The sequence below is a fragment of the Primulina eburnea genome, chromosome 12 (genome assembly GCF_022965805.1).
Source record: "Primulina eburnea isolate SZY01 chromosome 12, ASM2296580v1, whole genome shotgun sequence".
Lineage (NCBI taxonomy): Eukaryota > Viridiplantae > Streptophyta > Magnoliopsida > Lamiales > Gesneriaceae > Primulina > Primulina eburnea.
Genome location: NC_133112.1, coordinates 34,317,009 through 34,387,784, shown reverse-complemented (window position 1 = coordinate 34,387,784; position 70,776 = coordinate 34,317,009). Strand labels below are relative to the sequence as shown.

At 34.5% G+C, this 70,776-nt stretch overlaps 8 protein-coding genes and 1 pseudogene across 13 annotated transcripts in view; 5 read left to right on the top strand and 4 right to left on the bottom strand.

The window, feature by feature from the left end:
* LOC140807228 (U-box domain-containing protein 35-like) overlaps positions 1–7,319 on the bottom strand; it is an 11,088-nt gene extending 3,769 nt beyond the window's left edge. The window contains exons 1-5 of one of the 4 annotated variants that reach the window (XM_073163995.1): positions 6,998–7,319; positions 6,143–6,375; positions 5,571–5,692; positions 5,383–5,504; positions 402–580 (exon numbers count right to left, since the gene is read on the bottom strand). In XM_073163995.1, coding sequence (XP_073020096.1) covers positions 402–580; positions 5,383–5,504; positions 5,571–5,692; positions 6,143–6,344 — 625 coding nt within the window. In that variant the 5' untranslated portion in view covers positions 6,345–6,375; positions 6,998–7,319. The remainder of the gene's footprint in view (positions 1–401; positions 581–5,382; positions 5,505–5,570; positions 5,693–6,142; positions 6,376–6,997) is intronic. The other 3 variants (XM_073163994.1, XM_073163997.1, XM_073163996.1) reach the window with 3 other exon arrangements.
* Positions 7,320–11,826: 4,507 nt separating this feature from the next.
* LOC140808066 (uncharacterized Rho GTPase-activating protein At5g61530) lies at positions 11,827–16,025 on the bottom strand. Of its 3 annotated transcripts, none has more exons than XM_073165077.1 (10): positions 15,870–16,025; positions 15,300–15,412; positions 14,930–15,192; positions 13,993–14,055; positions 13,899–13,917; positions 13,505–13,603; positions 13,335–13,412; positions 13,006–13,250; positions 12,504–12,666; positions 11,827–12,284 (listed from the first exon to the last, which is right to left on the bottom strand). In XM_073165077.1, the coding sequence occupies exons 2-10, from the start codon at positions 15,358–15,360 to the stop codon at positions 12,139–12,141; spliced, it is 1,137 nt and encodes a 378-aa protein (XP_073021178.1). In that variant the 5' UTR covers positions 15,361–15,412; positions 15,870–16,025; the 3' UTR covers positions 11,827–12,138. The 3 variants fall into 3 exon arrangements, with proteins under 3 accessions (XP_073021178.1, XP_073021177.1, XP_073021179.1); XM_073165076.1 differs by having other exon boundaries at positions 15,860–16,021; XM_073165078.1 differs by having other exon boundaries at positions 15,749–16,019.
* Positions 16,026–17,445: 1,420 nt separating this feature from the next.
* Positions 17,446–19,543, top strand: LOC140808220 (large ribosomal subunit protein eL15-like). The gene is made up of 4 exons (XM_073165288.1): positions 17,446–17,581; positions 17,742–17,908; positions 18,492–18,689; positions 19,093–19,543. The coding sequence occupies exons 1-4, from the start codon at positions 17,578–17,580 to the stop codon at positions 19,336–19,338; spliced, it is 615 nt and encodes a 204-aa protein (XP_073021389.1). The 5' UTR covers positions 17,446–17,577; the 3' UTR covers positions 19,339–19,543.
* A 15,371-nt stretch (positions 19,544–34,914) lies between these two features.
* On the top strand, positions 34,915–36,593 carry LOC140807788 (uncharacterized). The gene is made up of 6 exons (XM_073164751.1): positions 34,915–35,630; positions 35,710–35,880; positions 35,946–36,103; positions 36,214–36,295; positions 36,362–36,369; positions 36,539–36,593. Exons 1-6 carry the CDS (start codon positions 35,370–35,372, stop codon positions 36,591–36,593), a joined length of 735 nt encoding a protein of 244 aa, XP_073020852.1. The 5' UTR covers positions 34,915–35,369.
* Positions 36,594–40,372: 3,779 nt separating this feature from the next.
* Positions 40,373–42,173, top strand: LOC140807784 (protein CYPRO4-like). Its single transcript, XM_073164748.1, has 2 exons — positions 40,373–41,035; positions 41,632–42,173. Exons 1-2 carry the CDS (start codon positions 40,373–40,375, stop codon positions 41,695–41,697), a joined length of 729 nt encoding a protein of 242 aa, XP_073020849.1. The 3' UTR covers positions 41,698–42,173.
* A 155-nt stretch (positions 42,174–42,328) lies between these two features.
* LOC140808229 (probable LRR receptor-like serine/threonine-protein kinase At1g67720) lies at positions 42,329–50,213 on the top strand. Its single transcript, XM_073165303.1, has 9 exons — positions 42,329–42,633; positions 42,763–43,309; positions 43,800–44,263; positions 49,175–49,310; positions 49,501–49,572; positions 49,643–49,711; positions 49,807–49,878; positions 49,966–50,040; positions 50,170–50,213. The coding sequence occupies exons 1-9, from the start codon at positions 42,561–42,563 to the stop codon at positions 50,174–50,176; spliced, it is 1,515 nt and encodes a 504-aa protein (XP_073021404.1). The 5' UTR covers positions 42,329–42,560; the 3' UTR covers positions 50,177–50,213.
* A 587-nt stretch (positions 50,214–50,800) lies between these two features.
* Positions 50,801–52,458, top strand: LOC140808130 (pentatricopeptide repeat-containing protein At1g71460, chloroplastic-like; annotated as a pseudogene).
* A 141-nt stretch (positions 52,459–52,599) lies between these two features.
* Positions 52,600–58,368, bottom strand: LOC140808022 (QWRF motif-containing protein 7). The gene is made up of 5 exons (XM_073165019.1): positions 57,703–58,368; positions 55,594–55,830; positions 54,684–54,773; positions 53,128–53,238; positions 52,600–52,884 (listed from the first exon to the last, which is right to left on the bottom strand). Exons 1-5 carry the CDS (start codon positions 58,363–58,365, stop codon positions 52,828–52,830), a joined length of 1,158 nt encoding a protein of 385 aa, XP_073021120.1. The 5' UTR covers positions 58,366–58,368; the 3' UTR covers positions 52,600–52,827.
* Positions 58,369–59,367: 999 nt separating this feature from the next.
* LOC140807802 (structural maintenance of chromosomes protein 2-2-like) lies at positions 59,368–68,994 on the bottom strand. The gene is made up of 21 exons (XM_073164765.1): positions 68,550–68,994; positions 67,100–67,780; positions 66,885–67,028; positions 66,431–66,721; positions 66,173–66,358; positions 65,900–66,064; positions 65,764–65,823; positions 65,482–65,544; positions 64,886–64,977; positions 64,673–64,769; positions 63,826–63,942; positions 63,467–63,685; positions 62,132–62,272; positions 61,880–62,047; positions 61,622–61,806; positions 61,366–61,459; positions 61,215–61,303; positions 60,834–61,059; positions 60,381–60,455; positions 60,038–60,170; positions 59,368–59,628 (listed from the first exon to the last, which is right to left on the bottom strand). Exons 1-20 carry the CDS (start codon positions 68,865–68,867, stop codon positions 60,051–60,053), a joined length of 3,531 nt encoding a protein of 1,176 aa, XP_073020866.1. The 5' UTR covers positions 68,868–68,994; the 3' UTR covers positions 59,368–59,628; positions 60,038–60,050.
* Between the last annotated feature and the right edge of the window lie 1,782 nt (positions 68,995–70,776).

Below are 70,776 nucleotides of genomic sequence, written 5' to 3'. Positions count from 1 at the left end.
GAATAATTTGGAATTTAGAGAGAGTATTGGGATATATTGAATCAAATGGGACATGATCTTAAAAAATTATTGGTAGTGTCTTCCTAAAAAAAAAAATTAGCATTATCTGACTATCCTTATGAAATCACGAGATTGCTGAAAATTTCTTATGAGTAAAATATCTATCAGCTCCCCGTGTTTTCAAATCTTGAGCACACACATACTTGAAAACAAGCATGGACAAGAGTGCGTGTGCTCAAGATTTGAAAATATGGGTAGTTAATAGATCATTTTTTTAACGGAATTTTTACTCGGGATCTCACAGGTGTGATTTATGCAATTAACTCAATAAGATATTTTAAGCAACTTATAAGAAGAGTCCAACATCCTCTAGACAAACAAGCGCGAGTCAGAAAAGATACTTGTTTGCGAGCTCGAAGAATTGCGAGTGAAACAACTTGCATCAGAACCATCATCTCTCATGCTTCTTATCGATTTTGAATCTGATGGGCGCAATGATGCCAATTTTCCTTTAGAAACAGCATAGACAGTGCAAAAAGATGGACAGCCTCCTGATATTTTTGATGATAAAGTTTGTGCTCTGCGCATCCAAGAAAATTTTTTTGTTTGTCACAAACTTTATCTATTTTTCAAATTATATGTTCATGAAAGAATTTTTAAAGGAGATTACTTTTTTTCTCATGAACACCCTGGTTTCATGGAATCAGAACTTTAGGCTATGCTGGCCTACATTACATAACCTACTCTATATCAGTTTCAACATCTCGCGAAAAGGTGCCCAATAGCTACTCTATCTACAAAAGTGTTAATAAAAGGGCAAAATTTGTCCATTGTTAATTTTCTACTTTGCCCTTAATTGTGTTGTTTGAATTTATTGCATGGGCATTAAGTGGAAATGGGTGCCAAAAATAGGGTCAAAGATGGAATATAAAATTTGTGTGTAGATGAAGAATAGCATTGTCATGATTCGACTCGTTTTGTTCCAAATTTGAAAAGTATTGTTATGATTCGAGTTAGAAGTGGAAGGAATTCCTAAACTCTGATAAGTTCTGTTATGGTCCCACAGGTAAACGTTATGTCATTCCTGGTTTACCTGTCCTTCCTCAGATAAGAATGAAGAACAGGTAAACTAGGAAGAACAAAATCAGTTCAGGGATGGTGAGGAAGCACTACTGAGTTCTGGGATCGAGTTTCCATTTTAATTCAGTTGTAATTCACTTTCGTATTTCGTACAGTTATGTAATGATCACTCACATAATCAATCTCTGTTCAAGATTAGATGCCCAGGAACTACAGTTATTTTTGACTTCACAAATTTGAATGCCAAGAAAAAAACAGATTAATCACATGCAATTGACAGAATAAAAACAAAACAAGAATGAAAAGTGCACACAGATTTTAGGTGGTTTGGCCTCCAAATGTAGCCTACATGCACCAGAGACTTCACTACTCTTTTTGAAGTTTACAGATACAATTGAACACTCAAGAAGATGAATCTCACAAATTCACTCTTGCTTTCTCTCAATCACAAAAAAGCACACTCTTGAAATTCGTTAACCTCTCGGTAATCTTTATTCCCATTTCTTCTTACTACCGATAGCTTGAAGTTTATTTTTTTTTAATTTCACTCTTTGGCAGCCCTTTATATATTTATTGGTTCACCAGCGGTTAAGCTCAACTGCCTCCTTGATTCACTTCCTCAAAATACAGCAGCTACAACCAACCCCCAACTTCCATCCTAGGCACCTAACCTTTCCTCTTATATCTGTTTTTATTCAACATGCATTGAGTTCTTGACAACTGGTTCACGCGTACGTTTTTGTAAAGACATCTTCCGCACTCTTTTGATTATGCATTGTAAAAACAACAAATTTTTATGAAATAGACTGGTTTAGCTATTTGATTTGTTTTATTGTTTTCAATGAAAATTGTTAAACAATGCTGGTGTCTTACGCTCCAAACTCACGGCATGACAAAATTAGCCAGTGAGAAATCATTTCTAACATAATAGTTGTCACGCCCCGAGCCCGGGCCCGCGCCTGCGTGACTGCACAATGGGCCCCTATAGCAACTACTTCGTATTCGTCCTCGCTTTACGAAAATGATTAACCCAAGTTGCTATAGAAGTCCATTGTAAGCCATTATAAACTCATTTTAAATCTTTAATTTTTCAGATGTGGGACAAGAATATCACAATCACCCCTCCTTCAGAACGCGACGTCCTCGTCGCGGCCTGACCACTCGATCCACCAGCACCGAGAATCTAGAGGTGGCTCCTACAGGTTCAAGAGGTGGCTCCCGTCATGTAGCACTTTGCCCCGCAGGTTCAAGAGGTGGCTCCCATGCACGTAGCACTTTGCCCCGCATAGCACTTATTTCTCGGTGTTCCATGCTGGTGACCGGCTTTGATACCATTCTGTCACGCCCCGAGCCCGGGCCCGCACCTGCGTGACTGCACAATGGGCCCCTATAGCAACTACTTCGTATTCGTCCTCGCTTTACGAAAATGATTAACCCAAGTTGCTATAGAAGTCCATTGTAAGCCATTATAAACTCATTTTAAATCTTTAATTTTTCAGATGTGGGACAAGGGTATCACAATAGTGCTGACCTCCAGATTTGCATCAAAACCAGTCATAATCACCAGAATTCGTAGCTTATGGGATTGGTTTAGAAAAGAGCCAAGTTCCGAACTCAGCCTATAAATACGTCACTTGAGATTCATTTTCAAGTGCACCTCTCAAACTCTCTCTCTCTCGGTTCTAACTTATATTTTAGGCTTTTGACTCAGTTTCTATAGTCGAGGCGAGTTGCGAAGCACTTCCGGAGCAGGCGACAACTCGTGGATGGATCGACAAAGCGAGAGGATAAGTTGAAAGAATATTATAGGCACATATTAGCTAGAAATGCATATTCAAATCTAGAAAGTCAGTAATATATTTTTTTTGGTTATAATGTCTAAGATCGAACTTCGAATCGTAGGTGTTTCAAGACGGTTTAGAGGTACGTAAGTACTGAGATATCCAGATGAGTAAACATTCTTATTTATTGCATATCTGCTTGTAATATGATGTGTGTTATTGTCATTATATAATATGTTGAATTGCATATCACGTTGAGCTTGTCATCCTTCGCGATAGCCTTGATTTAGTAGGGCCGCTCAGCCCTTTCCTTGGACGATTGGATACCCGAGACCACCCACTGATTTTACAGAGAAGCGTGCTAGGTGACACAGGACATTGCACGTCCAAGATCTCATCAAGTGTGAGAGTCACCAACTTATTCTTCAGAGCAGTGTGCCACATACTCTAGGCACCTTTAGTCTGAGCAAGATATTATAGTAGTATTTTATCCTTGATCACCAGAGCATACTTTCATGCATTTTCAAAAAGGCTTGTATACTCATATTTATGTATTGAGCAATTAAGTCGCTAACGCCCTTGTTTTTATCTTAGACACCTCATTCCCATGGGTCATGTCTTGGGTTGGATGAGCCAAGGGGTCAAACAATGGCTAGGAGAGACCTAGTTTTGTATTTTGGTTAGTTTGAAATTCTTATATTGATTTGATTTGAGAATTAATTCTTGAGCATAAAAATCAAGTGAATCTGTCTGTAAAGATGGTTCTCACATATCAGCGAGGTGTTGATTTGGGAGGAAAAATTATCAAAAATATCTCGGATAGAAATTTGAGATTGCAGATGAATCTGTCACATTTTTTTCACAACATATTATGCATCAACTTCGGGATTTAGTTCGATTTTAATGAAATTAAATTTTTCCTTCATACAGAGTCAATATATAGTTCTCATTAATTTAGGAGATTGCCAAGTGAGGTTATCTGTGGTTAAGAGAAGCCAAGTGCACTTTAAGTGTCCAATATTTCAGAGTGAATATATTGTTTTTATGAATTGAGGCTCATAATAAATTCTTTGGGAGAAGAATGTGAGTTCTCAGGAGAGATCGATATATTTTGCATTAAGCACGGAGTTTTTTTATTCATTCTTCGAGAGAAGAAGGTGAGTTTTCAAGAGAGAAGGACTTGTGCATCAAGGATTTCGAATGTTGCAAATGGAAAATCTACTAACTGTTGTAATTTGGTGAAGAGTTGAATTAAATATAATGAAGATGTTAAATTTCAGAAACATATATATATATAATATTATATATATATATATATATAATGGGCAAAAGCTTGTGTAAGACAGTCTTACGGGTCGTATTTTGTGAGACGGATGTCTTATTTGGGTCATCCATGAAAAAGTATTATTTTTTATGGTAAGAGTATTATTTTTTATTGTGAATATCGGTAGGGTTAACCCGTCTAACAGATAAAGATTCGTGAGACCGTCTCACAAGAGAACTACTTTATATAATGATGATGATGTGAAGTACATAAATAGAAAAAAAAAATTAAAAATTTAAAATGACATGAAGATACTTGATTTTATTTGGAAGATTGAGATTATGAGGGCAACTCCAACCCTGCACAAAAATAGCATGGGAATTATTCTCCCATGGGGCTGGGCTATTTTCGTAGAGGATAGCTCTGCGCCAAATTACAAAGCTATCTTTATTTTTTTTTAATTATTATTATTTTTTGTTAAATGATTTTCTTTAGATAATAATATTATATAATTGATAAGTAAAATTAAATAAAGTTTTAATATAACAATACAATTCATAAAAAAAATCAAACATAAAAAAATTAATTATATTATTAAATTTATAAATAGATTTCTAGTTTTTTATTTTTTATTTTTTAAATTCTCGTAAATATAAATAATTCATCAAAGATTTGATTTAGCAACATCGCAATTTTTAAAGTTAAAAATTGCGAAGATAACACATAACTGAAATCACATACAAAGATAACAATGTGAATGAAACTTATAAAGGACACATATAAAGGGTATATTTTTTAAAGTAAGATTTGAAATAAATGGGTTGGAGTTGCATTTGGTGCAGAATTTGCATTATTTTAGTGCATAATTTGAACAAAAACAGATTTTTGGGTTGGAGATGGTTTTAGAAACAGGTTTTAGAAGCTGATAACAAACGACAGAAAGTCGTCCACATGCAAACCAGATAGTGGTTGTCGATATCGCAAATCTACTTCTTATTATTGCTTATCAAGAATTCGTCTCACACAAGTTTGTTGACAGCAAATCTACAATCGTGAGTGTTATTAATAATTCAGTTCAGCATGATTGAATGAAACTTTTTACATGCTGATCGAAGTATTTTATCTATCTGTGGAATATGTCGTTTCATTAAGCGTGAACAGAGATATACTAGAGAGCAGAAGAAAACAAGCTACTGATCAGAATTTGTTGTGAAACTGTCACACACGATACTTTTAGAAGTCACACATACTTCGTACCTTGAGAAAAATGGACGAGAAGAAACACCTATCACAAGTTTATTGATCATATGTTGGAGGATGTCCGCAGATATTGCAGATACCACGTCATCTGATTCAATTTGCTCAATTTCTGCGTGCACCTGCAAGTGAAATCTTTGATAAGCACCACAACACGGGAAATCTTACCAGAGATGATCCATCCTGACCTTTTTCTGACTACATATCTTCTTGTAGGGAAGAAGTTTTTCATTCACTTGACTTTCTATATCCTTTCTATATGCAGCTGCTACGTCATCTCGTACCCCGGAAATAGGAATATAATTTCCCACTGGAGAGTAGAATACAAAATAACCAGAATGAGGTTCTTATGAGTTAAGACGAGTTGCATCAAGCTGCCAAATCTAAGACAGTTTATATTTCTTTTATTCAGCTTTACCGCGTTTATGGCATTTGATGTTTCTAAGTACACTTTTAATTCTAGTTTTCAATCCGTATAACAAAATTCTATCGCCAGATTTACGAAAGTTAGGCATATATAGAAACATATTCTTCATGATTCACTACATTACCATCGATCTCATTCACCTGGTTATAACAAACTCTCCACCACGGCCCATGTCAAGTTAAAGAAAGAGTCGGATTAAAAGCAAAATCTATGAACTCCATTTCTCATATTCTCCCAATATCATGGATTACTAAACAGTTAAAGTACTTCACTTTAGTCTCTTGTATAATTTCGTTCTTCATCAATGATGATCTTCAAGGGGAAAAAAATTACTTGGCGTTGGAATTCTCGATATCTTGGGGCGGACATGTATCAACTTGAAGTGCATCTGTTGTTCTGGAACAAATTTCTCCAATGCCCATTTCACAGTATATTTGTCTTTTTTACCTCCACTTAAAGCTACTGCAACAACTAAATCTGATAGAGGTGGCAATTCGTCCAAGCCTTCCACCACATTATATTTTTTCCCCTCCATCTTAAAACTTATAATACTTCAAACCAAGCTGCTGCAACATTAAGAGATTGAGAACTTGATGTTATATGCATGTTCACTCTCGTTAGTTAGTTAGCGAAAAAAGTCGCAGAGGCTAGTATTCCACGGAACAGTCACAACGACCATCACGGAAATTTTTTAAAATGTATATAACAAATCAGCAGTTTTGGATTCAATCGGCGATTTCCATTAGCACTACTTCACCCTTTACAGCATGAAACTTTGTATTGATGGCCACTGAGACTGTTCCAGAACCATCTTTTCAGCGGCCGCCACAGCGAATCAGTCGAACCAAAGCCCAGTAGGATAGAAATTTAAGTTTCTTGTTACAATTCTAAGCATCAAATATATTAAATGCCAAATAAATTAAAAAAATTAACACGTCGAATAAAAAACTAAGACCACAGACCAGAAAAAACACATTTAACACTCCATACTTCAAGAAAACCAGGACATTCCCCTTCTATCCAAACATACACACAAAAACACATCTTTTCCAACATTTCTTGAAGTTTTTCCTAAAAATAAACAAGAAAACGGAAATCTAGAACAACCCAGAAAATAAACAAATTCAGATAAATCTTCAGAATCGACAATAAAGCAAATTCCTAAGAACCAGAGAAACTATCACTTACCCAATTTCCCACTTGAAACTTGGCATTCCTTCAATGGGAAATGAAAGGCATACTTAGATAAATCCTGGGAAGTTTCAAATGAATGACGCTTCCTCATCTGAGAGCGTCAGCCGTCACCGTGCCGTAATTCATATGCTGTAATGTCAGTCCACATGTGTACGCATACGCATATTTATCAGAACTGACAACTATAAATGAAATTTACCTTCGTTTTTTTAATATATATACGTAAGAGTTTGAAAGGTTTACTTTGTTTTGTTGCATCAAATATGCGGATCTTCAAGTCTTTTTGTATGTTTTATGTACTATTCAAAGGGAGGAAGTGGGCTCGTAAAATGGGAATAAACATAAAAGTCAACCATTCATCATCCTCGTTTGAGCATTCATCGACGACAACTTGATTCCTCCAACCCAGTTTTTCAATAAATATTACAAAAATAAAATCTTTTTACCAAACTAAATACAAGTTTAATAAAATGAATTGTTTTTAAAATTCACTTATTATGTGTATATTTTATGTATATTTGATGTTATTTACACTTTATTATATGAATCAATTTTTACTTTTTTTGAAAAATAATTTGATGAATCAGATTTAGAAATAAGTTGAAATATATATAACATAAAATAGATGAAATAATATTGACATATAATTATATACACACAAGTGGAAGTGTAAATTATTATTATCAAACAAACATATATATGCATCATGACATAGGTGGAATTTTGTATTTTTTAATAAAAAAAATTAGTAGCCACTTTTTTATATTATAGTAAGATCCGAGTTGTTCCTCGATTGTTATAGATATCGACTATAAAAACTAAAATAAAATAAATAAAAACTTATTATAGATTAATTTTATTTTGTCACATCAACAATTGATTTTTAATAAATTAGTAAATAAAATTTTATTAAAATAAATTATTTTGAAAATTCATTTATTAGATGAATTTATTTATTTTTTTTTTGAAAAATGATTTTATGAAACAATTTTATAAAATATTTTAATATATATATAACATAAAATAATATTCACATATAAATACATACACACATGTGGAAGTATAAATTATCATCAAACAAATATATATGCATCATGACGTAGGTGGAATTTTATTTTTTAAAAAAATTAGTGGATACTGTTTTAATATTATAGGAACAAATTCGAGAAATTGTTAATCGGATAGTTATATATATCACCATAAAAACTAAAGAAAAATAAATAAAACTTGTTATAGATTAATTTTATTTTGTCACATCAACATTTGATTTTTAATAAATTATTAAATAAAAGTTTAATATGATGAATTGATTTGAAATTCATTTATTATGTGTATAAGTACCGTTATTCACATTTTATTATATGAATCATTTAAAAAATACTTTTATGAATCAATTTTACAAATAAGTTAAAATATATAATATAAAATAGAATAAAATAATTGTTGGGATCGTAAAAATGTTAGAGGAAGGTGAATGACCATTTTAAATAAATTTAAAAGCTCGAACTGATTTTAACAATTATTAACTATTAATGACTTTTTTGAACCGATATAGATAATTGAACCATTGAAAAAGATTTTAGAGTGCATAAATGGTCCGATTAGACTAGTGATATAATTTATTCAGTGTAGATAATCTTTTAACAATACGGCAGATAAATAAATCAAAACATATAGAAATATAAATCTCAAAGTAAAAAACACAATGTTTTATAGATGTTTGAAGAATAACTCTTACGTCATCTCTTCTTTCACTTACGAAGGAATCTACTAAAAGATTTTAATTCATACAACTCTTATACAAACTTACTTCGATTAAAAATTATCATAGCCTAAATCGAAACTCTTAAAAACAACTTAAATAACAGTGTAAATATTTGGTTGTCTTTTGGAAACCTCGGTTAAGAAAGATACAACATGGCTCTTCAACATATAGCTTTGAACGGCTAGAATTGGTAAAATAACACAAAACAATCCTTGATGATCTGATATAGAATATAAGTGTTCGCTAGTGAGCATCTTGATATTGAAAGAATAAAAGTGCTCGAGTTCTTGTATATTACATATTGTAAAAGCTTCAGTCTCATATGTCCTTCAATCTTGAATCTACGTATTTATACTTAAAGATCTCCCAACGATAAAAAACTTTCAACGATCATATGTACTAACATCAGGCAAGATAGCATTGTCAACTTCTCTTCAAAGTACATTATATTTAATGCTTCTTGTTTTTTACGGCTTTGGATTCTAAAAGCTTTGATTGACTCTTGACATTCTAAGAAAGATTCTCATCAATCGAGGGTTGGTAAAATTTTGTCCATGATCTGTCAATGGTATTCTATATGATAAAGTTGATCAGCTAGAGTCTGTGGTCTACTGGAGTGCGCTTGAACCTGTTCACACTTGATTTATATGTATCAACAAGAGTGTTATCCAACTTGATTTCCCGACGTTGAGTTAGAAAACCTATGATACAAGCAAATAGGAGCTAGACTCTGAAACAACCAATTGTTATCACCAAAATTTAAGATATATATATATATAATATATATATATATATATATATATATATATAGTTATATATATAGGCACATATTTTAATTTTGGTATATATATATATATAGATATATGTTGGGTATAAAATTGTCTTGCTTATAGAGTAATAAAACTAGTTCTTGAGCTATTATACGGTTTAAAATATTTGACTTGCACAGTTACCATCAGCTATAACATAATAAAAAGACAAGCGGTCGTTGCTGGCATTTAGTATCAGAACCAAGATCCATGGATTCGATTCTTATTGATGACAAGAAGTAAATTATTGAGAAGAATATGGTGAGGTGCGTGAGTTATTGTACGATTTAAAATATTTGAGTTGTAAACTTACCACAAGTTATAGTTTTTAATAAAACGGTAAGCACTAGATTGTATAAATTTCATAGTAGGATAAGAGGAATTTCCTCGTATTGTTATGATTTTAAAATCCTCTCATTTTGTTTTATTTTATCAATTTTTTTGTTTTTATAATATTTTATTAAAAAACCCTATGTTCAGCCTTAGGTTGGGGCAAAGCTGATATTATTTTGTATATTCGTAACCTTTTATTCTAAACAACTTTATTATTTAATGAATAATTAAATTAATTATTTTTTTTATAATTGTATATTTAATTAATTGAATAAAATAATCAACTTTTAATAAGTTTAAGTATTTAAAATAATATAATTTAATATTTAATTTCTTAAAGTAATTTTTTAAACACATTTTATTAGTAATTTAAATATAGAAATTAATTAAGCCTAAAATTAATGTATCGATATTTTAATTAATGTGTTAATAAATATTTTGTTGAATAAATTAGATTTATAAATAAAATAATAAGGAATATTGCGAGGATATTTATTTTATTATAGATTTAATGAGTTGAAGATGAGTATAATATTATATGTAAAAATTACAATATTTTGATAGGTGACGTTAAAATAGCGTAATAGGCTTGAAATTGTCTAAATATAATTTTCACCTTACATTTGATTTACTAACTCTACTTTATATTGAAAAATCATGGAAACAAACTAATTTTAATTAAATAATATTTTTAGAAGTTGTTAATTTTATAAAAATACCAGCGTTGTAGCAACAAAAAAAAAAACTTTCAAAATCGTCTCTAGACAACTCTTTTGTCGGAAAGAACTTCACCGAAGAACCTATCAAACAAGATAGTGATTTTGTTAGTCGGTTTATCCAATACACATCGAAAATAACGACTACTTCATAGACAATAATTACATTTTTAGAAAAATCGTAATCGTATAAAAAAATTGACTGCAAAATTATCCATACCTTAGCCTTCCTAACTTAGCAACATCCATATTCATTTGAGTGTGTACGTATATGTGTGTGTAAATCATAAAATGGGAGCTTTTAATGATGGATATGTTTTAAAAGTAAAAGTTTACTGTGGTCCCAAAAATTAATTAAAGAATTAATATAATAATCTGCAAAAAATTAATATCGTTATCAAGTTTGCGCAACACTTGAAGTTAACTAATTCGGTGTTTTGTGATTAAAAAATAGCTAGCTAATATGTATGTTCATACTTCGTTTTCATCTTATTTAGTTTAATGCACTTGTTTAATGGTAGTTCGTACTTAATAATGACAAAAACTTGTGTGAGACGGTATCACAGATCGTATTTTGTGATACAGATCTTTTATTTGGGTCATCCATGAAAAATTATTACTTTTTATACTAAGAGTATTACTTTTTATTGTGAATATCGATAGTATCGACCCGTCTGACAGATAAAGATTCATGTGATCGTCTTACAAGAAACCTACTCCTTAATAATATCGTCTTACAAGAATCCTACTCCTTAATAATATACATGCATGTGTTGTGTCTTACATAATCTGGTTTATGTTTATTTTTTAGTGGGGAAATTTGAAATTTGAATTATTATTAATATTATTTTTTGTTTTGTATTTTTATTTTTACTTTAATTTTTTCAAGTTATTTGGGACAGTTATATATAAATTTATTTAATTAATTAGAAAATATATTGTCTACTTTTTGTAATAATTTTATTTTTGTTGGATAAACTACCAAATAAATCAATAATAAATTATTAATTCAAAAAAATTGATAATTGTAATTTTGAAATCATTAAAATTTTGATACATGATTGTGAAGTATTTTTTCATTTGTATGTTGATCTCAGCTGAAGTCATTTGTTGTTTTTAAATCTCAATTTTTTTTAAAGATTCTCCCCTAAACTCATTTTTTATCCTAACATATTAGTAGGATTATTCAGGTTATTCTAGTATATAATTAATTTATAATTATCACCCCTTCAAATAATTGTTATTGCAAGAGTTTTTTGGATATCTAAAAAATAGTAATCCTAACACCAATTCTATACACATTCTTAATAATATATATATATATATATGTATATATATATTATTATTATTATTATTTCCAAAAATTATGACAAAACGCCACTAACAATGTCTCCTTGCTGCAAAAGACTACCAGCTTGGGGATTTTATAGGCATTCTGATAATTTTATGGACATGTTTATTGGTGGTCTCAGGATAGTACCATAAAGAATAAGTGGGAAATATTGTCAAGAATCACCTCCAGACGGTCTCGTTGGCATCTGTGAAAACAGCATTGTGATGTTCGATCAAACACTGAATAACTTCAATAGCCCAAAAGTCGACTGCCGTTCCATCATCGAGGGGGATAGAAGATGAAGTATCTATACTTTCACAGTCATCTGCAATTGTCAATCATTAGTCATTACTACTGTATATTATCACTAAAATTGTACCACGGCAAGATGATGAATTAGGAAGAGCAAAAAATAAGCTTTCTAAAGAATGTTTGTGATGCATCTGATTCATACCAATGAACATTTACACATTAATATGTTCGAATAAGAAAAAACATTTATGACAAAAAAAATCAGGATCATGTGCAATGGATGCTAGATAACCTGCAAGCATGTCCCATGCACTGAAGTTGGAGGCAGAATCTATATTAGTCTTAGGATCAAGCTTTGATGGATCATTCCAATACTGTTTATAGTGCTCAGGTCCTTGGCCTTTCCGCCACATAATGACAGGAGCCATTTCCATTGCAAGGCTTCGAGTATCCATCTGTAACAAGTTTGCAACCATTTAAGCATTGCTATCAAGTAAAAATTGAGGATACACTCAATATTCTGAATTTATGCTCCCAAATATGATAGGTCACATAATCATGGAATGTCTAAATTAAACATTTGTTGGAATATGGGAAGTGCAGTGCTGTACTTTAGAACATCAAACTTCAGAATATCACGTAGCGCTTAGAATTGCTGTACTCCCCAAAGCCCAGCACCGGTTGGAAGGCACAAGTTAACTCACTAAATGCTCATTCAATGGACACACTTAAAGTGGAATTCTCAGAGTCAAAAAAAGGAACTGTCATGCACACCAAAGAGGGGAGAAGTCTACCTTGTTAAGAGGAGATTTTTCGCCAACATGACGCAAAAGGGCAGTCACTAGTTCCAATGTCATGTATTTAACAGTTGGAAGTTTCTTGAGAATATTTCTCATTAAATGAATGTTGGTTCGAGCATTTTTTATTTCATCGTACAATTCAAAGGAGGTTAGTGGTTCAGGAAGACTTGCAATGTAACATTTAATAAGAGCTGCGACGTCAATTGAGTTCACACCCTCTGGAAGAGTTGCATCTGGATCTGGATATACAGATAAAACATAAAAAACAAGTGGAAAAGATGCAAATAACATAAATTCACGTAAGGATGAAAGTAAAGATATACCGTGATTGTACAAGGACACCAACTGCCGAATAACCTTTTTGTCTCCCTGGGCCTTGAACAACTCCTGAGAATTCAATCCTAAATCATAAAAGTGAGAACCTAAACTGAGTAAATATTTTTTAATGATATAAACAAAAATTAAATTCATTATTTTTGCTTTCCCTAATCACCTGATAATATAAGATAATCTGAACATTTGATCAATATATTTGGAATTGGAGTGCTAGACTGTTGGCGCTGTACAGTAACCTCAACTGGGACTCCAAATACTGACAGATCAACAAGAAAAGTGATTGTCTACATCAAATTAAGTTAGGAGGCATTGCATGCAACATTTATTTAGCTTTGGAACGAGTAGTTTCTAGAACAGAGGTATAAAATAGTTAGTAGCTCATTGAACATGTGCTTCATCAAGTAAAGACCTCACATAAAATAACTACACAAAGCTAAACAAAATAAAATCCATTGTCAGTTTTTGTAAACTCATCAAAGTATCTCCACGTTGGTTTCTTTTTGTACACCTCACTACTAGTTCATTAAACAACAAAAGCATCAAAAACCTACCATCAGTACTTGCAACTCCCTGCAGAAATGATAAAAAAGAAAAGTTAGAAACATTCTTTGTTGGAACAAAAATGAACAAAAGGACTTTCTGCACCTTTTGCCATCTCTCAATGTCTGTCAGAAGAGTTTTACTTTTTTGTGCAGTCTTCTTGGCCACCTGTACAATAATTTTATCATCATTGTACCTCCCATTGCAGAACTAATGGAAACAACTTATACTTGTTTCGAATGCAATACATAAATCATGAATGTCAAACCATACCTGAATATCAAAAGAAACCATGAGAAACAAGAAAATGAGAAGAAATAAGACAGAATTTGTGTGAATTATGTATTTATGTTCATGATATTGATGTCTTGAACATTCTTCTTCTTGTCAATCTGAAGACATGCATAAATATGTATTCATGAAAGATTATTTTTCCATATACATTTTCATAAAATGTTTTGATCAGCACTCACAAAATGAAGAATCCTTTTTTATTAGTATTATAGAATGAAACCCAACATCATAATTTTTATGGAAGCATCATCAATTGTAGATTTATAATATCTTTGAAGTTTGCACAATCGGAAAACAAAATTTTCTTTTATCATTGAGTAACTGGATGTCCAGATCAGATTAAGAGCTAGACTGATAAGTGATCTTGAACGGACCAAGTATCGAAAGTATTTATCAAATGGGCAGATGTTATGGCTAGTTTACAGATGCAGAACAAAACCATGCAATAAGTGGGAACTTGTAATGGACACAAACTAGCAAACAGTACCTACCATAAAAAGTAGCATCAATCAAATAAGAATCAACTATATACCAAAAAGATTTGATAAAAGAATTCAGATCCAGGCATGTTGTCATTTATTCTGTACCTCATCTAACAATGGTGTTTTATGAGACGATTAATAAGGTAAAGTAATTATTAATTCCACTTGCTTGAAGTAGTAGCAAAGCTACGCCACACATCAACTGTATTTAATAAAAAAAATTAAACATCATGTACTCCTGTCATCGAGCATTCCTGCTTTATTACCTCTTCAACCTTAGTTTTTCCCACAGAAACCTTGTCTTTAGTTTCTGAAAATCCCCTCCTTAAAAACATGCTGCTGGTGGCAGCAGCAGAAATAAGACGTTCCTGCATTGCATGTCTTGTAGATGGCTGCTGGAAGAGTGCCCACCGGCTTTTGACTGCAGAGCCGACTTTCCCTGCCACGTCAACAACATTTTCTTTCGCGTCCTTGGCAGCTTCCCCAACAAAACTTCCGGCAGATTGCCCTGCTTCTTTAAGCTTCTCTCCTATTCATAAGAACTGTCATTTGATCTCCATTTTATACACTTAGATGTGCTAAAAGAACATAAAGAGAGAAGGACCGACTAGAAATTATTAAAATTCAAATAAATACCCGAGGATTGAAAGAAAACATTGGCCTTTTCTTGCCACTGAGGCGATACAATTGAAGGCATTTGTACTGTCCTCCAACACCAAATTTGACTGGAGATATTAATTTTACTCTATCTGTCGATTTTAAGCAACAAAACCAACAATTGATGAGAATATACTTATCAAATTAGTAAAAAAGAAGTCTTTTATGAAACGTAAATAAATCTAGATGCTAATTCCTGCACTGGATAACTTTTTTTCCCGATCCTCCAATCTTTTGTAAACATAAAAATCACCAGAATTCTTCATTAAATGCTAAAGGTTGATTTTGCAAATTATCTTTCATTTTCCTTTCAACTTTATAGCCAAAAAATTGATTCGCATAGACCACCAAAAAAAGGATAAGTTCAAACAAATTCTCAACTCCGTAAACCAGGAAATAGCAACCAAAGAAATCAAACCATATCTTACAACGAAAGAGCGTCATATAATCCTCGTAACATGATCAAAAAAGAAAAACAGAATCAACAACCAGTCCCACGGCCGATTAATCATCAGTTAAATAAACGGTGAGAAATTAACCGTCATTAACTCAAGAAATGCAGTCAGCAAACATCAGTCAAGCAACGATCAACTGCTCCAAAACCCTGAATTTGCAAGTGTTTGACGCTTCGGAATCGGCAGCGGAGAATATAAGAGCGGAAGAGAAAATTCAAAACAAGAAGTCTTTCAAATATAAAATATGATTTAGTACAAAAATAAAAGCTATAAAATAATTATCAATTTGTATTAAAAGAAATAAATATTTTGATAAAAGATTGATACGAAGAATAATATGAATTTTTTGTTTGTAGTATAATGATTTTGAAAATAATTGAGATATAGATCTCTTAAATTGAAATATATTGTTTATATATTATTATAATAATAGGTCAAATATTATGTCATTCGATTTAGACTATATGAATATTGTATAAATAATAATTTATTTTCTTATGATATTTATGCTTGAAAAAAAAATTATAATATTAATAAAAATAAAAATATAAAAAATGATAAAAATTTGTATTAAAAAAATTCTTGAAATGTAAATTATAAAAGTGAAAAAGTTATGTGCAATAATTGTTCATTTTGATAGAACGGTCGAACTGTTGTGTTTGAGCTGTTGTACAGTTTAAAAGATTTGAATGCACCGATACCACCAACTATGGTTTTTGGTAAAACGACAAGAACTTGGTCTTACAATTGATATCAGAGTCAATGTCACGGGTTAGATTCTCACAGACTGTAAATAGTGCAATTATCGGGAAAAATATTGTTGAATGTAATAATTATCTTTGCTGAAAAAGTTATCAAATCGTAGTGCTTGACAGCAAACGTTCTATCCTACACAAATTTTATTTTTAAAAAAAATGTAATATGATAATATTTTAAGAATATAAATGTCAACTTGTAAACTTGAACTCTAAACAAAAAGACAAAAACTTATGTGAGACGGTCTCACGGGTATTATTTGTGAGACGGATCTTTTATTTGGGTCACCCATGAAAAAGTATCACTTTTTATGCTAAGAGTATTACTTTTTATTGTGAATATGGGTAGGGTTGACCCGTCTCACAGATTATGATCCGTGAGACGGTCTCACATGAGACTCACTTAAACAAAAAATATATATAAGCAAGAAAAAGCTTATATCTAAAATTTCTCCATCATTTAAAAAACATATATTTGTATCTTCTTATTTTAAATTACAGAAAAATTCAATGGTGTACTCAACAATTTTTTTTTATCTTATTGTAATGATTTATTGCTTAATATTACACCCTAATTTTTAAATAAAAAAAAAACAATTTTATTTCTGTAAAAAAAACTTGATATTAAGTGAAAAATATAAATATAGATAATTATTAAATATTAATTATTGAAATGTATTATTAATTTATTAAACTAAACTAAGATATATTATTAATAAATTAATTAATATTGTTTTCATAAAATATATATTTATGATATTGTAAATTAAGATAGTAAATAAAAATGTAGATAAGAGGTGTTGATTGGCAGGATATTTAAAAAAAAATAGTTAATATTGATCAGTTCGGGCAATGAATAAAAGAGATCGAGTGTGAAAGCTAAACAAGCCCAATAAACAAGGTCCATTTCAGAAAAATTTAGCCCAACATTTTAGTTCCAGCCCAAGAGAACAAAGCCCAAACCTGGGAACCTTGGACTTCAGAATTGAAGACAAAAACCCTAATTCCATGGATTGCTACTAGTTACCCGCAGCAGCGGCAGCAGCAATGGGTGTGTTTCCCCGCCTCTGCCCTCTCCGATCCCTAATTTCCTGCTTTAATTTCATTTGAAGCTCAGAATCATAAATGATGTTATCTTGGTGGAAATGAATTCTTTTTACTGATTTTTTTTTTTTGAATCATTTGGATTGATCTGGTGATTCACATCACAGGTGCTTATACATACGTATCGGAGTTATGGAAGAAAAAGCAATCCGATGTTATGCGGTTCTTGCTTAGGGTGCGCTGCTGGGAGTACCGCCAGCTTCCATCTGTTGTTCGTGTCACTCACTCGACGCGCCCGGATAAAGCTCGACGGCTGGGCTACAAGGCGAAGCAGGTTAGGATTTGATTGGAATTTTCTTATTTTTAAGGTGTATCTGGTGATTATATTGGATGCGTGGTTTTTTCACAATATCTGGTTTTTCCTGTAGATCAGATGAACTTGAAATGAGTTTTCTTTGTGTCTTGTACTTTATTTGAATTTGTTTATGGGACACCATTTAAATTTTATCAACCATAAGATTGCTCGAATTTCTTGTAGCTGGTGACCGTGGGTAAGTGAGTAATATTCGGTTTTTGTTTGATATTCATGTTACTTGCGGAATGCCGGAATTAATCGCGATTATTATTGATTGAAGATTTCATTTAACGGGACTTGTTAGGAGAATCGATTTTGCACTCAATGGCCTTCTTAATTGCCTTAGTTGTGTGATGCCACTATGCTCATTTTGATTTGATTTACTTAAAGTATGCTAATTTTTTTAATGATGGGCGGTTGATTAATGGAATATTTCTGCTTTTGGGTGTGATAGGGCTGTATCTTCCTTGAAATATTGTTAAGTTTTTTTTCGATGCCTTCTCGATCCTTATCTCCAGCAGTTTTTTTCAGTGATTTTATGTGTCTGAATGTTATCTACCAGGGTTACGTGATATACCGTGTCCGTGTAAGACGTGGTGGAAGGAAGAGGCCCGTTTCCAAAGGAATTGTGTACGGAAAACCCACCAACCAGGGTGTTACACAACTGAAATTCCAGCGTAGCAAGCGCTCTGTTGCAGAAGAGCGTGCTGGAAGAAAACTGGGTGGACTGAGGGTTTTGAATTCTTATTGGATCAATGAGGTTTGCCTTGTGTTAACATGCTTCCTTTAGCATTTCTATTCTTTTTTGTTGGGTAAAGTATTTATTTTATCTGCTATGGTGATAACTAATGTTGACATGTGTACACTAGTAATACCTTGGGCAATTAGATGTCTAAAGTTGAATGGCATAGGAGGAATTCAATGATTAAATCACCTATTCAGTTTCTTCGCAAATGTACTGAAGAATATAAGTTGTGACTAAAATTTTTCAAAAGTTTGACGTCATGATTGACATAGTAACATGCTATCATATTTGATATTGAAGTAGAAAGCTTGTGGTAACAATAATCTCTTTAAAAGTAATCTTCAGTATTTTCCTTGTAGATGCATAGGTCTTTCCAATATTCTTCATAAGTAGTGTTCCAACTCTTTGTCCAATGCAGGACTCTACTTACAAGTATTTTGAAGTTATTTTGATCGATCCGGCCCACACCACAATCCGAAAGGACCCAAGGATTAACTGGATTGCAAATCCAGTTCACAAACATAGAGAACTCCGAGGACTTACCTCTGCCGGAAAGAAGTTCAGGGGTCTGCGTGGAAAGGGCCACCTTCACCACAAAGCTCGCCCTTCAAGAAGGGCTACATGGAAGAGAAACCAAACATTGTCCCTCCGTCGGTACCGATGATCATCTTGTTATGTTTGGTACTCCTATGGTATACCCCAATCCGTTCCTCTTGTAACTTTTTCTAAACTTCTGAAGGAAAGTATTACTGTTTTTATTGGACATGCTTTATGTTCTCCAATAGGATATCCATATGTGCTTTGTTAGCCGTTAGTTGCTGTTATATTTGCTGCTATTATATACAATCTTTTCTCTTTTGTTCCGATAATGATTTCACATGAAGATCCATGAGATAGTTTGAAATCTATTCTTCAAACAATTTTTTTTATGTAGAAAATTCCGATATTCTCCAAATTTTTAATATTAAAAAAATTACAATTTTCTTCAATATAGAATATTCACTCATCTGACATCAAAGCTTTAAGCTAGAATCAATTTAACATCTCTCCTCATACTCGAATATACACATGTGAGGTGACTACTTTGAAAAAAAAAATAAAGATTGCGAGTCAAATCTTCGGATTTGGATAACATGTTATGTTATAAACACAACACACTTTTTATACAATATGATTTATATCAAATGTGTCAGATAAATTTGAACAATTGTCATATGATACGAGATGATTAACTGGTCGTCTTGTTTAAAAAATGCACCACACAGAGTGTTGTGTTTTCAGTCAGAGTAGCTGATCCAAATCTCAAATCTTTGTGTTGTGTTTTCAGTCGGAGTAGATAATCCAAATCTCAAATCTTTCTTGTTATCTGAGGATCCAAGGTACTGAAATTGTTAATGTGTTCATTACATGCGCACCCGAGTGGGCTAAGCTAATTGGTTCTGCTGGGAAAGATTTGGCGTATTTTCGAGAAATATGAACTGAATATATAAAATTTGTCATTTGAAACGATGTACTTGCATTTGTCTTGGAAAAAATTTAGTAGAAGACTTCCCACAAATCTTAATTTTAACCTCATTCTAAAACTATTCAATGTGGGTAAAACCGTGTGCATACAATTCTTTATTAAATATTTTACATTAAAGATTTTTTTTAGTTTTTGTTATAAAAAATATTTAATTGAGGGCCAAATGTTTTACTCCTGCCCGTCTATCTGGATGTGCAAACGAATTTTGTCAGTTTGTGAGATTTTCAGGTTGAATCGAAAAATATTTGATTCATAACCGAAATTATCGAGTTGAACTGAATATGTTCAATTGTTTTTAGATAGATTTAATTCATATTATTGTGTTTCATATATAGTGAGTTGGTTGTGATTTTTAATATTTTGTTGATATTATATTAAACATATTATTTCTAACATTTCAAGATATATTTTCATAAACATATTCTAATATTTCGAGCCAAAAAATTAAATTAGGTGAGTTTGGGCACAAATATTAAATATATCTAATTCGGTTCAAATTCAATAATTGTATTTTTTTTTTTTTTTTGTATTTTTGGCTCAATTCAGCATTCCTCCACAGTTTTTAAAAGTGGGGCCCCATTCACTGTGAGACCCAATGGCCAAAACTCGTTGGAGCAAAACCAATCATTTTTTTTTTATCTATTTTGTGGATCAATAATTGTTTGAAATTCAAATCTGTCTTAATTTAGAATCGTACTCTTATGACTGAGCTATAGTTTTTAGCCAAATTACAACTTTATTTATATAATATCGCAGAACATTAAGCTAAACGACATACAGACATGATAAACTGCATATACATGAGCGTCGACTGATCGAGTTGTCAGGCCATTGATTTGAGAGAGACTTTGGGGTGTGCCTAACTGTCGGTGTTGTCTCCAATCCTCGAGAGGAGTCTCAACTCTCACCCATTCTCTACTATTGGTTATGTCTTCAGCAAAGACATAATTACTCGATAAAATTTGACGTTACATTTTTACGACTCACTTGACCAACCAGATTAAATAGAGTAATGTCAATAGCATGACATTCGAGAGCCTCCTAAGACGTCACTCATTCCCAAGAAAGATATTAATATGCTTATTCGGGGATTCGAGACCAATTTATAAGATCAAATGATTAGCATGAAGTTATAAATGTTAGCCGAAATGCACTTTTATTTTTTTATACTTGTAACAACATAGCGTCACATAGAAAGCGACATATAGACATGAGAGATTGTACCTACTTAGGAGCCAACGCGGGCTATTAATCCCATGAACCTCATTGTAAGTGATGTTTCGTACCCTTTGTATCAGTGTTAGTCATTCCCTACTATCGTCTTTGTTCATAGTAGAAACAGAGTTACCTGTTAAGATCTGGTGTCACTTTTTGGCTCACTTTTTCAATCAGATCAAATGAAGCAACGTCAACAACACGATGCACAAGAGCTTCCCAGAATGTCACTCACTAAATTACTTTTCTCCCTCAACCAAATAAAATCAAATCAAAGGAATACACGTAGCATGTCCAAACCTACACCATAGTTGGGATATCAAAAAATATCATAATGAATGTATAATAAATGATCTCAGTATGCAACACCAAAAAAACACAACCAGTTTTAAATCAAAATATAATTTGATTATTTCTTTTGTACTATTTAACGTGTATTAATTTTTTTTTGGTTCTAATTAAATAATTTATTTCATTTCCTTCGCTAGTTGAATACGGTGAGCTCTCAAACTCTTCTCTTGGACCTGCACGTCAAATATTAAATAATCAATTGTTGTGATTATTTTTTAACAACAAACTGTATTCATTACAAATTCCCAGTAAACCTTGGCAAGATCAAATTTTTAGTGCAAGATCGAAACCAAAACTTGGAAATTTTAAATAAATTAAATTCCCACAAAACTTGATTCTGAATTACCTCTAGAGATGCAGCCACTGAATTAATAGTATTTCCTAATTCTTCATGTAATTGCTTTTGTTGTTTCAGCACCACCGCAAGTTCCAGTAGCATAAAACATGCTTTCTCACCCTTGAACAAACAAAATACATAAAAACTTATGTGAGACGGTCTCACGGATCAATTTTGTGAAACATATATTCTATATGGGTCATCAACAAAAAATATTATTTTTTATGTCAAATATATTAATTTTTATTGTAAATATGGACATGATTGATCCGTCTCACGAATAAAGATTCGTGAAACCGTCTTATGAAAGACCTACTCAACAAAATATAAGTATTATAGTATGAAATCAAGATATAATACAATACGCTAAGACACCGTTTGATGTAAAAGATAGGATTCTACGTTCTTGATTCATCCAACTTTGTATCGTGTTTTATAATAATTGGAGTTAAAAATAACAATATTATCCATAAATTTCGATTTATTATCCCCGTATTATAATATTTTATTATCTTGTCCCGTGAGTCAAATGATGTCTGAGAGGTTAGAAAACACCTTTAGGAAATCATCGTTCATATTTGAGAGCTTATATGCTAATTGCTATGAATTATGAGGCAATTTTTTTAAAAGAGCCTGTAAGATAGAAAAATAAGTACTTGTGTAAAAAATATTAGGTTAAATCTAATTTATGTTTTTGTATATTTTAATATTTAAAATAATAAAATGTTTCGTAAATTTATTACATCACAAATACACACAACTCAGATCCCACAAAAATATTTATTTGTTTATTTTTCAAGTATATATAATTTCCTTTTTCGTGGTTGTGAAATTAAAATAATTTTATAATATCAAATATATCAACTTCTTTAAACTTAATTGTCTTATTTTATTCAAATATCTTTACATCCTATTCTTGGAATGAGTCATCGTAGTTCGTAAAATGGAAAAAGAATTTTTTGGTCCATCAACTCTTTTTATTTTGGGTTTTAGTCTATTAATTCTCAAAGTTTTGTTTTGATACACTAATTTTGATTTTCTCTATAAGATCTATTTCATCATAATACCGACGTGACATTGAAAATGCTAAAATTTAGAAAAATGCTAGTGGGACATCAGAAAATCACCAGTAGTTCGACCAAAATAAACTAAAATTATAAGTTAGTGCATAAAACCAGAAAATTTAATGAACCAAAACCCAAAATCCGACAAATTAGTGAACCAAAAAAATCGTTTTCCCGCTTATAAATATCTAAAATAGCTAGATATAAGAACTTGTAAGCTATTTAAACATACTAGCGTTTAGCTAAACTTCAATACCGAGAGTGAGTCTCATGTGAGACCGTCTCACGGATCTTAACCTGTGAGACGGGTCAACCCACCCATATTCACAATAAAAAGTAATACTCTTAGCATAAAAAGTAATATTTTTCATGAATAACCCAAATAAGAGATCCGTCTCACGAATACGACCCGTGAGACTGTCTCACACAAGTTTTTGCCCAATACCGATCACTTATAAGAGTTTCTAATACGATAATTTTTAGATTATGCGACACATAAAATCAATGCCTGTGGCAAAAATTTAAATATATAGCCTAAAATATATTTTATAAAATTAATTAATTTGTGAAGCATTTTTTAAATTCTAATTTGAAGGTAAATGTAACTAGATTATACCTGCAAATGTGTGGGGACCCGAGCTCTAACTCAATTCTTTCTGAGATTAATTTGATCTTTATCATAAAATGCGGGTCAAAATTTTGCTTTTAACATTAAATCAAATGTATAAATGAAGCATGAAACTATTCTTTATTCGATTAAACAAACATAATGTACATACAAGTCTGTTTTAGTACAATCATACACTAGTGTTCAGAAAAACCAGTACACGTCTAATACAAACAACTAGTAGTCATCTATGCCCGAAATCACCACAATATCTTGATCTCTCATCTTGCTCGTGACCCAGATCCTGTCCCACCTGTCGTTATTCACACATACAGACACAACAACAGCCGGAACTCCGGTGAGAACAAATCCCAGTATAAAAAATGTATACATGCAATGTATCACATCATATACAAAAGCATAACAAATATCAACTAACATGAATCATAATCTATGGCATGTAAAGGAATACAAATCTGTATTCAACATCTTATTCTTGACTCGACTCATTTCTAAATCTAGGGATCCCGGTGTGAATAAGACGTCACTGTCTGTCACCTACCATCCCAATCGGGGTAACTGTACGTCTTATTCCTAGACTTCGGTCATAGCTGTATCGAATGTCTACAATCGGAGATGATCTGCTCCTATGCATCGATACCACCGAACGTCTAGTTTTGGCAAGTCTTCCAATGACTCCTATCTCAAAGCTTGAATATCAATCAATAAACAAGGTATAATCATAATCAAATATAGATAACAAACTAGTATGTGATTTGTGGGAAACTCAAACCAAATCTGATTCAAGTCACATCTCCCAATTCACATGCATTTATACCTTTCGTGTCGTAGGAATCGATCGAAGTCTCGAAGTCGGAATGTCAACTCTGTCAATTCTAATCTGATATGACAATGTATAGATGCATTCTATCAAGACACAATCCAAAGCAACTCATATACAAATCATATTCAATCTTGGTACAAATTCGACGACATAACGGCGTGAGTTCTTAATACCGATCAACTCAAACCTCAACATATATCAACAAATCATAATCTTTACTTCATAATCAACATCACACTCATTAGTATCCCAAAATCTGCAGCAACTCAATATATATATATGCTGGAAATTGAGAACAATCTCATAAGGTGTCTAAAAATCGATCCGATTGCAAATATAAGTTCCCACCAATCATAATAACATAATATAGAGCTCAAATCATCATTTCTTTAACAATTCAAATCTGAACCATGCTGAAAAACAATCATACTTACATTCCCTTGAAGCCCTTAACGCAAGGATCGCGGAAATGAACTTGGATTTAAGTTTAAATGGATAAATCTTGCACAAACTAAATTATAGAATGGAAGAACTTGAAGCTTTCATAGAGTGTCTCGGTTTTGCATTCTGAAAAGTGAAAAAACACTGATTCAGCCCAATTTCTATATATATATGCCATGTGTCAACACAAGAATTCAAGGTGGATTTCTCGCATGCAGCACCGCGGGTGCGGTCACTCTTCACCGCGGGTGCGCTCAAGCTTCGACAGCCTTTTTATTTTTTGAAATTCGACGACCGCGGGTGCAGTCATGTTTTCACCGCGGGTGCGGTTTCTGTTCTGTAAAATTTCCTACCCTACTGGCCATGCACCGCGGGTGCGGTACATTTATCAGCGCGGGTGCGGTGTTGCTACTGTAATTTGTCACCATTTCATGCAATACAAGCACGGGTGCACTCTCTTCTGGACCGCGGGTGCACTGTCTTGGCTGTCTCAACACTATCTTTTGCAATTCAATTCAAATCGCAACATCGTTTCTGCTGTCGTCGATATTTACATCAATTCATGCATTCTCATATCTTCGAGTATCATATCAATGAAGACTAATAAATCTCGAGCCTTACATTTCTCCCCCTCTTAGATAGGAGTTCGTCCTCGAACTCACAAACAATCAATCATGCATGAATAAGAAAATAATAAAATCAAAACTGAAGAAATACTCACATCATATGAATAACTCGGGATATTTCTGTCTCCCAAGTTGCTTCCTCAGTGCCATGACGACTCCACTGAACCTTCACTAGCGGAATAGTCTTCGTCCTGAGCTGTTTATTTTTCCGATCTAGAATTTGTATCGGTTGCTCAACATAGCTCAAAGTCTGATCTAGCTCGGCTTCATCTGGCTGAATGACATGAGAAATATCTGGCATATATCTACGCAGCATCGATACATGAAAAACATCATGTATCCCAGATAAAGAAGGAGGAAGAGCAAGTCGATATGCTCGATTGCCAATATTCTCAAGAATCTCATACAGACCGACGTATCTAGGAGACAACTTCCTTTTCTTGCCAAATCTGACAACGCCTCTGAAAGGTGAAATCTTCAAGAATACTCTGTCTCCCTGCTCGAACACTAACGGTCTACGTCTGATATTGACATACTTGGCTTACCTATCCTGCGCTGTCTTCATTCTCTTCTGAATGATCTTTACTTTTTCAGTCATTTCTCGAATCATGTCAGGCCCAAGTTCTGGTACCTCAGATATATCATCCCAGTACAACGGAGATCTGCACTTCTTACCATACAAATCTTCAAACGGTGCCATCTCTATGCTCGTCTGATAACTGTTGTTGTACGAGAATTCACACAATGACAATGAATCTTGCCAACTAGTACTGAAATCTAGTACTACAGCTCTCAACATATCCTCTAAAGTCTGGATAGTCCGCTCTGACTGTCCGTCCGTCTGGAGATGATAAGTAGTACTCAGGTGCAATGTTGTACCTAGAGCCTGCTGCAGGCTGTGCCAAAAGTGAGAAGTGAATCGTGGATCACGATCTGATACAATAGACTTTGGCACACCATGCAATCTGACTATCTCTCGACATACAATTCTGCCATCTGATCATGTCGATAGGTCATTCTGTATGGAATAAAACATGCTGATTTGGTCAATCTGTCAATAATGACCCAAATCGCATCACAGCCTCGGGAAGAACGTGGCAAATTCGTAACAAAATCCATGGGACTTCATCTGTTTCTACCAGAACTGTGTCTTCAAATCATTGTACATCTTCCTACCACCAGGTTGAATGCTAAACCGACTACAGTGCGCTTCTGACATAATCTGTTGCTTCAAATCTGAAATATATGGCACTACAAGACGGTTATTCACATACAGAATAAAATCTCTAACCTGATACTCTGATTTATGTCCAGCTCTGACCATATCAATTGACCTTTGAACGTTCTGATCAGTTCTCTGTGCTTCTTTGATTTTCATAATTAAATCTGGCTCAACCTGAATCGCAGCCAGTCGTAGCGATTTACTATCCGTATCAAATATTAACCCAGACAAACAGCAATCTTCAACTAAACTCGATACACCTATCGTCGACAAGGATAGAGAACATACATTTCGACTCAAGGCATCTGCTGCTGCATTTGACTTCCCTGGATAGTACTTGATCTCGCAATAAAAATCTTTCAGTAGATCAAGCCATCTACGCTGTCGCATATTCAATTCTCACTGAGAAAACAAATATTTCAGGCTCTTGTGATCAGAGTAGATCTCAAATTTCTCGCCATACAGATAATGACGCCAGATCTTCAATGCAAAGACAATAGCTGCCAATTCAAGATCATGAATCGGATAACGAATTTCGTGTGGCTTCAGCTGTTGAGATGCATAAGCAATCACATGTCCTCGCTGCATAAGAACACATCATAGCCCTCTGTGAGATGCATCGCAATATACTACGAAATCACCTGTACCGGAAGGAATCATCAAGACAGGCGCACTGGTCAGCCTCTTCTTCAACTCTAAAAAGCTAGACTCACAATCTTCAGACCACACAAATGGTGCACTCTTCTGTGTCAACTGGGTAATCGGCTTCGCTATACTGGAGAAATCCCTGATAAAACGTCGGTAGTACCCTGCTAGATCCATGAAACTGCGTATCTCTGGCACCTAAGTCGGTCTCGGCCAACTGATAACAGCTTCAAATTTACTCGGATCCACAGAAATACCGTCTCCAGATATCATATGACCCAAGTAGGCAACCTGTCTTAACCAAAATTCACACTTTGACAATTTAGCATACAACTGTTCATTTCTCAACGTCTGCAATACAATTCTCAGATGCTCTGCTTGCTCAGTCATGCTCTTAGAATACACAAAAATGTCATCAATAAATATAATCACAAACTCATATAAATACCTCTGAAAGATACGGTTCATCAGACTCATAAACACCGCTGGCGCATTCGTTAAACCAAAAGACATGACAATAAACTCGTAATGTCCATACCTGGTTCGGAATGCTGTCTTCGGTATATCAACATCTCTAACCCTCAGCTGGTGATATCCAGATCGCAGATCGATCTTGGAATAGACTGAAGAACCCTGTAACTGATCAAATAGTCGTCGATGCGATGCAATGGATACTTGTTCTTCACCTGTCGCCTTATTCAGTTGTCTGTAATCAATACACAATCGCATCGAACCATCTTCTTTCGTACAAATAGCACCGGAGCACCTCAAGGAGACACACTCGGTCTAATGTATCCCTTGGCTAGAAGATCTTCTAACTGTGCTTTCAGTTCTTTCAGCTCTATCAGTGCCATTATATAAGGAGCCCTCGATAGCGGAACAATATCAGGCATAAGATCAATGCTGAAATCAACCTCTCGGGCTGGAGGTAACCCCCGGAATCTCACCTGGGAATACATCAGCGAACTCGCAAACCACTGGCAGATCTGCCAATGCTGGGCTCGACTTCAGTAGATCTACTGAATAAACAAGGAACCCTTTTGCTCCTCTCTGCAACAATCTACTCATAGTCAACGCAGATATCAAGGGAATCCGAGATCTGGAACCCTTACCGTAGAATTTCCACTCATCTGTCATTTCTGGTCTGAATCTGACAATCTTGTGGAAACAATCTACAGTGGCTCTGTACTTGGTTAATATATCAATCCAAACTATACAATCAAAATCAGCTAACCCAAGTACTATACAATCTAAGTCAATCTCATGACCTTCAAACTGTAGTATACAATGTCTAACTGAAGTCACAGATATAAGACCACTTCCCAATGGAGAAGAAATAGACACTACAGTAGACAAAGACTCGACAGGCAATGCATGTCTCAATGCAAAATATTCAGAAATGAATGTATGAGATGCACCTGTGTCTATCAAAACATAGGCAGGATAACCGCAAAGAAAATAGTTACATGCAATCACATCGTCTGGCGCATCCTGGGCCTGCTCCTCTGTCAAGGCAAACACTCGAGCCTGCTGTCTGGGAGGCTGACTCACTGTCTGGCTACCTCCTGGCCTCCGCTGTGTCTGTGTCGGAGGCTGGAATGAATGTACAGAGGATGCCTGTCTCTCAATCTGAGGCAATGCTGCAAACGACCCTGCACCCTGGGATCGCTGGGAACTCCTCTGTGGGCAAACTCTGGCGAAATGCCCCTGCTGTCTACAGATATTGCATCGCCCACTTACTCCCTGAAACTGCTCTGTGCCATGCCTGCCTCCGCAAGAACTGCAATAAACACCTGTATACTCTGAACTCTGGCCAGAACTTCTTTGTCTTGACCCACTGGAGCTCGACGAACTGCTCCCTGATTTCTTGAACTGTCTGCCCTTCGCTTTCAGAAAATCTTTCTTGCCAATACTACTGCTTCCACTATCAAATCGAGGAGGAGGTGGTGGAAACTGTGCGGCGGGCTGTGGCTGTCTCTGACTCTGAACACTATAGGAAGCTCCTCGCTGCCTAATCAAGCCAGTCTCTGCTCCTTTCGCTCTGTTCAGTGCCTCAGAAAAGATATTGGGTCGTCCCGTATTCACCAAAGTAAAGATATCTAAATTTAGGCCATTGATGAACTGATCTGCAACCGCTTCATCATTCCCTGCCACGTGTGGCGCAAATCGAAGAAAGACAGAAAACTTGGCAACATACTCTTCGATATTCAACTGCCCCTGTATTAGATTCGCAAATTCTGCCCCTTTATCTTTTCGGTAGGAGACTGGGAATAAACGCTGATAAAATTCATCCTTGAATACCTTCCAAGTAATGTCAATCTCTCTATGCTCCAAGGCTCTCTTCGTAGTCAACCACCAGCTTTTCGCAACCTCTTGCAACTGATGCCCAATTAACTTCACTCTCCTTTCATCTGTATAGGCCAAAGACTCAAACAGCATCCTTATATCGTCTAACCAGCTCTCGCAATCTACTGCAATCTCGGTACCCTTTAAAGTCGGTGGATGGAATGATTGAAATCTCTTCAATAAAGTCTCCATCGGTGTAGCAGTAACATCCATCTGAGCACCTGATGTACTATCCTCTTCTAGCACCTGACCTGCTGCTGGTTGCGGTATTCTTCTCGGTGGCATATCTGATTATCAAACTGATTAGTACACAATCTATGCAATCTGTCTCAGCCCTCCTCTGATCATATACCTCTGATCGAGAATCGGTTCTGATTCAGGCTTAACATTTATATGTTGTAAATCAATTCAGATACAATACAACATATAATAAAGAAAGCAATAAATCATGCTAGCACATCAAAAGCAAGGAAGATAACTCGATCTACCCCGCTCATTCTCTTCTATCTCATTCTACAGAACCTACTGCTCTGATACCACCTGTTGTGGGGACCCGGGATCTAACTCAATTCTTTCTGAGATTAATTGTATCTTTATCATAAAATGCGGGTCAAAATTTTTCTTTTAAGATTAAATCAAATGTATAAATGAAGCATGAAACTATTCTTTATTCGATTAAACAAACATAATGTACATACAAGTCTGTTTTAGTACAATCATACACTAGTGTTCAGAAAAACCAGTACACGTCTAATACAAACAACTAGTAGTCTGCTATGCCCGAAATCACAACAATATCTTGATCTCTCATCTTGCTCGTGACCCAGATCCTGTCCCACCTGTAGTTATGCACACATACAGACACAACAACAGCCGGAACTCCGGTGAGAACAAATCCCGGTATAAAAAATGTATACATGCAATGTATCACATCATATACAAAAGCATAGCAAATATCAACTAACATGAATCATAATCTATGACATGTAAAGGAATACAAATCTGTATTCAACATCTTATTCTTGACTCGACTCATTTCTAAATCTAGGGATCTCGGTGTGAATAAGACGTCACTGTCTGTCACCTACCCTCCCAATCGGGGTAACTGTACGTCTTATTCCTAGACTTCGGTCATATCTGTATCGAATGTCTACAATCGGAGATGATCTGCTTCTATGCATCGATACCACCGAACGTCTAGTTTTGGCAAGTCTGTCCAATGACTCCTATCTCAAGGCTTGAATATCAATCAATAAACAAGGTATAATCATAATCAAATATAGATAACAAACTAGTATGTGATTTGTGGGAAACTCAAACCAAATCTGATTCAAGTCACATCTCCCAATTCACATGCATTTATACCTTTCGTGTCGTAGGAATCGATCGAAGTCTCGAAGTCGGAATGTCAACTCTGTCAATTCTAATCTGAAATGACAATGTATAGATGCATTCTATCAAGACACAATCCAAAGCAACTCATATACAAATCATATTCAATCTTGGTACAAATTCGACGGCATAACGGCGTGAGTTCTTAATACCGATCAACTCAAACCTCAACATATATCAACAAATCATAATCTTTACTTCATAATCAACATCACACTCATTAGTATCCCAAAATCTGCAGCAACTCAATATATATATATGCTGGAAATTGAGAACAATCTCATACGGTGTCTAAAAATCGATCCGATTGCAAATATAAGTTCCCACCAATCATAATAACATAATATAGAGCTCAAATCATCATTTCTTTAACAATTCAAATCTGAACCATGCTGAAAAACAATCATACTTACATTCCCTTGAAGCCCTTAACGCAAGGATCGCGGAAATGAACTTGGATTTAAGTTTAAATGGATAAATCTTGCACAAACTAAATTATAGAATGGAAGAACTTGAAGCTTTCATAGAGTGTCTCGGTTTTGCATTCTGAAAAGTGAAAAAACACTGATTCAGCCCAATTTATATATATATATATGCCATGTGTCAACACAAGAATTCAAGGTGGATTTCTCGCATGCAGCACCGCGGGTGCGGTCACTCTTCACCGGGGGTGCGCTCAAGCTTCGACAGCCTTTTTATTTTTTGAAATTCGACGACCGCGGGTGCGGTCATGTTTTCACCGCGGGTGCGGTTTCTGTTCTGTAAAATTTCCTACCCTACTGGCCATGCACCGCGGGTGCGGTACATTTATCAGCGCGGGTGCGGTGTTGCTACTGTAATTTGTCACCATTCATGCAATACAAGCGCGGGTGCATTCTCTTCCGGACCGCGGGTGCACTGTCTTGGCTGTCTCAACACTATCTTTTGCAATTCAATTCAAATCGCAACATCGTTTCTGCTGTCGTCGATATTTTTATCAATTCATGCATTCTCATATCTTCGAGTATCATATCAATGAAGACTAATAAATCTCGAGCCTTACAAAATGCATGCCTGAAATAGTTGCTTCTATGTTATCCATCACTCCCACGGCTTTAATTTTGACATTGCATCGTACAGAGACATTGCATCTGCCTATTGAAAACAATAAATGAAAACTTTTAATTAAATAATAATAATTATTTATTTTTTTGTTTGAAATTTTAAATAAAATTCCTCTAAAGTTTAAAGAGTTTGACCAAATATATATATGCACAAGAAGGATTAAATAAATTAATTTTTTATTAGTTGAGAAATTAATTAAAAATAGTTTGATAGTTAACACTTGCTATTAAAACAACTAAATGAGTATTATTTAAGTGATTATTTGGATTGTTTTAGTTTTGTTATTTGATTAATCACAAATATATACTTTGAATATCATATAGTATTTTTAATTATACTTTGAATATTAATAGTATAATATGGTTGGGATAAATGAGAAAATGATCAAAAGTTTCATAAACATTAGGAAAGTATATATATATATGTGTGTAAAAAAATCGAAAATATATTGAACAGGCTAATTTTAAATTTTGGTAATGATTAGATTCAAAGAAAGCGAAAGAATAATTAATGAGAATTGATATTTATATTATATTTCTTATTATTTAAATTTTATTTGTGAATAAGTCAATATCCCAGCAAAAAAAAAAACTATATTTGTTAAATAAAAAAAAAACCAAGTTATTACGGTGAGAGTAATTTTTTTTTAACTAATTAGATAATCAAAACCATATTTAAACCAACTTATAAGATAAGAGGTGTAAATGCATCGAGTTGATTCCAGAGCTTTCGAACCGGCTTGAAATATATTTGATTTGTATTCGAAACTATCAAATTCGAGTAAAACTCGAACATTCTCGAACTTTATATCAAAACGAAATTATTTTATTTGATAGTTCGCGATCTTTAAAATTTCATTAATTTAATAATAATTATATATTTAATAAATATATAAGTAATAATTATATATTTATTTCTCCCCTCATCAAGAGGGCCTTTTTAGGAGTGGTTCCAGAGTTGCCACCACTAGACCCCAACTTTTGGTCATCAAACTTCACATAGACCCCCTTCCCATGAATCCCATGGCTAAAGTTCTTCACAACTTGAACCCCTGAATCACCAACCAAGAAACTATTATCCAACGCCCCTAAAGCCAAGCTCTGAATCCCACCACATGTGGCCGCTTCCTCAAATTCCTCTAACAAGTCATGGCCATCTCTCACCGCAAATTCCATCGGCCTCTTCTCCGGAGTCCTCCAGTCCGCATCATCTGCATCCTCCCACATAGAATCATCCGACTCCTCTGGCTTTAACCATCCAATGAAATCTTTCCCGTACGTCTTCACTTTGTTTTCCTCTGTCGGCCTCAAACCATAAACATTCTCAAACAAACAATCCTGAAATTTAGTAACGAAATTTCTGTAGTCCACATCCGTAAAAAACTTCAAGGCCCAAACTCCACCATCCACAAAATCAACCCGCTTCTGCTGCTCAAAATATTTCATCTGCATATCAGTAGAAACTCTCACTCTAATTTTCCTTCCTACCTTCAAAACCCAAGATCCCCCACCTCCACGTACTTCACCTTCATCATCATCATCATCATTATCGTCCTCTTCACTTTCAGCCGTAGTATCCAATTTCTTAACAAACTTATAATGAGCAAGCTTTTCGAAAACAACCCATTTCGCGCTCGGTGTGTTTCCACCAATATGAAGGTACAGCTTAACAGCATTTACGCGATTCACAGATTTCCTAGGCGAAAAAGATGGGTTTTAAAGGTGTTTCAGCTTTAAAGCCTGAAGCCTTGAATCTCAACGTCATCTAAGATTTCCGCGCTAACCTTTGGACTCTGATCATCCGCATCAACATATTCTTCCGAATTTTGCTCCTCTACCTCGTCCTCGTCAGAATAAGGGAAAATTAGGGGAAAGGGACTCAAACGTGTTTTTTTTTTTTAAAAGATCCAAATGTAAAATTACTTTTATGTCCCTAGGTTTTAAGTTTAAATTTGTTTAAACGATAGATTAAACAATACGATTTGCAAAGCAATTTCCCTCCCCACCATAAACCCTCCGCCGTTCTCCCAGAAAAATCCTTCCCTCACAGGCAACTCGCAAACTCAATCGGAGGAATGGAAAACGAAAATGTGGTAATTTTCGCGTTTATTTCGATTTGTTGGTTCAATTTTTTGTCGTATTTTTGTGATTTCATGTTTTTTGCGTGTGTGCATGCTGTGTAAAGAGATTGATCGACCAAATTATTTGGTCGTCCAAATTTTATGGTTGACCAAACTTTTTGGTCGACCATAAAATTTGGACGACCAAATAATTTGTTCGACCAATATTTTTGGTCGACCATATTTTTGGTGTGGTCGACCAACTTTGATGGTCGACCAACAAAAATTTGGTCGACCACATTGTTTTTTTGAGGTCGACCAAATTTTTTGTGTGGTCGACCAACAAAAATTTGGTCGACCACATTGTTTTTTTGAGGTCGACCAAATTTTTTGGTCGACCCCTAACTTTTTTTTTCTCATCTTTACGTAACGTATTTATTTTTGTTTTTGTTCACAGGTCTATTTGTCGAGAAAACTAGGCATATATGTAATTTTTCGATGCAAATTGTCAATTCAATCCAGATATAAAGAGATTGCTGAGAAGATTCATCGCTATTTGAACAACGATGAGAGAACACATTTTTTCGAACAGTCGCCTTTTGGTAATTTGGTTAGGTATTATAGAGATTTTAAAATTTCCAGTCAAATTATATGGTATTGATGAGTAATCAGATAGTTGATAGTATTAGTGATGATTTGTGGATGGTGGTGCGCAAAATACCGGTTAGTTTTTTTTGTTAGAGTATTGTTTAATAACGGGTCTCGATTGTGTTATAGAGCCCGAAGATTTATCAGGTAGAGGTGTATTTGGCACCACACACTTTTCCGATAAGGCTGAGATTGTTTTGGGTGATTTGGAGGGAAAGATTATTATCGAAGAGCAGAATGAGACTGGTATAGATGTGGAGAAGATCAAGATGGCTAGTCTATACTTCTGTTGTGCCGTATTCGGTGAGGCGACGAGAAAAAAGACGGTGAAGGTCGACCCTAAATACTTGAGGCTAGTGGATGATTTGGATAGGTTCAACCATTATCCGTGGGGTAGAGTAGCATATCGGGATGCGGTCCAATGTTTGAAGAAGGACCTTTTAGGACGATATAATTACCTCACCGAGGCACAGGGTCGGAAAGAAGTTGACGGCAGCTTCCTTGTCGGTGGTTTTGTTATGCCTTTGCAGGTATATTATTTTTTGAATCTTAAAGTGGATATGTTATCTTTATTTCTACTAGTAACATTGTTTGAGATTTATGTTACAGATCCTTGCTTATGAATGTTATCCGAGCGTGGCACAAAAGGTAGCAAGGAGAAGAGATGTGGACTGTTTGATGTTGCCCAGGATGTTTCAGTGGGTGACTAACACGTGGTCGTCAAACCGTGCCCCAACTGGTGCCGATATCGCTGCAGCCTTTGGTGATTCTCCTATAGATGTAAGTAATATGAATTGATTTGATATAATAAATGTGGACTTTGATATGTTATTAATTATATGCAGGATTGTCTTGGATTTTTGACTCCTACTCCTGAGGAGCTAGTTTCACCTTATTACACGACCGGGATTTTTGTTGATTCTGCGCCTGATGCGGTCGTCACTCGGGTGCTCGAGCTCTGGAGGGAAGGTCAGACAGTCATATGTAGCGACCACGTCGAGAGGTTATTACAGTAAACATTGTCTATTAATGTTTGCATTAAAGTTGTTATTATTTTAATTTGTTGAATGTACGCTGTTAATTTGTTAAAGGTGTGGCTGATAATTTGGGTAGGGAAATTGGCACTAGTAGCCAAACCCAACAGATATTTGAGCCTAACCTTCAAGCCATTCCAGAGGAGTCCGCAGGAGGTGAGGTAATACACATTTTTTATATTTATATTTATGTATAGTATATTAAACAATATACTTTATGTTTTTAGATATTCAAGTGACTCCAGATGCGCGTATGTCAGGAGGCGAGGCGACCACATCGAGATGTTATTAAACTATACCTTGTTTATACAGTACGTTGTCAACTTTCTATTTAAAAATATAATAACTTCATTATTCATTTTTTTAATGTTACAATAAATATTAACTTCTCATTTTTTTCACAGGGAAGATTCGGGAGCATTTGTGTTAGCTGTTGCTGGATACTCTTTGTCTAGGTAGAGCGCGCAAGTAGTACTAAATTTAGATGATAGATTAGTATCTGAGTTTAGATATTTTTTAGCTTGTAATATGTTCCTTAATGATTGGTGATTATTGTGATGAATTGGACAATTTTATGTTATTATTGTAACATCGTTTCTTATGTAATTATTAGGGGTTTTTTTGTTGGTCAACCACTCTCGTTTTTGGTCGACTAATATACTTTTTTGGTCGACCACTAATAGATTTTTTTGTCGACAAATAGCTTGTATGGTCGACCAAAAACCTAGAATGGTCGACCATTAGATTTTGTTGGTTGACCACCACTGTCCTTTTGGTCGACCATCGACCATTGTTCTTTAGGGTTTAGGGTTTAGAACCGTAAATTCATAATTCATCATATAAAAAACATATGAATTGTGGAATCACAATCGAACTATTATGTTATATTTTTAAAAAAAACGTAATTTCAAGATTACGTTATATATTTTAATTTACATATGAATCACTTCATCACAATCTCAGTATTTTGTTACATTATAAAAAACATGATTATGTTATATGTTTTAAGTTAAATGTGAATCGAACTATTTTGTTATATTATGTTATATGATAACAAAAAATATGAATCGTAATTGCATTACCTTACATGTTTTAATATATATATATATGAATAACGGAATCATAATCTCACAACTATCATAATTTCACAATTATATTACATAGTTTCGACAATTCTTAATGATTGGTCATTGTTGTGATGTATAGAACAATTTTATGTAATTATTGGACACGTTTGTTACGTAAACCCTAGCCTCCATTTGTTATAATTTACATATGATTCAATCTCAAAAAAATTATGTTATATGTTATAATGGTCGACCACTCTTGTTTTTTGGTCGCCAACTCTCTTTTTTGGTCGACCCCTGTGCTTTTTGGTCGACCACTGTGGTTTTTGGACGACCTCCAATGTGCTTTTTGGTCGACCTCCTATGTGCGTCGACCAGCAGTTTTTTGGTCGACCATTAGCTTTTTTTTGGTCGACCACCACTGTCTTTGTGGTCGACCAGTAGCTTTGTGGTCGACCAATAGCTTTTTTTGTCGATCAGCACTGTCCTTTTGGTCGACCAATGTGCTTTAGGCTTTAGGGTTTTAGGTTTTAGGGTTTAGGGTTTAGGGTTTTAAGGGTTTAGGGTTTAGAGCCGTAAATTCACAATTTATCATATAACATTATTTCACGATCTCACAAACATGTTACATTTAAAAAACCAAATGAATCGTAAATTCAGGATTATGTTATATGTTTTAAATTACATATGAATAACATAATCACAATCTCAGTATTTTGTTACATTTAAAAAAATGTGATTATGTTATATGTTTTAAGTTACCTATGAACCGTGGAATCACAATCGAACTATTTTGTTATATTTTAAAAAATATGAAGCGCAATTTCACGATTATGTTATATGTAATAATTGACATGTGTCCCGATCTCACAAACAAAAAAACCAAATGAATCGTAAATTCAGGATTATGTTATATGTTTTAAATTACATATGAATAACAGAATCACAATCTCAGTATTTTGTTACATTTTAAAAAATATGATTATGTTATATGTTTTAAGTTACCTATGAACCGTGAAATCACAATCGAACTATTTTGTTATATTTTAAAAAAAATCGCAATTCCAAGATTACGTTATATATTTTAATTTACATATGAATCACTTCATCACAATCTCAGTATTTTGTTACATTATAAAAAACAGGATTATGTTATATGTTTTAAGTTAAATATGAATCGAACTATTTTGTTATATTATGTTATATGATAACAAAAAATATGAATCGTAATTGCATTACCTTACATGTTTTAATATATATATATATATATATATATATATATATATGAATAACGAAATCATAATCTCACAACTATCATAATTTCACAATTATGTTACATAGTTTCGGCAATTATTAATATCTATTTAAAAAAAAACAAATTGGTCGACCATGAGCTTGATGATCGACCAAAGAAAACTAATGGTCGACCCTCAAATTCTTCTTGGTCGACCAAGAAGAGACCAACATTTTGTTGAACAAATTTCTTCTTGGTCGACCAATTACCAAGAAGAAATTTCTTCTTGGTCGACCAACTTAATTTTAGTCGACTTATTTTTTTGGGTGGAAGGATAGATGGCTCGTAAATTTTAATTGATGAATATGTGTGTCGACCGAGAAGAAACAGAAGAGGACAATTAATTGATTAAGTTAAAAGTTTAATTATTGTTAATATAATAATCAGGAGTCAACTCTTTGTTTCTTAAAAAAAAAAGTCAGAGTCCTTGTTTTTTAAATAACTTTTTTCTCACTCCTATTTTTTTAATTGACCCTCACAATAATCAGATGAATCAGAAAGCTCAAGTCCTTCATGACTCTGTGCACCTCCCATGGCTCAGTCTTCCAGACTAATCCAACAACGACAGGGGAAAATTAGGGAAAAGGGACTCAAATGTGTTTTTTTAAAAAAAGGATCCACACGTACATTTACTTTTATGTCCTTATGTTTTAAGTTTAAAATCTTAAAACACACGATTAAATCCACACAAACAAATCTTTGCAAAAGAACAGAGAAACCTCCCCCGTAAACCCCCTTTCCTGCCGTTCACGGAAAAACCCTTCAGTCGAGGCGATGCAAACTCAATCGAAAGAATGGCAAACAAAAATGTGGTAATTTTCACGTTTATGTCGATATTTTGCTTCTGCGTTTTTGTCGATTTAGGTTTGCTGCGGTGTGCGTCGATGAGTTGAGATCGACTTTGATTTTGTGGTCGATCGACCAAATTTTATAGTCGACCAAAATGATTGGTCGACCATTTGTGGACGACCAACTATTATTGTCGACCATGAAAATTGATCGACACAGTGTGGTCGACCAATTTTATGGTCGACCATAAAATTGGTCGATCATCAATCTTTATGGTCGACCACACATTGTCCGCCAATTTTATGGTCGACCAATTTTGTTGGTCGACCATAAAAATTGTCGACATGGTCGACCATTCTTTTTGGTCGACCACAATTGGAAGCCCAATGTTTTTGGTCGAACATGTGTGGTCGACCAATGTTTTTGGTCGACCAATCTTTTATAACTTTACTAACGTATTTATTTATTTTTTGTGACAGGTCTAGTTGCCGAGAAAACTAGGCATGGATGTAATTTTTCGATGCAAATTGTCAATTCAATCCAGATATAAAGAGATTGCTGAAAAGATTCATCGTTATTTGAACAACGATGAGAGAACACATTTTTTCGAACAGTCACCTTTTGGTAATTTGGTTAGGTATTATAGAGATTTTAACATTTCCAGTAAAATTATATGGTATTTGATGAGTAATCAGATAGTTGATAGTAGTAGTGATGATTTGTAGATGGTGGTGCGCAAAAGACTGGTTAGATTTTCTTTGTTAGAGTATTGCTTAATAACGGGTATCGATTGTGCTATAGATTTTGGTGAGTTAATTTTATTAATTATATTTATGTTTATGTAATAGAATGATTTAGTAGAATTTTCATTATTATTTTAATTTATTTAATGTACGCTGTTAGGTGTGGATGATAATCTGGCTAGAGAAATTGGCAGTAGTAGCCAAACACAACATATATTTGAGCCCAACCTTGCAGTCATTACAGAGGAGTCCTCAGAAGGTGAATTAATGCACGTTTTTGAATTTATATTTATCTATAGTATATTTAACAATAAACTTTATTTTTAGATATTCAAGTGACTACGGATGCGCGTAAGTCAGGTGGCGAGGCGACCACGTCGAGAGAGGTTATTAACACTACACGTTGAAACCGGAAAGATTGTCACGAATTGGAAGTTTGAGAAGGATGGCACTGATATTACCATAAGTGATATAACAAGTGACGCAAAGGGCTCTCAGTTGGACCCATCGGAGTCAATTTTCTTGGGTCTGGATGATAATAGATTGTGTCAGTGGGATATGCGCGACAAGAAAGGGATAGTTCAAAATATCACAAACTCGAAATCTCATGTGTTGCATTGGAATCAAGGGCATCAGTTTTCGAGGAGCACAAATTTTCAATGTTTCACAACCGCTGGGGATGGGTCGATAGTAGTTGGTTCACTTGATGGGAAAATAAGATTATACTCTAGGACTTCAATGAGGCAGGCAAAGACTGCTTTTCCGGGGCTTGGTTTACCTTTTACTTCAGTTGATGTTACTTATGATGGTAAATGGGTGTTGGGAACCACATACACTTATTTGATCTTGATTTGCACTTTATTCACCGATAAGGATGGTAAAACTAAGACTGGTTTTAGCGGCCGAATGGGGAACAAAATTCCAGCTCCAAGGTTGCTGAATCTGACCCATGTGGATGCACATTTGGCTGGATCTGGTAGTAAGTTCCATGCTGGGCATTTCTCTTGGGTAAGTTATTTATACTTCCTAGAATTATATTGACCCTCTCGGTGGAATCTCTAGTATTTGGTAATTATTTGCTTGTCAATTGAAATGTGTTGCATGCCATGAGAATGAGATTGCATTAATCTTTTTTGTATGTTGTCCGTGCACACCTTGACTCGATGCCTTATATCGAGATGCAATGTCAATCCTGCTTGAACACTGACTGAAAATGTTTATTTTATATGTGCGAACATTTTCTTGTTGAAACGTGCACACAATCATCTGTTTTGAAGGGTTGCAAGTTAGTTAATATTTATTTTTAAGATAAGTTTCTTTAATCTCTGATGTGCCAATATGCCTCGTAGTCCAATGGCACCAAACCCCCATCTTAGGATTGGACAGCCTTGGAAAATCCCGCTTTTTGCACGCCGCAGACTGAATCGAAGTTTTTAGTTTTGTTTTGAAATCAAGCAAAAAATTTGGTTTTCTCGGTTTTCGGTTTATTGTTTCAAACTGAACTATTTTATTTTTGGCCCTGATAATTTAGATTTTGGAGAATTTTTTGTCTGGATCAATTTATTCATGTACCAATGTTGCCACATTTTGCTTCATGTTGTCAGGTTACAGAAAGTGGAAAACAAGAAAAACATTTGGTAGCAACTGTGGGAAAATTTAGTGTAATATAGAACTTTCAACAGGTGAAGAACAAGTGGACACCATTGCTACCAGAACCAGCCAGGACTAAAGAGCTGTTATTGCTACAAAATTGTGCCCAAGGACGAGTCCATCATCGAAAGTCGGTTCATGCACGATAAGTTTGCATTCAACAACTCTCCCGAAGCTCCACTGGTGGTTGCGACACCCCAGAAAATTACGTCCTTCAGCATGGCTGGCAAGCGATGAATCATACTAAAATACATTCATTTTAGCAATGCCCGTATTATTTGTTTGTAAATTCAGTTTGGCTTCTTTTTTCTCTCCTCTTCTTTTCTGTTTTTTTTTTTGTGTGGATAAATTCAGTTTGGTTTCTGCGAAATTTGTGAATTGTTTGTTCTCTTTCTTTTAGCGTCTGGAGGCCGAGTCTTTCGAATCCTTGCATGGGTATGTATGATAGAAATTAATAAATTTTTTGCAGAGCTTAAAAAAAATTAAAGATATTTGCTGAAATTCTTTATCACCCGACGTAACAAAGAATGGATTTTGATTGTTACATTTTATCTGGTAATTTTTCCAATGAATTAAAGGAGAGATGTTTTATTGTTAACGGATGTTTAAGGGAGTGATTTGAAATACGCAGTGGCATGGCTGATTGGAATCCACGAGCCACAAATAAAGGGGGAAAAATGAAGGGCCGAAAAAGAACTTAAAGCAACGAGGTTCAGTCAAATTTTAAAGCAATCTATTTTCATGCACAACCCTTAATTAATGGGGTATTCTCACAAATATTCAGGCCAAAATCTCATTTTGATGCATCGTCTTCCACCCCATCCCGTGTGATTTCACGCTGGAAACTTTCTCAATCCTCCCATTGCGCCTCCACCACTCCACCATGTCCACCTCCATCTTCCTCCTTTGGCTGGTGAGCATCCCCTTCACAATCCATGCCACCCCACAACCTAAAGGTATCAAAAAGAATGAAATCATATATATCATTCAAAAATAATTACATATATTCAGTAGATTTTCTATTGCTTTTTGATTTTGTGAGTATTATTATTTCTACGATTTTTTTTAAAAAAATATTCATGCAGGTTACCTCCTAAATTGTGGCTCAAACCATGGTGTAGAAGAAGGACAGATTGAATATGTCTCAGATGATGAATATATATCAGTTGGAAACAAAACAACCTTAGATAGACCAGACATTTTGCCAAGATTACAGACTCTCAGGTATTTTCCCAACGCAAAAGCAAGAAAATACTGCTACACTTTCCCTGTGATCAAGGGTGGGAAATATCTTGTGAAGACTATATATTACTACGGAGGATTCGATGGTGGGAACAAACCACCTGTGTTCGATCAAATCATTGATGGTACAAAGTGGAGCACTGTGAATACCACAGAGGATTACGCGGTGGGGGGAACCTCGTACTATGAAGCCATTTTCATGGCTCAGAATAAGTTCCTCAGTGTTTGTCTTGCAAGAAACGAGCACACTGTTGTTGGTTCCAGCCCTTTCATTTCATCTCTTGAAGTATATAATCTTGACGATGCTGTTTATAATTCGACCAACTTTGAGAAATACGCGTTAGCCACTGTTGCAAGAAGCTCTTTTGGCTCTGGCAGAGACATCATTAGGTATGGACGCTCTGTTTCATGTTATTCCTAATATTCGCCTATAGTCTTGGTTGGACCTTAACGACGTACCGTTTTTAAATTTCTCGTGTAATTTAATCTTTAGTTCATTCACACATATAGAGAGAGGTTCACACTTTGCATAAAGAAAGTACATATTTTTAACTTTTGAGATGAGATAGAAGTTTGTATTTTGTATTTTTCAGAGTTTTTGACTTTACTTTAAAATTGAAATAAATGATGCGATTTTTTTACTGTCAGAAGTGCTAGAAGTATAGTACTAATTGTGCATTTGTGTTGATAGGACGAAATAGAGTTGGTGAATCTCTTGTTCACATTTCAAATCAAAACACAAATCATTGGCACACTATCTAAAATGGATGAAAATATATTGCTAACTTTGTTGCATTTTGTGGCCAATTTTCTTGTCTAAAGTGATGTATGAAGTGCAATATATTGAACTGATCTTTTAACAATACACTTGTCGAGTCAGTTATCCAGATGACAGTTTCAATCGGTACTGGCACCCTTTCACCGATGACAATCCATATGTCTCGAGTCAAGTCAGCGTAGACCCTTTGAAATTTTGGAATAATCCACCACAGATGGCCTTTTTGTCAGCACTAACAACCAGTAGAGGCAAGACTCTTACGCTGAAATGGCCACCATATTCCCTCTCCAATGGACATTACTACATTGCACTTTATTTCCAAGATAATCGATCCCCGAGCCCGTTTAGCTGGAGAGTTTTTGATATTCATGTGAATGGACAGATATTCTACCAAGATTTGAATGTGACAGCTGATGGTGAGAATGTTTTCGGGACAGAATGGCCGCTTAACGGGCAAACTGAGATATCTCTTGTTCCCAAAAATGGCATTCCTGTTGGGCCATTGATCAATGCTGGTGAAGTTCTTCAGATTTTCCCACTTGGAGGAAGAACTGTGACAAGAGATGGTAATTTACTTTTTTTTTTTATAGGAAACAATATTTTATTAATAATATAGTTAAATGGATTATATCAGTGGACTAGAAGTTCACTGTCCTAATTTAGCACACAATATTAATACTAGCTTAGTGATACACATATTCCCAATGTCTTATCAAATCAAAAATTGACACGTTCTTGAAATCTTTGTGAGTTCCAATCCACATGGCAACGTTAATCTGGATCTTCTCCCAGCACTTGTCAGTATTTGCCTCTTTTCCTTCGAAGATTCTTTGGTTTCTTTCCAACCAAACCATCCAACATATGCAATGAACCACGACTTGCCAAAATATTCTTCCTCTATTACCCGTGTTTTGACCCAAATCCATATTGATTAATTCTTTTGTTGATTTAGGTATCACCCAAACCAACCGCATCTCTTGCAACGCTGTAGCCCACAATGATAACGAGAATGGACAATGGATGAGAATATGGTACTGAGACTCTATATCATTTCTGCATAGAACACACCAACTGGGGGCACAAAGAAATTACGGGGCATCTTTTTTTAATCATCTCCGAGGTAGGTAGCTTACCCAGAGTGGCTGTCCAAGAAAAAAGCTGAATCTTGCTAGGAACCGGGACTTTCCAAATAGCATTGAAAAATTGGAATTTTGGAAAAAAATTATTAGGGAAGAAAGACTCATAGAATTAACGAACTGAAAACATACCCGACGAATCCCCGCTCCACTGAATAAAATCGTCCACCCCCTCAACTAATCTAACCGACTCTAAGACTTCTATTAGCCCTCACAACTCATCAATCTCCTCATCTCTCACCCCCTTCTGAAATGAAAATCCCAAGAATGGTTGCATGTGACATTATTAAATTGTGCAAAATATGATATAGGCAAATTGTGAAATGATGATAGCTGAAACAAAGCTGTGAAACAATTATCTTTTTCCATAATGACCCATCTTCTTGGAAAAATCTCCACCACCACTTCCCAAGCAAGGCTGTATTTCTGAATTTGATTTTCGTAATTCCCAATCCCCCTCTATCCTTCGGTTTACAAACTTGATCCCATGCGGCCAAATGTATGTGGCCGTCTCCATCCGCTCCGTCCCATAAAAAATTCCTTGAGATCTTATCCATCTATTCCTCTACACTTTTTGGGACCTTGAATAAAGACATGTAATATATCGGGATGGAATTCAAAACCGAAATTATCAATGTTAACCTACCCCCTCTAGACAAAAATGCTTTCTTCCATGTAGCCAATTTTCTGGACATTTTAGCAACCACTGGCTGCCAGAATTATGCTTGCAATGGATTGCCTCCCAACGGTACACCCAAGTATGTAATAGGCCATGTCTCTTTGCCACATCCCAACTGTCTTGCTAACCTTTCAACTTCTACATTTTCACGGTTGATTCCCAACAAAGCACTCTTTTCCCAATTGATTTTCAGACCCGACATATCACAAAAAGAACACAACACTTGTACTGTACCATGAATTTTATGTGATCAGCTTTCTGTCCGAAAAAAAGTGTGTCGTCCGCAAAATGAATGTGAGATATCTCGATCTTTTGTCTGCCGACCTCTATCCCCCTTATTAGGTTCGATTTCTTAGCTTTGTCTATCAACCTTCCCAACACATCGACGACCAAATTGAATAGAAAAGGAGACAATGGATCTCCTTGACGTAGACCTTTGAAAGCCCTAAATTTTCCTCTCGGCCTCCCGTTGATCATAACTGAAAATGATACATTCGACACACACCCTCTCATCCATGATCTCCATCTTTTTCCAAACCCCTTCTTCATTAAAACGAAGTCCAAAAAGTCCCAACTCACGTTATCGTACGCTTTCTCAAAATCCACCTTCAAAACCCATCCTTTTTTTTTCTTATTCCTCGCCTCTTCAAGCAATTCATTCGCTATAAGTCCACAATCGAGGATCTGTCTACCTTCGACAAATGCATTTTAGGAATCTGAAATTGTCGCCGATTTCACATTTTTCATCCTCTCTGTCAAGAGTTTCGCTATTATCTTATACAAACTTGTTATTAGACTAATCGGTCTGAAATCCTTCACTTTATACGAGTGGACTTTCTTTTTAATCAAGCAGATATATGTCTCGTTGGTTACTCCATTTATGATACCACTGTGATAGAACTCATCAAAAACCAACATAAGATCTGTTTTGACTATTTCCCAACACTCTTGGGAAAAAGACAAAGTGAATCCATCAGCTCCCGGGCTCTTGCCTCCATTGCACTTAAAGATTGCTTCCTTCACCTCGTCTTCGGTAAATTTTATTTCTAATTGTCGACTCATCTCCGTTTCAATCGGACACCATTCCACACCTTCAATACCCCAACATCTTGCATCTGGCCTACTGTACAGTCCCTTGAAGAATTCTGAAATTATTGAAACAATCTCATCCTCACATGTTGTAATGGAACCATCATTTCTTTCGAGTCTTTCAATGATTGACTTGCTCTTACGTTGGTTAAGGAGGGAGTGAAAAAATTTTGTGTTTTGATCCCCTTCTTTGATCCATTTGACCTTACTTTTTTAGTAATGTATTTGATTCTTCCGTCTTATTAACTCCTCTAACATCAATTTTGCTTCTTTTTTCTCATTCACTAATCCTTCCGAAGCCCTCCCCTCTCCTTCTCCCTCTCCCTCCAATTTGTCAAATCTGCTGATTTTATTTGATAAATCTGCTGATTTCATTTCCAGAATTCCGTATACCTTTTCATTCCATTTTTTCATGTCACCCTTAATTGTCTTTAGTTTCATCGTGAATCTATATCCCGCCCAACCTGTGCATTCGAAGTGTTCCACCACAATTGTGTCAAACTTTTAAAGCTTGTGTCCCTTAACCACACATTCTCGAATCTGAAAGGTGTTGGACCCCACTTAGTTTTAGCCAAATCAAGCACCAGAGAGAAATGATCGAGGTGATTCTCGGTAAGATTGATTGTCTGTAGCATGGGTATATTTCGGTCCATCCCACCGTGAACATGAATCTATCTAATCTGCAACAAATGGGTGAAGTCTTGAGATTCGACCAAGTGAATTTTCCATTCAATAAAGGTGGATCACATAACTCAAGTTCCTGTATCAAGCTATCAAAACAGAACATACTCGATGTCATTGAGCAACTATTAATTTTCTCTTCAAGTGACCTTACTACATTGAAATCTTCCCCCAAGCACCATCTATCTCCACATATAACCCTCAACCCTGCAAGCTCATCCCAAAAATTATTTCTTAAACTTGGTTGGCATGGCCCATAAACCGTTGTAAACCACCAGTCGTGTTGTGCATCTTTTTGAATGTGAAATGAAACAGAAAAATCCCCAATCAAATTATCCTTGACCATTATAACTCTTGAATCCCACATAATGAGAATTCCCCCTGACCTACCCGCTGCAGGTAAGGTTACCCATTCCACAAATCTCGATTTTCATAGACTTGAAATTAATCTCCAATCCACCACTTCTCTTTTGATTTCCTGAAGAATTATTAAATCTGGTTTTTCTTTGGCGAGTACTGCTCGTATCAATCCCCCTGATATTCCATGAAACAACTTTCATCGATTCACTTCTGTATCCCTCTCATTCTTTCTACAACTGACTTCTTCACTCTCCAACCTCATACCACACTCGTCTAAGTCGTTAAATTTTACCTTCTCTACACCCATCAATCTTAAGCACTCATTCTGAACTTCATGGTTGAATTCCTGCTTTCCCAGACCAACAATATTGTCACCTTCAACCATCCCCTCGTGAAGCCCTATGAAGTTGTTTCCCGATATACCCATCTTTTCACCCACGAAAATAATTCCCCGCCCACCCTTAACCTCTACCCCTCCCCCCGACCCGATAAACGAATCTGAGACAGAAAGAGAATGGAAGGGAGAGTGATGAGAATTAGAATTGTTGGGTAAATTGCATACCTTGCTCGGAGATTCATCAAAAAATTCGCCCAAATCATCAAATTCCAGTGATTTTCTTGTCGACTTATCCTAATGATCAGAGATATGACTGTCGGCATCGCTAAAAGCTCTGCCGTCATCTGAAGTATCATCCCTCGCTCCTTGATATAGTTGTTCCTCCCAATTTCCATCCTCCCCTTGAATTGTATCTTTGTCGATCTCAATGATTGATATCTTTGAAGTTTCTCTGTTTCGCACGTGATATGATTCTTGATGTGGCTTTACTTGTTTCCTGCGATATACATGCTCAAATTTCCTTTCAACGGGGCCATACTCATCTTCTAAATGTTGATGTCCATTCTTTTGGGTTTCAAGAATGTTTGTAGATTCAATCTTCCCCTTCTGGAATTCATTCTCATCTTTCGGCTTTAACTGTTTGAGAATCTTGATATGCTTCCTGCGGTGCCATGGTTCTGATACACAGCTCCGTCCTCCAGAATTATCTGCCTTCTCCGCGATCTTAAGTCCATTGGTTTCTTTAAATTTGCACATATTCGCTGATTCACATTTCTGATTATGCGTGACCGGTTCTTCTTGGTTTGCAACTGGAGGAATTGTGTTGTCGTCCTCCTGCCTTCTTTGGATGTCGTTGATTTTTTCTGCATTTGAGACGTTTTCTTTGAATCCTTTCTTGCTACCCCCAACCTGCCACGACTCTAGCTCCATTAACCACCACTTGTGCATATGATATTTTTTCGTACATGTCATACTCTGATATTTTGACTGAGTCCACAATAATGTGAATGATCAGAGGTCCTCTTTTAGTTGTGATCTGTAGGTTTCTGTTGATGAACCCTCCTTCGATTCCCACTACCTTAATTTTTGCTGCTGATAAGTCTCTTAGTGGAATTTCAAATGCACCCCTTGATCAAATCTTTTCACGGAAAGAATGCTTTCAATTTTCTTGCATTTTATATGTTCTTCTTGACAGTGGTGACAATGGAAGACTTGAGACTTGCACTGAAGAATCCTCCAGAAGATTGGGTCGGGGATCCATGCTTGCCTAGAGGAAATTCATGGACTGGAGTTTTATGCTCAAAAGGAGATGTTATTCGAGTTATCTCTTTGTATGTATTCTTTTACTATACAGTCATTTAAAACATCTTCAAAGTCATATCCTCCAAAATATGACTAAATCTGACATATTAGAAATTCCATATTATATTGTATCCCAGTATGACCGTTTAGGCTCTATCACTAGTTTTATAGTTCCCAAATCTGCATGTTTTTCACGCACTGGTTCGAATATGAATGTAGGAATCTGACAGGCTTCGGATTGTCCGGATCACTGCCAGCAAGTATATCCAACTTAACTGCACTCAGGCTTCTGTAAGTGATACTGAAATTCTTAGTACATCAATGTATGGAGTTGACATAATTTTTGTCATTTGAATTTCAGTTTGCTTGGAGACAACAGCCTTTCAGGTTCATTACCTGATTTGAGAGCACTGCAGTCTTTAGAAATTCTGTATGCTCCAAAACTTTTACCCTTACGTATCAAGATTCACATCCATTATAATTATTAAAAATTAATCAAATATCTATGTTTTGATCCCTGAGAAGGCATTTGGAGAACAACCAAATTGAAGGGCCATTCCCAAACTCACTTGCTGAACTACCTAATCTTCGTGAAGCGTAAATGCTAATGCATATACCCTAATATTCTGCTGTGGTTTTTTATGTTTAAGATATTTAACATATTTCTTAACTTTGCTTCAACAGATTCTTACAGAACAACAGGTTCAATGGTAGCATCTCCGAGGAACTGAATAACAAAGATGGGTCCATCAAAATTCAGTAAGTCTTGAAATTGCTGATCTCAAATTTGCGGATAATGGCTGCTGAAAAAGTAAATGAAAGATTATTTTTAAAAAAGTTTTAACCCAATTCTGAGGTGGGAAATGTGAGACTTGTTCTTATGAACAGGTGGTGATCTATGTTCTGCCTTTATATATCCTCGGTAAATTGTCCGTGGAAGGTAGAATGATGCGGATAAGATATAACAGAATTGGAGAAATAGAGAAACAAAGTATCAAAAGTTTCTGAACTGCAGCTTATCATACCAAGATTATTTTCGACTCGAGTTTGGAAATCAGATTCATGGTTTCTTTTAGAGAAACTGCTACTTTTTATGTACTTCATTTAAAAAATATCTTTTTTTCCTTTGATTCTGTTATACAAGCTAAAATTTTCTGAAACTTCCAAATCTTAATCCGGCCCTAAGTATACATTCACCTAGGATTGGAGATTGGACCATAGAGAGCAGACTTCAAGGTTATAACCTATTTTTTGTTGGCATTTCATGGAAACCAGAACTAAAACAAAGCGAAAGTTAAAAAATTTCGGTAAAAAGTTCCCATCAACAATACAACTTTGGAAAAACTGTTTTTTTATGTAATTTATTATTATTTGAATTGATTTGTAATTCTGAAAGCCCTTGAATAATTTATGTAGGAAAGATAAAATTTAAAATGAAAATTTTAATCATTTTTATTCAGTTTCTATCTTAAAAAATGGAAAATAAAAAAGCACTTATAAACCTCACCTTCAAGTTATCCAATCCAAACAATTGCACCATGATTGTTCCAAATTGCAGATTGAGGTTTAATGGAGGCAATCTGCCGCCACAACCTTTAGACCTTCAAATTCACTCTTTCCCTCCTTGTACGTTTGATACCCAATTAAACCACAACAATGGTACCTTCAAGATCAAAGCATTAGCGTCACTCTCTCCACCCACACATTCGAAGCAAAAACCCAAGAAATTCAAGAAAAATGACGCTTTCCTAAACTTTGTAACAATATTCAACAAAAACCCACATGCTATTTACAAAGATATGCAGAAATTTGCTGAACAGAACAAACTTAAAGAAGCACTTGCCATATTGGATTATCGGGACCACCGTGACTGGCATCCCCCACTAATGTCCCAAAATTTTCATTGCTTAATTCTACTTGTGCGAGAGTCAAGTCCATTGATGCAAGCGAACCAAGTGCACGTGCATGTAAGGATAAATGATCTCGAAAAAAATGAGTTCAGGCACAATTATCGGGAAGTGTTGGGATCATTCTTGGAGACGAGGGCCTCAGGTGTGAAGTTGAATGTTTATAGCTTTTCTCGTTTGATCAAGAGCTTGGCGGGGACTGGTGCTTTGACCCAGGGACTGAAAAGTCATAGAATGTTGATTATAAGTTGATTGATTGAGAGTTGTATAATTAGGACCGGTTTGATCGATATGTATTTCAAATGTGACAAGATTAAGCTGGCAAGTCGTATATTCGAGGAGTTCGAGGAGAGGGATGTTGTTGTGTGGGAAACCATGATAGCTGGTTTTGGTCAAAATAGGTTGCAAAGGGAAGCATTGGAATACACCATGTGGATGGTAAGGGAGGGTATACAATTTGACTCAGTTATATTGCAAATATTCTTTCAGCGACTGGAGAAGTTTTCGCTTGAAATATAGGGCAGGAGGTTCATGGTTGTGTGATCAAAATGAAGGAGTACTTGAAACAGTTGTTTATTCAATCTGGATTAGTGATATGTACAGCAAATGCGGAGATATGATATCTGGAAGAAAGGTATTTTATGGATCAATGGAGAGATGTTATTTCTTGCCCCGCTTTTTTATCAGGTTATGTTATGAATTGGAAGTTTGAGCAGGTGTTAAATCGATTATATGGATGCAACAAGAAGGGTTTAAGCCTAATGTTGTTACAGTTGCTACAATTCTTCCTGTTTGTGGAAAACTGAAGGCGTTGGAAAAAGGGATCGATGCAGTCAAGAATGGATTTCTGTCTGGTGTATCTGTTTCTACTTCACTGATGATAATGTAGTCAAAATGTGGTGTTTTGGACTACTGCTTAAAAGTGTTTCATAACATGGAGAAGAAGAATGTTATAGCATGGACAGTCCTGATCGAGTGTTTTTCGTGCAATGCACATGTCTAAACAGACTCGGTGACTATTGCAAAGATATTGAGTGTGTGTGGAGTGGAGAACTTAAAGTTCAAAAACTTGGGAAGGAGATCCATGGACAAGCCTTGAAAAAAGATTTAGAATCAATCCCTTTCGTTTCTGCAGAAATCATAAAGATGTATGGTAACTGGGAATAATCAATGAAGCAACAGATGGACATGAGAGATTGTACCTACTTGGAAGCCGACGGGTCGGACTGTTAGTCCTATGAACCTCATTATAAGTAATGTTTCGTACCCTTTGTATCAGTATTAGTCATTCCCTACTATCGTCTTTGTTCATAGTAGAGATAGAGTTACCTGTTAAGATCCGATGTCACTTTTTTATGGCTCACTTGTTCAATCAGATCAAATGAAGCAACGTCAACAACACGATGTACGAGAGATTCCCAGAAGGTCACTCACTAAATTATCAAATCAAACGAATAAATGTAGGATGTCCAAACCTACACCATAGTTGGGATATCAAAAAATATCATAATGAATTTTTAATAAATGATCTCAGTATGAAACATTAAAAAACACGAACCAGATTTAAATCAATATAATTTGATTATTTCTTTGTACTATTTAACGTGTATTAATTTTTTTTTGCTTCTAATTAAATAATTTATTTCACTTCCTTAGCTAGTTGAATACGGTGAGCTCTCAAACTCTTCTCCTGAACCTGCACGTCAAATATTAATTAAATAATCAATTGTTGTGATTATTTTTTAACAACATAATTTTCGTGTATATAATCTGATTTTGTTCTATAAAAGCACTAATATCCAAGCATTTTACAAACTGTATTCCTTACAAATTCCCAGTAAACCTTGGCAAGATCAAATTTTTAGTGCAAGATCAAAATTACCAAAACTTGGAAAATTTTAAATAAATTAAATTCCCAGAAAACTTGATTCTGAATTACCTCTAGAGATGCAGCCACTGAATTAATAGTATTTCCTAATTCCTCATGTGATTGCTTTTGTTGTTTTAGCACCACCGAAAGTTCCAGTAGCATAAAACATGCTTTCTCAGCCTTGAACAAACAACATACACAAAAACTCATGTGAGATGGTCTCACGGGTCAATTTTGTGAAACAGATATTTTATATGGGTCATAACGAAAAAGTATTACTTTTTATGTCAAATATATTAATTTTTATTGTAAATATGGACATTATTGATCCGTCTCACGAATAAAGATCCGTGAGACCATCTTATGAAAGACCTACTAAACAAAATATAGTATGAAATCAACATATAATACAATACGCTAAGACACCGTTTAATGTAAAATATACGACTCTACGTTCTTGATTCATCCAACTTTGTATCGTGTTTTATATAATTGGAGTTAAAAATAATCATATTATCCATAAATTTCAATTTATTATCCCCGTATTATTATAATATTTTATTATCTCGTCCCGTGAATCAAATGATGTCTGAGAGGTTAGAATCGTTAGATACTTTAAAAAATTAAAAAATTTCAAAGCCAAAGAGGTCACTCTTTAAATTAAACACCTTTAGGAAATCATCGTTCATATTTGAGAGTTTATATGCTAATTGCTATGAATTATGCGGCAATTTTTTTTAAAAAAAAAAAAAGAGCCTGTAAGATATAAAATAAGTTGTGTAAAAAATATTAGGTTAAATCTAATTTATGTTTTTGTATATTTTAATATTTAAAATAATAAAATGTTTTTTGTAAATTTTATTACATCGCAATTAAATATGCACAAATCGGATCCTACAATATTTATAAAAATATTTATTTGTTTATTTTTTAAGTATATAATTTCCTTTTTCTTGGTTATGAAAATAAAATAATTTTATAATATCCAATATATCAACTTCTTTAAATTTAATTATCTTATTTTAATTTATTCACATATTTTTACATCTTATTCTTGAAATGAGGTCTTGTAGCTAGTTTAGAAAAGGGAAAATGAATTTTTTGATCCATTAAATTTTCTTATTTTGAGTTCTGATCCTCAAAATTTTGTTTTGATGCACTAATTTTGATTTTCTTTGGCTTTAAGACATATTTCGTCAGAATACAGACATGACATCGAAAAATACTGACATTTAGAACCCTAACATCAGAAAATTATACCAAAATAACATAAAATTAAAAGTTGGTGCATATAACCCAAAATTTTAAAATGTAATGGATCAAAACCCAAAATCACACAAATTATGTACCAAAAAAATCATTTTCCCGCTTATAAATACCTAAAATAGCTAGATATAAGAACTTGAAAGTTATTTAAACATAGTAGCGTTTAGCTAAACTTCTACACCGATCACTTATAAAAGTTTCTAATATAATAAATTTTAAATCACGAGACACATAAAATCAATGCATGGGTGGGAAAAAAAATTAAAGATATAGCCTAAAATATAATTTATATAATTAAATAATTTGTGAAGCATTTTTTTAATTATAATTTGAAATTAAATGTTGTAACTAAATTATACCTGCAAATGCATGCCTGAAATCGTTGCTTCTATGTTATCCATCACTCCCACGGCTTTTGACATTGCATCGTACAGAGACATTGCATCTGCCTATTGAAAATAATAAATGAAAACTTTTAATTAAAAATAATAATGAATTTTTTTTTTTGAAATTTTAAATAAAATTCCTCTAAAGCTTAAAAAGTTTGACCAAATACATATATATATGCACAATAAGGATTAAATATATTAATTTGTAATTAGTTGAGAAATTAAAAATAGTTTGATAGTTAACACTTGCTTTTAAAATGACTAAATGAGTATTATTTAAGTGATTAACTTTCTATAAAATTTACAAAAATTATTTCACTGTAAAAAAAATAAAAAAAATATTGACCAGGCTAATTTTAAATTCTGGTAATGATTGGATTCAAAGACAGCGAAAGAATAATTAATGGGAATTGATATTTATATTATATATATTTCTTATTATTTACAATTCATCTGTGAATAAGTCAATATTCCAGCAAAAAAAATAAAAACTAGATTTTTTTAAAAAAAATAAATAAAACCAAGTTATTACAGTGAGTAAAATTTTAACTAATTAGATAATTAATCAAAACCATATTTAAACCAACTTATAAGATCAGATAATCGAGCTGGTTGGTTCCCGAGCTTTCGAATCAGCTTGAAATATATTTGATTCGTATTCAAAATTATCGAATTCGAGTCAAACTCGAACATTCTCGAACTTTATATCAAGTCAAAATTATCTTATTTGATAGTTCGCGGAGCTCATGAAAAATTTCTTGATATTCCACCTCGATTCGATTTGTTCATGTCTTTTTCAGTGATCTTACTTCTTTCACAGAACTGTCAAAAATGATTACGATTAAAAAGACAGTTTATATATATAGCATATTTCACTTACTTTAGAATCATGGAGGAGAGGGAGGCAAACGGATGCGGCTGACATTTTTCTTGAAACCCTACCGACTGCTTCTGCGTTTCTGGCCTCTAATCTCGACCATTCATTCAGCAAACTCATCTCCGAGTTCAGAATATGATTCAGTTTGATCTCGTGCTTCAGCTTTTGGATTTGGCTTCTCTTCTCCGCGATTACGTTACGGATTATGGAAATTCTTGCGTAGCCGCTAAACAGTTTTTTCTGCAACATAATCACAAATTAATCATACTAAACTTTCTTCTTGTATAAAGTTCAAAGTTGTTTGATATAATATATTTGATCGTTCGAGACAAACAGAGAGAGGAAAATGCTACACCGGGAGAAGTTTTCCTCGGCCTCTCCCGTGATCAGATGGGACGGAGATAGGTAAAAAAATTCAAATGACATTCTTTTTTAAAAATACATTGTCGCATTTTGGGACAATATATTTGTATAGACCTTTTTAAATTTAGAAGTTAGAAATGATTCCGCATATTTTTGTCAACACAAAAACTCTTATGAGCTTGTCTTATTAATCAATTTTGTTATACGACAGAGATAAAAAATAAATCGGAATCCTTTTTTTTCCGAACATGGTCGCATCTTTGGGACAACGTATTTGTATCGACCTTTTTAGATTTCGAAATTAGAAACGACTCCACCTTTAGGATTAGGTATTTTTGTCAATACAAAAACTCATATGACACTGTTTATTAGTAAACTTTGTGAAATGAATATCTAACCTGATCTGATCAATGAAAAAATATTATTTTTTATTGTAAATATGGATCAGATCAACCCATCTAACGAATATAGATACGTGAGATCTTCTCACAAGTAACTTTTTAGTAAGTCAATAAGACGGTGATTGGTAAAAAAATTGGCATACGTTTGACTAAAAAAAATACTTATTACATAATGTGGAACTAAGCCTATTTTTAATAAATATGAATATATCATTTTTAAAGTGAAGTTTGATTTCATTGATCAAATTCTCCCACTAAGAAGTAAGACCCCAAGTTTTCGGATGGGTCCTAATCCAAATATGTGATCTCCCCTCCATCCAAGGATGTCAAAACACCAAAGAATTTCTTTCTTTGATATTTTTTTATAAAAAAATTATGAAGACGTATTCAATTAAAGACATCATCATTTATTTATAGTCAGAATCAAATTGCATCACACACTTTTTTCTTCGATATTTTTTTATAAAAAAATTATGATTAAAAATAATAATCATAAACGTAGATATAGTTATTAATATTATTTTTTTTGCCAAAAATTACACCAAACCACTCAAACATTTGTCATAGTATTTGACATAGACTGATAAAAATATGAAGACGTATTCAATTAAAGACATCATCATTTATTTTTTCTTAACTCTCGTTCAAAATTCATTCCCTACAAAAAAAAAATCATATTCTTCTTAAATATTTTTCAAATTAGTCTCAAAAGTGAGAAATCATGAGTAACGAAGCTACACCTAGCGTCAAAGAAAATAACGAAGTTTTAAATTTGGCAAATGTCATTTTAGTAGTGTCTTGTTGTGTCCAAACATACTAGAATTTATTAAATTAGTTTTGAATCATGATTATCGTTTTATCAAATTTTATTTCTATATGATTCGAGCTTCTTTTTTTTTTGAAAACACTAAGTTATTATTATATTCGAATCAATTTGAATATAAAATTTAATATTATACATTCTACTTTAACATTAAAAAAAAAGGGCAAACCGACCGAAACCACTCAAAATGGTTTAAAAAAGTAAATCTTATTCCACACGATTTTTAATAAGACTAACCAACCGTATATGACAATTCGATTTTTGTTTTTGTTTTTTAACCGCAAAATCGCATTGTGATCACCCTGGTAAATGATACATTTAAATATATCATATATTTTAGAAAGATTTATTTCACATGCTCCAGTTTGAAAATGAAAAACTTCATTAATGCACTAATATCTTCTGTTTTTTTTTTCTATTTTTCCCTCAAAATTTATCACATTTTGAATTTTTTCATAGTAGATGACATATAATTATCATTGAGAAATAACTTTGAATCTAATTAGGATAAGAAGTAATGGGTACCTGAGAAATTTTCTTGACAGCAGCCATTGACGGCTCAGCTCGAGCATTGGCGAACCTCCACTGCAACAACTTGTTGTACATCACGCTGAACTGATGGTACTCTTCTTCCAATACAGGCGAAACTTTCTTCTGTCTCAAGTACTTGAGCAACCCTCCAACGCCCCCGCTTTTCGATCCCTTCTTCATCGATTTCTCCGAGTTCGCCGGAGATTTCGGCCTCGCCACAGCTGGAGCACCCGCCTGAGATTTGAACAGAGTCAAAGCTCCTGCTGTTGCCGGAGATTTTTGATGAACCGCAACCGCCGCCGATGCCGCAGCAATTATTGAAGAACCAGTCAAAGATCGGCCTGGGGACAATGCCCATGCTGAAGGAGAAGTGGAAGCTGATCTCGTATTCCTCGGTGGCGCTTCGCTCTTGCTCTTGTCCCGTGGCAGAAACCTTACAAACCCACCGGCGGTTTCCGGTGACTTTTTCTTCATTTTCACTGTAGAGGTGTTGGAGTTTTCTCCGACTTTAGAGGTTCTGGAAAATTTGGAAATAAAGGTTTGCACTTCCACCAGAGAAGTTGCCACAGGACCTCCGCTTTTGCTTCGGACAAGCCGAGGGGATGTTCCGCCGCAGACGGCAGCGTGTTGGTGCCTCCGCCGTTGTGGGTTTTCCATGGTTTTAACAAAAGTCTTCGTCAGAAAAATAAAGCATGCATGTATCATGTATGGGAAAGCGAGCATTTGAGTAATTTATGATAGTTGATAGGGGTAGAAGTGCAAATATATCCTACCAAACCAAAGTCAAATCCAATCTATTTAAAAGGAGGTTGGGAGCACGTTATAATAAGGGCTTTGGTTCTCCACTAACTAGAGACCCAGACTCGATCAATATTCAATTGGTTAGTTTTAAAACAGTGGGAAAACTTATATATTTTTCAATTTTGGTATTTTTTCACCCGAATGTTAAAAGAAGCCAACAATATTCGGTCCATATCTACAATATTCGATGTCATATCGTTATTTTTTAATGTCATATCATCATTTTCTGATATCACGTCAATATTTTCGTAGAAAATTACCAAAAATAAAAAAATTGTGCAAATTAATTGACTAAATATGTTGATTGATTAACAACATTATCAAAACAAAATTATACTAGTTAAAAGGACGAAAAATAATATTCTAAAAAAATTTTGTCTCACTTTCTCTTTTTATATATCAAGATCCAATTGTTTTGATATTCTTGTGCTAATTTTTTTATGTTCAAAAAATCCGAATAGTGTTTTTGAAGTTCTTAAAAATCATAAAACTTAACTTATTAAAAATATGATTTTTAATTTATTCAGTGTAAAATAATGATTTCACAGGTTAATGAAAATGTACTAATTAATTAATTAAAATTAAATAAAATAGTGTTTATTTCATTTACGAAATTTATTTTTTATAATTTAGTTTAAAAAATAAAATGGTGATTTTACTAAATTATCAAAAAAATTGATTAATTAGAAATTAAATAAAACTATTTTGTTAATTGGTTCATCTAATTCTTAATAAATAATCTCGAACCATAAACCCTCAGTTCCTGTCCCAGTTCTTTTAGTTTTGGAATTACAATCCTTTGGAACCAAAGGAACCTGGCTCGGTCTAGCTATTCAACAATAAATAAACAAATAAATGTTGCATGACATTTTTATGGTTCTACCAAGGCCATTCAAATCTATTGTTGGGATTACACATCAAGAAAGCATAATCCAAAAGGTACAGAAGTATAAACGCATGAAGCTCATATAAAATTACTTACATTAAAGGGAGTTGGAGTCTTCAGCAAAAAAAAAGTTGAATACATCTTACACAACACATACGAAATGACTGAGATTGAAATCAGAGAGCCTACCCATGACCATCAGATTGTTGTGGAAAGCTATGAAAGGCCGAGGGCTGCAAGAAAATAAGAAAAATTAAAGCATAATGAAGAGAAATTCATTAAGCTACATATCTAACGAAAGTAGTATGTCATTCAAAGTTGAGCGATAACAGCTTCCAGATAGACGAGCATATTCCATGATCTTTTCCATTGGCGTTTCTATAAATTTGACTACCCTTAATTCTGTTATAAAGTATCTATGTAGCTGGTTTCGAAGTAAACTCACTATATCAAAACTTAGCCGCTCGTGATGCCAATGACCAATTTCAGCCATGAAAGATAACGAAAACTTTAGAGCAGAAGCAAAGTCCAATATTGGCACAAAGAAAACATTTGCAAGATGACTAAAGAATCCAAGGTTTATGGTAGGTTTGTTATACTCAGCATTATTTTGTGAAATACATCAGGAAATATAATCCTTACCAGATAGCTGGAATCACTTGCTTTGTTTATTTGTCACAGTTCTCTGTACAGTAGAGACACCATCTACGAATTTTGTCCGGAAAAGAACATTGGCATTATTAAACATGCCTTCCTTTAATGACACCACAATAAACTGCGAGATAATCAAGGTCAACATGAAATATGATCAGATATGGTAGCAATGTGCATTAACAAAATGGTATTGATATTTTTAGCATCTTGAACGATTTTTTATGCTGTCAAGGAAAATTTCTTCTTGCTTTTACGTTGGATTGCCACTTTTATTTATTTTGGGTGCAAATTTCTGCAGTAGGGGAAGGACAAAAGAAGGAAAAGGACCAACTTGAGAGTGTGGAAAGTGAGTTTTGATCATCCTTCCAATGTTCTGAGTGTGACTTAGATCAAGAGCTGCATCAACCTGATGCATGTATGAGAAATTAGTTTTCAGATTGAATTTGAATATATTCGAACTTGCAAAAAGTTTCAGAACACAACCAAATTATTTCATTTTCACAGTAATAATGTGATACATGCATTGGCTTAACAAAAGATCAGGGGAAACTTAATGGAGAAATTGTTAAATCACGATAACTGAATAAAATAGAATATCAAATTGGCCATCCTCATATGTATTCTCCTTCAATGATTTTATCGTCATACGTACACTCTCCTTCAATAATTTTATAGGAATGCGTAATTCCATTAAGGAAAATAATTTTAACACATTTCTAAAGGTATTTCAATCGTTCTTAACTAAGACATCTTGATGCATACGAGCATTTCAGTTTTCACATACCTCATCCAGTATATAGAGTGGAGCTGGTTTAAAAAGAAGCAAGGCCAAAATTAAAGAGAGAGCAAGAAGAGATCGCTGCCCTCCACTAAGTTCAGATAAGGACTGTTTCCAGACACCCCCAAAAGCAACCCGAACCTCCAAACCATTGAGGAAGCTGCATCCTTCAGGTGGTTCGAGCTTTGACATTGTGCCAGGCAGCAGAGTAGAAAATATAGATCCAAAATCTCTGGATAATTTGAGCACTAGATAAGCATTTTGCTGCACAAGTATGGCCATTATTTCAAGAAATGGTAATAAAGCACCGTTATAGTAACTTCAATTCTACTTCAGAAACCATGACAAATATCGTAAGCAATCTTCAATTTTATGACCCAAACTTACTTGTTTACTTTAACCCAAGTGACTTTGAGCATTTCCTTCTTCTTTTCATCAAGCTCTTCAATTACCATTTTGATTTTTGACTTGTCATTCTACAGAAAGATTATTATAAGTAACAACCACCTGATATAAACAAGTTTTCAATATTACCAACCTCGATAATATTCTTTTTAGAAATCAAGTCATTGTACTCATCTTCAGCTTTTTCAAACATGGCCATGACCTTCTTGTTCACCCTTTTCTCTAGGCTACAAAAAAAAAGGAGAAGACAATGAAAATTCTGGGCTATTGCTTTTGCTATTTAATATGAACATTAAATCTGAAGTTCAACATCCAGCCTAATATACAAATAAACAATTATCTTGCATTCTTGCTCGATCATTTTTCTATTTATCTCGCTCAGGTCTTACCCTGATTGTTCAGATTGCAGTTTTTGAAATTGTTCCCCAGCCTTATGAGGATCACGGGACGCAAAGTCATAATCTGATCCAGCTCTCCCAAATAGTTGTTTCTCAGTTGCGATCCAAGAATGCTTCTCTATCAATTTCTCAACCTTCAAAGAACAATCTTTCTGATCCATCTCCATGCGTTTCACCTACATTTATTAAAAATAAATGTAAGAAAATCGGGATCGGCCTCAAAAGAGTAATTGGCTTCCATTAAGTTACCTCATTATCCATTCTTTTCCTCTCTAAGTTTGCCTCGCTAACTTTATTTTGGATTCCTTGCTGCTCCTTGACAATACTAGTAATCTGTGAATCACATTCTTTGAGTTTTCTGCGGGCCAAATTGAGCTCAGATTGTGCCTCATCATGATTCTTTTTTAATAAAGTAACCTGAAAGAACAAGGTAGAATGATAATTGTGCTGTCTTCTGATAAGAAACACTTCTTAGAGCATCAAATTCTTTTCTCTATGTACCTTGGTCTTCTGAGACTCCACGACCATAGTAAGATCATTCATCTGCTTCCTTAAAGCAGCTAGTTGGTGCTCAAGTGATGTTCGTTCCTTATCAACAGCTTCCAATTCCATTACCAGTCTCTCCCTTTCACTCTCATGCCCCTAAGGAATATTGTCAAGGACATCACATGTAGTCATTAATTTCCCTTATTTGATGAAGGGTGAAGTAAAAGAATGCTCCAACATATTCTGTTCAATGCCTAATCAAAGTGGTTACCTTCCTCGAGCCACCAAGTGAGATGATGCATCAAAGGTCAAGATGCTTGTAAGAAGATAGCTATAATGTCTTATGTCATTATTAGGGAACAAACTTATGATATAAAGAAACATATTCGATTCATTTTTCATTGTTAACAGTTTATCGAAGGAGTTTGAAATGAGATAGCAATTTTACATATTATGTTAAGGAAGACATACATATAGTTTTAAGTAATGTTATAAAAATCGGTCTAGGTAGCTGGCAGCCGACCGCCTAGAAAAAGGTCTAGTTGGGCCAGCCTACGTGGTCCCGTCTTTTATTTTATTATTTTTTTCTTTTTAAAGGTTTTTGTTCTTTTAATTTAAATTAAAAATTCAATTAAAAAAATGAATGATAATTTTTTACAGGCTTTAAACCAAAACACAACAAGAAATATGATTTGTTGATTGACACTAAGACATCAAACTTCATATTCGTCTACGATCTAGAGTGAGAAAACTTCACGAGTATGATTTTGCATTGAAAAATAGAAAGATCGTAATGATAATATTGAGTTAATTTAAACAATGATTTAATATTTTAAAATAAAAACTTCTTCTTATTGTTATATCAGTCATATTCTCTCAACCTATATCAAATAATGATTTAATATCCAAAAAATTTAAAAATAAAAATAATTTAAAGATATTAATATATAATATTACTAAATATTATAAAAATTAATTCAAAAAAACCGCCTAAGCGGTAGGTAGCTGTCCGCCTACCTGCCTATCGTTTTTTAAAATAGTGATTTTAAGTAGTAAAAATTTCTCATTAAAACATTTTAGCCTAATATGTAAGTCAAAAAATTAGTTCACATAGCTAGCATTTACTTTCTAAGATGTTCTAGATTTTTCAGGAACTCTGTCCGCATGACTAGTGGGATTTCATAAGTTCCCAGAAAATTTGCAACTCGAAGTGTTTTTCCACAAATTGTGGCCAGTGGAGATGTGAGGCTTCAAATTTCATAGTTCTAAATGAGACAAAGATCATTTTAAAGTCACTGCCTTCGGCAGAAGATAAAACTTAAAAGATGCTAGAATGTGCAGAATATCTACCTTGAGATCCTTTGAAGCTGATTGCATATGACTTCTAGTTTCCTTTATCGTTTTCTCCAAATCCTTAAGTCTGGTTTCCCTGTTTCCAGCATGATCATGAATTGACTTCTCCAAGTAAGAAACTTTGGATAGGCAATCTTCATAGAGAAGCTTCTTTTCCTCCAAGGCACATTTAGCATCTCTAAGCTCCTTGTCAATCTTCTTCACCAACTCACTCAACTATACATCATCAAGGAAACAGAGAGATAGAGATGAAAATGCAGTAGTAGAGAATACTGGATGAAAGTGCTTGCTGATTTAAAAATGAAGAATAGCAAAACAAGTTTAGATGCATTAAGTACACATAAAAAAAAGACAACCTTATGATGCTCATTTTGCTCAAGCCTGTTCTGGGAGAGAGAGAGGTCGAGTGACTTGAGTTCCAGCTGTGACTTAAGGTCTTTGAACTTTCTTTGAAGGGGAAGAAGATCAGCAATCTGATGCCAAAACATGGAAGAATTATTATCTTCATAAGATCAATAAGGAATGTAGATTTAGGTTTACTTCTGTACTCTCATCTCACTGATCACAGGATTTCACATTGAGTAACAATACTATATACCTTGCCCAAATTCTAGCGGTGGGAAAAAATTCCGAATTTTCGATACAGTATGGTATCGATACCGAAATTTTCAGTTCGGTAATGTTATGTAATTTGAAAAAAATTTGGGTATATAAGATATCGTACCGAAATCTCGTATACTGCAACATTTCGGTATAAAAAAATTTAATATAACAATTTTGGGTACGATATACGGTATGCATTTTTCGGTACGGTATGATATACCACCCCTACCAAATTCCTTGAAAATTAGCTTGTGCAGTTACACAGTAGGAGATAGAAAGTCAGACACTGTATATAGTCACTATATACCTCCAATTTCTGTTATCAAATTTATTCATATGTCGTTTGTTAGACAAACAAAAACCATGACTAGTGAACAAGCCTAAATTCAAAATAAATTATTTAAACCATTTCTTTAGTGTACGTAAAGCTCTAAAGTCTAAACAAGGATACAATGCTGAGATCGTTGTTACACTTGCAACAAAGAAAGCATAACATAGATAAATGAACCAACTCTTGCTGTCCAAAAGTGTAAAAGTAGAGGACCACAAACATAATTTTGCATCATCAAAAACTTAAAGGTAGAGAATAGGAACATAAACCTTAGCATCAATTTCTGATAGACGGTTTTGATGAAAAGAAAGCTTCAATTCAGCCTCTGCCAAAGCATGAAGCTGCCTCAATAGATCACCTCCACCTCTGACATTATAAGCTAGAATATTAGAATAATGTGATATTCACCATTTCTAGGGTTAGTTGGATGAATTAATTGGAAATTAAAACCAAAACCTATGGTCTATGGATAATTCTCTTACTTGCGGCTACCACCAGTTAGAAGTCCACTGGGCTGGAAAATGTCACCTTCAAGAGTTACGCTAGGTGTTCCAGTTTCTCTATTGAAGGCAACCTATAAAATATCAAATTATTAGAATAAGAGTAAAACAAAATTCTAGAACTGCAGCTGCAATATAAAGCTTGCAAATAGGTATGAGATGGTTCTCACAGACCATCACAAAAGCAAAAACAAAAGGCGAAAACTTTTTAATCATTATTTCGTGAAGGTAAACTATGTTTGTCATTTCCAGAAGTATCAATGCTGCCCAAATTAAAGTCAACAGGGTGGCAATACATAGACAAGTGTCTACATGAGCACAATAATTATGTTATCCTCCAGCTACGCATGCAGCAACCAGATGGCTCAAGAGGGGGGGTCTCATTTTCTCATTTCATCATGGTTCCAAAGCCAACAAATAGAGGATCAATATAAATTTGTTAGATCAAATCATTTAGCTGTGAGGAAACTATTACCGAAACGGAAGGATCAAAGGAGTACATCAACATATAGGGCATATATCAACTGAAGTTCATCAGCACATCACTAGCATAAAAACATGTAACTATGTGAGCTTACCTCTCTTGCTGCATCAATTGTTTTGCAAACAAAGGTTGAACCAAATACATATTCCATTGCACTCTGCATTGCACTTATATCTCTTAGAAGGGGACAGATTATAATGCTAAAAAAAATTTTCTTAAAAAGGTGAAACTGTGAAATTGAATTTGATATGTATGTCAACGACAAGTGCTTTACGATAATCACGCTAACTATTAAACCATGATGAAGAACATACGACCAAAGTGATTGCATAATGTGAAAAACAAAGTAGAAAGCAAATGTCATCTGAAAACATACTTGCAGGGCTTTGTCATATCCGACCAGAGAAAGAGCCACTTCAGCATTGCCTTTGCCAACCTGAAGAAGGAAAGAGACGTTATATTCAAGGAGCTAGATAAATTAAGCCAACGACAGAGATGGCAGAGCTGCACACCAATCTAGCAGCAGCATTTTGAACTCTCTGTGGGACAGGATGGTTTTGAATCTTGTTTAATGGAATGATTGTCACCCTCCTTCGCAGACCACCTTTTTGTAGAAGCTGTTTTCCAGTGTTTTCTGTGTCAACAACAACATTAAATAACTTCCCACCAGCAGCAACCTGCGGGAAATATTATCAGATAACACCAAAGAGCATTCATATCACTACATATGCATGCAAAAGGAAAAGTGGCAAATAACTTAGTGCAGCAAATGTCAATTAACGAACCTCTAAGGCAACCATTGCAGAGCTATCTTTAACTTTAATTAGCTTTGCAACAACACCTTTCACCCTTGACCTATCGAAATTTTTTTCTGGATCACTGTAAGTGAAGTCAACATTTGCCAATTGTGAGGAGATTATTCGTACTTCATCTTTGAGTTTCTGCACCATCTCTAACTCAGTTCCATGGTCCTAACACAAGTTTAAGTCAAGATGCAGGTACTTAAAGATAGAACAATTAGATACCATCAAGGAAAGACATACCTTTTGCAGTGTTTCCATCTGGCTGTCTTCATATGCAAGAGCTTCTAAAGCTTCTTTAACTTTTTCAACATCTTTTCTCTTGATATTGAGCTCCTTCTCTACAGCAACAGCAGCTTCACGTGTTGTCGTTAATTTAGTATTTTTCTCCTTAAGTTCTTTTTCACAATGAATTATTTTTGTTTGCAACTGCTTCAGATCTGTTTCTGCCCTTCCAACAGCTATCTTGGCATCTCCAAGTTGATCTTCAAGGCACTTCTCTTCATTTCCGCTGCTCTTACCAGCTATAACACCCTGAGTAATACATTAAATAATGTCAAAGAGATTATTCTGCTCTTACCTGCTATAATACCCTGAGTAATACAGTAACTAATGTCAAAGAGATTATTTGCCAAGTGCTAAATTGCTACATATATTCTTAGTGGGATATTAATTCTGAGGGTATTAAATTGTTTACTTGATGCTCCTTCTCATGCTCATCTAAACTTTTTGAAAGCTCTTGAACTCTTCTCTTAAGATCTGAAGCACCGTCTTCAGCATTTTTCACAGCAGTAACCATCTCTTGTGCTGATTTTCTTAATTCTTCAATACCCGTCTCAAGCTGGAAATAATAGACAATATGACCAAATGTAATAGAACACAAATTAAACTATTTAACAGAGCGAACTTTACCTTGGCCACATTCTCTTTCTCAGTCATAATATTGTCCTCTTGATTTTTAAGCACGGAAGTCTCCTTCACCAGATCCCGAGAAAGGGAATCAACTTTATCTGATAACATTTTTATTTCCCCTCCCATGCTTGCTTCTTTTTCAGCACTCAGTTCTGATATCTTCTTCTCCATGTCCTTTGTCTCCTCCTGCATCTTCGTAATAGTATCGTCAATCTCAGAAATCTTATTTCTTATTTCTTGAACGTGTTGAACTGCATTGTCTCTAATCTCTTCTGCTCGCACATATTCATAAGCAATGCAAAATCTTTTAAGTCGATCCAACTCTGCATTTCCATTAGCCCATTGCATGTACTGCATCCTTTCTTTTCTCAACTTTTCCATAGCTGGGAGTATTTCCTGGTCAAGAAGCTTGTCGATCTCATCTACCTTGCTCTGTTTCTTTTCAAGTGTTTTGAGAGCAGCTTCTTTCTTTGTCTCATACATTCTTGTTCCAGCAGCCTCTTCAAGCATCGACAATATTTCTGGAGGTTTCATATTCAGCACTTTGGTAATACGCCCTTGCATTATAAGAAAATGTGGATTGTTCACGTTCAGCTGCACCGAGTGGAAAAGATTCTGAACTCGACTCGGCTGAGCTAGGTGCCCGTTGATCAAATATTTGTTCCTTCCACCAACTACAATCTATAATAAAATAATGTAAGAGAATTATGTCAGTCCAATGGGTATTTTTAAGAAGTCATTTTAGTATAAGAAAACGGGAATAGGCTTCTTTAATTGCAGTACTGGAAGCGTTGTGACTGTCCGATTGTGTTGATTAGTTAGCTAAACAAACCATAGAGGTTTGTGCAGATCTTGAATGCTAGTAAGTAGTAAATCACAATTTCTTCCTCATGCAAATGAGTTGAATTTTTCTATCATGAATTCTTAAACCCTTCAACGATAGAAGTCCAAAAAATCACCCAATTTTTGAGGCAATAGCGGTTTACATCACCATCGTACTCTTTACCCAAAGGTGAAAAGAGCATTTAGGAACTACCGTGATGCATTTTGTCTAAAAATTTAAAGATTTGAAATAATTTTATAATGACTAAAATGGACTTCTATAGCAACTTGGTTAAACATTTTTGTAAAACAAAGACGAATACGAAGCAGTTGGAGGCTATTGTGCAGTCAAGCCGGGCCGAGGCGTGACAACTACAGTTGGAAAAAGGTACAAGAAAAAAATTCTGATAGGTCCAAGAATATGCCATGCTAATACCAATCAGCAGTGCGATTCAACAGGCTATTCTCCTTTTCGGCCCATGAAATGACAAAAAACCAAAAGTTGAAAATTATTTTATTAAAGTTGAGGTTTTTCTTCAAAAAAAACACATGCTTTTTATGACAAATTAAATGCTTGGACAAACCAATTTCAGCAAAAATAAGAACTCGTGAAATTAAAAAAAAATACCTGGCGGGTAACTGTGATTTCTGGACAATCCTCGTATCCAAGAGGGCTGCGACTACGATCAGAGTTCTCAAATACAACTGATACAGTAGCTTTAGTAATTCCAGCTTGGCCTTGCTTGTACACCAGCTCCTGCAAATTGGAAGCCCTAACCTGCTGCAAATTCGTGATTCCTAAAACAAAACAAATAGAATCGAGTATGTTCGATTTTCCCGACCCATTTAAACCCGTAATTGCGTTGAAGTAAGGATCAAAATCCGGGACCACAGTCCTGGTTGCGTAAGACTTGAATCCTTCCAAACAAACTTCCTTAACGTGCATTTTCTTCTACAGAGCTAGAATTGAGGAAATGAGACAGTAGAGATTTGAATTTTAGGGGTTTTGGAGATCAAAACCGATAGAATCGTAACCCTAAGTTTTTGGAATGTTTACTTTCTTGATTTTGGGAGGGAATAAGGTGACGCGGGAAAATGAAACCTTTCTGTTTTCAAATTATTAATGGGCTTTTATTTAGATGGCCCAATTGTTGGTGGGAAAAGCCCGGATATTTTATCTTCGCCTTTTTTAGTGATCTAGGTATCAAGGCTTTTTGCCCAATTAATCATCATGATAGAAATCTTGATCGTGAGACAAATTAGTTCATTTAAATTATAATTAAAAAATATTATTTATCCAACAAGATTATCTAATCTCGTCCCTCACGTGTTATCTTTACCAATATTTTTTCAGTGTCCAATATAGTTACTACTTTACCTTACTGCCGTGATTCGCAGACTATTGTGATATTCAGTGAACTTTTTATATTATAAATCCAAGAGGTGTACCAAGACTTTTCAGATATTACCTTTTTTGGGTTTATAAGATATTCTTTATTGGTTTTAATATTTGATGTGCGACATTTGTAAATTTTTTATCTAATGCGCAATGAAAAGTAACGGTTCGAGGTTTCATCATCATAAAAAAGAAAAATAAAAGGTTAATAGAAATTGGACTAAATGAAGTGATGACTTACTTATATTGAAACTATACATGTTGTCTACCAACTGTGTCAATTTTTGTGCATATCAATGAGACGATGACTCGCATATTAGATGTGATGAAGTGTATCATAATTATATGTTCAATAAGTAAGTTTCATCTTATTGATGAGCACAAAAATTAACTCGATCTGTAGACAAAACACTAACTTTTAATGAGAGAACAAATTTATCTTTTAATTTTTTATTAAATTAAAAGTTATTATATTTGTTCGCTCATTAAAAGTTCCAAACGTTTGTTAATCTGAATGAGCCTTTGGTGTGTTGTCGTTGTGCCACCAAACTTAAATTCTTACTCTTTAAACAAAACTAGTGTAATGGTGAGCAGGGTCGAATCCACAGGGAACGGGGGATAATTCCTTTCGAGTAAAATGCAAATAAATGAGGGATTTTGGAATATGAATTTAATAAAATACTAAACTAAATTTATCCAAGAAAAGAAAATAATAAATAAAATGATAATTAATCAACTAGAATAAAATGAAGAATTTAAGATGAGAAAGATCTGATTCAAGGGAGTTCTACTATTTAATTATATCACTGTTCATCGGCAAATAAACAATTTATTCAAGTTGTTCCAAGCAATTAACCTTAGAATTATAGGGATAGCCGCTAAAATTCTTGTGTTTTCCTAAATTAATTGACTGAACCCAGCATCCCGTCAAAACTTATCAATAACCAATTGGGCACGATAGCGTTCCATATTAATTAAAAATAGCATTTTCGTTTTGTGAAAACAGTTAATCCTAAAATCTAACAACCGAGATAGCTGCAATTGGTAGATCGAGTTTCGTTGATTTATTTAGGTTAAATATATTATAATAGCACAACACATCTAAAATCTATGCTACTCGTGTACCAATCATTCATGACAATTACGGATCACTGAATTCATGGTTAGCAGTAGAAAATCATATATCAAATTAAATTGTCAGATTAATCGATATAAAATATTCATATAATTAAATCATAAATCGACAAATACTTGGAATAATAAGAATATTAAATCTAAGAACGAATACCTCACGGTGATAAATTAAACAGTAAAAACAACCCTTAAATCAGAATAAAACTTAGCCTAAAGTTTGGAGAGAATCGGAGAGAAAATCCTTGAGCCCTTTTTTCCTTGTTCTCCACGTGAGTTGTGGTAATTGGTTGGAGGAATTCTCTCCTGTGTTTTGTGCCTCCCTTCA

Bases quoted from the DNA above. Each gene is read 5' to 3' on its own strand.
- LOC140808066 (XM_073165077.1), bottom strand. From the start codon at position 15,360: ATGCCTTCAATTGTATCGCCTCAGTGGCAAGAAAAGGCCAATGTTTTC. The intron at 15,193-15,299 runs GTATTTATTTGA...TCTTATGAATAG, and splicing joins TGTTTTCTTTCAATCCTCGG to GAGAGAAGCTTAAAGAAGCA. The intron at 13,251-13,334 runs GTATATCTTTAC...CTGTATATCCAG, and splicing joins GGTGTCCTTGTACAATCACG to ATCCAGATGCAACTCTTCCA.
- LOC140807788 (XM_073164751.1), top strand. From the start codon at position 35,370: ATGGCTAGTCTATACTTCTGTTGTGCCGTATTCGGTGAGGCGACGAGA. The intron at 35,881-35,945 runs GTAAGTAATATG...AATTATATGCAG, and splicing joins TTGGTGATTCTCCTATAGAT to GATTGTCTTGGATTTTTGAC. The intron at 36,104-36,213 runs GTTATTACAGTA...TAATTTGGGTAG, and splicing joins TGTAGCGACCACGTCGAGAG to GGAAATTGGCACTAGTAGCC.
- LOC140807802 (XM_073164765.1), bottom strand. From the start codon at position 68,867: ATGCACGTTAAGGAAGTTTGTTTGGAAGGATTCAAGTCTTACGCAACC. The intron at 66,722-66,884 runs GTAAACAATTTA...TGTATTACTCAG, and splicing joins AGCATGAGAAGGAGCATCAA to GGTGTTATAGCTGGTAAGAG. The intron at 61,060-61,214 runs GTAAGTTTGGGT...CAAATTATCCAG, and splicing joins ACTTGGGTTAAAGTAAACAA to AGATTTTGGATCTATATTTT.
- LOC140808022 (XM_073165019.1), bottom strand. From the start codon at position 58,365: ATGGAAAACCCACAACGGCGGAGGCACCAACACGCTGCCGTCTGCGGC. The intron at 55,831-57,702 runs GTACCCATTACT...ATTATGTTGCAG, and splicing joins CTGTCAAGAAAATTTCTCAG to AAAAAACTGTTTAGCGGCTA. The intron at 53,239-54,683 runs GTATAATTTAGT...TGTTTGTTCAAG, and splicing joins TTTCAGGCATGCATTTGCAG to GCTGAGAAAGCATGTTTTAT.
- LOC140808220 (XM_073165288.1), top strand. The intron at 17,909-18,491 runs GTTAGGATTTGA...GTTATCTACCAG, and splicing joins TGGGCTACAAGGCGAAGCAG to GGTTACGTGATATACCGTGT. The intron at 18,690-19,092 runs GTTTGCCTTGTG...TGTCCAATGCAG, and splicing joins ATTCTTATTGGATCAATGAG to GACTCTACTTACAAGTATTT.
- LOC140807784 (XM_073164748.1), top strand. From the start codon at position 40,373: ATGCGCGTAAGTCAGGTGGCGAGGCGACCACGTCGAGAGAGGTTATTA. The intron at 41,036-41,631 runs GTAAGTTATTTA...TCATGTTGTCAG, and splicing joins ATGCTGGGCATTTCTCTTGG to GTTACAGAAAGTGGAAAACA.
- LOC140808229 (XM_073165303.1), top strand. From the start codon at position 42,561: ATGTCCACCTCCATCTTCCTCCTTTGGCTGGTGAGCATCCCCTTCACA. The intron at 49,573-49,642 runs GTAAGTGATACT...TTTGAATTTCAG, and splicing joins TTAACTGCACTCAGGCTTCT to TTTGCTTGGAGACAACAGCC. The intron at 49,879-49,965 runs GTAAATGCTAAT...TTGCTTCAACAG, and splicing joins CTACCTAATCTTCGTGAAGC to ATTCTTACAGAACAACAGGT.